This window comes from Bos mutus, chromosome 13 (assembly GCF_027580195.1).
Source record: "Bos mutus isolate GX-2022 chromosome 13, NWIPB_WYAK_1.1, whole genome shotgun sequence".
Lineage (NCBI taxonomy): Eukaryota > Metazoa > Chordata > Mammalia > Artiodactyla > Bovidae > Bos > Bos mutus.
In genome coordinates, this window is record NC_091629.1 from 942907 (window position 1) to 1014846 (window position 71940).

The 71940-nt window shown below is 45.6% G+C and overlaps 1 protein-coding gene across 2 annotated transcripts; it reads right to left on the bottom strand.

The window, feature by feature from the left end:
- Positions 1-11063: 11063 nt before the first annotated feature.
- On the bottom strand, positions 11064-53819 carry PROSER2 (proline and serine rich 2). Of its 2 annotated transcripts, XM_005907412.2 has the most exons (4): positions 53681-53819; positions 34059-34277; positions 15625-15877; positions 11064-13994 (listed from the first exon to the last, which is right to left on the bottom strand). In XM_005907412.2, the coding sequence occupies exons 2-4, from the start codon at positions 34194-34196 to the stop codon at positions 13021-13023; spliced, it is 1365 nt and encodes a 454-aa protein (XP_005907474.1). In that variant the 5' UTR covers positions 34197-34277; positions 53681-53819; the 3' UTR covers positions 11064-13020. The 2 variants fall into 2 exon arrangements, with proteins under 2 accessions (XP_005907474.1, XP_070236989.1); XM_070380888.1 differs by lacking the exon at positions 53681-53819 and having other exon boundaries at positions 33970-34084.
- Positions 53820-71940: the final 18121 nt, after the last annotated feature.

Here is a 71940-nt window from a genome sequence, read left to right on the forward strand (position 1 = left end):
TTCCTCCTCCTGGGGAGGGGCTGTATTCCCCCAATGAGTCCAGGCGATGATATGGCGGGGTGATGTCAGCCACTTTCAGACAGGACCCTCCAGGTGCCTCTTCCTTCCCTGCTCGGGGCCCATGGAGACCAGATGTCCCTGACTTTGAAGCTATGTGACAAGGAGGGATACCTGCCCCATAAAGTGACTCTGAGTAAAGGAACTTTTATTTTGGTAAGCCGCTGAGATTGCGGGGTTTATTTGTTAGCGCAGCACAGCCTAATCTATCCTGACTAATGCAATGAGGAGATGGAGCCATGGGCGGTGACTCGGCGGGTTGAGCAGTTGCTTAGCGGCGGGGCCTGGCCAGGTTCGAACTTCATGTTCACTGTACACAGTGCCTGCCTCCCACACCCAAGAGGTTTCTCCCCTCCCAAAAGCTTTTTCAGAAATACTGTGAATCTGAGGAAATTTTGTTCAAAACCCTATTTCCAAGGAAGATCCGTTGGGACCCCCTCACAGGGAGGCTCCCAGAGGCAGCCAGCTTGCAGGACACCTGTCAGACCTGCTTGTTCCTTAGAGGATCAGCAGGTTCAGCTGGTGTCTGGGATCCATTAGCCGTCATTAGCCTGGCTGACCTTTCACCCGAAGCCTCCCTCCTGGCCTGGGACTTACCCCTCCCCTCTGAGTTATCTGGATGGATCTGGTGCTTGGACAGAGACAGAAGCAGTTTTACAGGTGACTTTCTTAGGGCATAGAACTTGGGCCCTGTATTGGGACAAGCCTCAGTTCTTTTTTCCTGTGTCCCCCTGTATCTCACACTGTCCCCACCCTCAGCACATCTGACACCAGATGTGTGGGGGGTGTTCTCCCATCAAATGATTCTCTGCACCCCCAGCTGGGTGTCCTACAAGTCAACTCAATCCCGACACTGCCTTCCTGGCGAGTGCATCAGAGCCCAAAGTGTGAGGGCTGAGTCCCATCCCCTCTGCAAATGCTGATCGCAAGTCATAGGTCCCCAGGTTACCCATGATTTCTCTCTGATTTGGCTACAAATTGGAATTTCCCATGATCTCTTCCCCTTGGATTAGAGTAATTCGCTAGAACAGTTCCCAGAACTCAGAACACTTACTTTATTATCTTCTTATATGATAAAGGATACAGATGAACAAGCAGTTTGATAGACACAGAGGGTAAGGTCTGGGAGGGTCCTGAGTCCTGGAGCTTCCATCCCTGTGGAGGTGGGGGGTGTTACCCTCCCAGTACATGGCTGTACTCACCGGCTTGGCAGCTCACCAGCCCCACAGTGGGGTTTTATGGAGGCTTCTCACGTAGGCATGATTGATCATTAACTCCATTTCCAGCCCCTCTCCCCTCTCTGGAGAATGGGGGAGGTGGGTATAGGGAAGGTGCTGAAAATGTCAAGCTTCTAATCATGGCCTGATCTTTCTGGTGACTGGTCTCCATCCAGGAGCCCACCTAGAGTCTCCTCATTAGAACAAAAGACACCCAGGAAATTTTATGGGTTTTAGGAATCAATATGCACACATGATAAGTCACTTAGTTGTTCCTGACTCTGCGATCTCATGGACTGTAGCCCACCAGGCTGCTCTGTCCATGAGATTCTGCAGGCAAGAATACTGGGTTGCCATTTCCTCTCCAGGGGGTCTTCCTGACCCAATGATCGAACCCATGTCTCTTATAGCTCCTGCATTGGCAGGCAGGTTCTTTACCACTAACGCCACCTGGGAAGCCCAGGAAGCAATATAGCAGAAATAAATATATGTTTCTTCTTATCTCACAGTCCCCAAAGGCCAAGCAGAGGAAATAAAGTTCCCTATTGTCTGCTGGAGAGGCATTAGCTTCCATAAACATTTATTTAGTATGGATTGTGTGTTAGGCATTAGGCTGTTTAGATAGTGGAGCATGTATTGTATAGTATGTGTAATGTAATGGAGAATGTTTGGTATTAGCATGGTATTAGTCCAGCATCGCATCCTGTGTGTGGTGGAACCTGGATGGAGCAGTAGAGTCTGTGCCCAGAGGAGAGGATCAGCACAGCAGAGTGTAGTACTTGTCTCGTCTTGTTCCTCCTGTGAGAGCTTGGTGATTTCCTCTTTCTTTTAGTGCAAAGCAGGACTCTGGGACCATCTGGTTGAAGCCGGAGCCCTGAGTGGCAGGGGTGACGTGAGGGCTGGGCGTGTTCCTTCCTGGTGATGTCAGCGCCTTCACCTTCCTCAGCCCCACTCCTTCGTCAGGCATTCTGCCCATCCTTGCACTTGCCTCTCTTGCAAGCACCGTCCTTGGCTTTGCGTGATTTCCGTCTTCTCGCAAGCAAGGTCTGTGTTGTGCTGTTTCTGATCTCCTCTGTTCCCAGTGTCAGGAAAGGTGCTGGCGTGTCTGTTGAATGACTGCTAGTCTACAGAGTTGTGTGGGCAGGGGCTGCACCCCTGCTCTGCAGTTCCACCTCACTCGAGGTTTCATACCAGCAACTGTGGATACTGACAGCCCCTCGCAGTGCCCTCCCCTCCTAACCGCTTTAGTCCTGACCCGCCTCTGGACCTTTGCACCGGCTGTGCCCTCAGCCTAGACCACCACTCCCCTTGCAGTCTCACGAGCTCCTGTGTATGCTTCAAGTCTCAGCTTGGCCACCTACCCCATCACTGACCCCTCTTCTCGCCCTGGCCCTGGATTTCCTCCCTGTAATACTGCCTTCTCATAGTTACCGTGCTTCCTTGTCTCTTTCTTCCCTGGACTGCCAGCTTGGGAGGATGGCACTGGGTGTGTCTGGCTCACGGCCGTCTCCTCAGTCCCTGGGACAGCACATAGTAGGTGCTCAAATACTTGTCGGCTGAATCGGTGCATGGCAATCACGGCCAACACGTGACCACTTGATCCGCTCGTGGGAGGCCCCAAGGCCACGTGGCGAGGATGCAGGAAGTGTGGCCTGGCCCCTCATCTAGGTGAGGGTTCTCACAGACCCTCTCCCCCAGGGCTGCTCTGGGTGAGGCCAAGATGGTGGCCCGAGTCTACTAATCTTTCTGTCTCTCTCTGTCTCTGTCTCCCTCCCTCAAACAGGATTATCTGCGCTTTTGAAAATTTAAAAGTAACATCCTCACTGGAAGACTTCAGAGCTCCTCCTGTCTTTTCATGTTCACACACTCATTCTATGTAAGAGCTGCTCACTGAACACCTACTATGCACCAGATGCCACCCCAGGCACTGGGATGGTCCCCACCCTTCAGGATATCACAGCCCTGCATCTCTTCTGCATCTTTGCTCACTTCCCCATCTGTGCACCTTAGAAGTTGGGGCCTGTTCTTTGTTTCTAGCCCAGGCCTCTGAATCACAGGGAGGGCTTGCTCAAACCAGACTCCTGGGGTCCCACTTCCAGAGTTCTTCATTCACTAGATCTGAGATGACTGCTAATTTGCCTTTCGAACACGTTTCCTGGTGATGGTGATTCTGTCGGTTAGGGAACCACACTTTGAGAACCACTGCTTTTGACTACACTGCTCGTACCGCCTTTGGATGTTTTGCGCACCCATTATCTCATTTGGTCTTTCAGAGTCTCTCACCTGAGTACCTTAAGTGCATGGAGCTGGTGAGAGCTGAAGTTCAATGTAAGCCCAGGTTTTCCTATTGAAGACTGCCCTAGGTTAGAGGTATCGGGTGGCATCTGAAAATCCTCACCGTGTTGGGATGTCCCTGGTTAAGGCTTTGCCTTCCAATGCAAGGGGCATGGGTTCGATCCCTGGTCAGGAAACTAAGAGCCCACATGCTACAGGGTATGGCCAAAAATTAAAAAAAAAAAAAAGAAAGAAAGAAAATTCCACCACCCTGGGAGTGCTGAGAAGGTGACTATGGGTCTGGTTGGAGGAAGCGGGGCTCCAGTTGCAGAGGAAGGGGCCAGGAGGTCATTTCTTGGAGGGAGGGTCTGCCACTCCATCCTGGAAGGAGACTGGCTGGGGCAACAGGGGCTGAAAAACAGCTGAAGAAGGACTAATGGCCCCATCCACCTAGAATGCGGAGCAGGGTGGAGGCGATGTTGCAGAGGAAGGGGCCGTCCAGGGGTTTAACTGGGGCAGGTTTAACTGGGGCCTGGGTCATCCTACCTGCTTCGTGAGGGCTGCTCTGGAAGCTCTGGTGGTGAGGCCGCTGCCCTCCCCGGGGAATGGCTGGGAGTGTGCCGGGCAGGACGGAAAGTCTGAGGGCCCATCCCGGCCAGCCAGCAACTCAGAACAAGCACTTCCTCCCCGGCAGCCCCATGGTGACCAAGGGGCTCGGGCTGCACAATCCCCCAGTGTTCCCTGGAGCCTTGCAGCGCAGGGCTGGGCTGGGCACTTCCTCCTCTGGGAGGAGGCCCTGTGGGGAGGGGGCTGCAGGGGAGCCCAGCTCCCAGAGGAGCTCTGCGGGCAGAGGCCAGAAGACGTGGAAAAGTGTGAGCCTGGATGGGGAGTCCTCCTATGTGTATCTAAGCAGGAAGCCAGACCTGCCCAGCCCTGGAGAAGGAAAATAAACTCTGGAGACCTATTTTTAGAAAGTGGCAAAACCCTATTTCTCAGTAGGCAGTGGAATTTAAATCTAAAACTCGCTTCCTTGCTGAAGTAGTCACTGGACTGCACTTGGGGATGGGACAGTGGTGAATGGCAGAGTCTGAACCAGGCTGTGAGACCAGCACCTGCTCACCCCTCCAGACTGCTGGGGTTGAACAGAGCCATTCTGGAAGGCTCTATAGGAATTCCCGTTTGGCCTTTGTGGTGGTGCTTTTGGCGATGGTGATGATGGTGATGATGATGCTGATGACAGCAATGATGGTGTGTGCCAGGCATACACGTGATGTATGTGGTTCTTAACACATGTGATCTCATTCAGTCCTTACAACAACCCAATTAGGTGATTACAGTTCCCCTTTATTTTCTCAGATGAAGAAAGTGAGGCTCAGAGAGGGAGCTTAAGTCACACAGCAATTGCAGGGCTGGGTCAGGTCAGGATAATGACAACTCCTGCGCTATATGAGCCCGTCATGAAATCTCAGGGTTGGAAGGGGTGCCACTGGTGCAATTCCGGTCACTTTCCTCTGCACAGCGCTTGCCTGGTGTCTGCACACCTCCACAGAGATGGCCACTGACACTCCTGTGAACCGCTGTTTCTGTTTTCAGTCGGCTCTCAGTGCTATGAATTCCGTGTTCGTGGAAATCTCTCATGCCATCATCTCTGTGGCCATGCAGAACTGTACTGTAACAGCTCTTTGCCTCTGGGATCACTCTCACAGCATCTTTAGTTCTCTTCTCTTCTATTTGCAAGAAACATAGACAGCATATTAAAAGCAGAGACATTATTTTGCCAACAAAGGTCCATTTAGTCAAAGCTATGGTTTTTCCAGTAGTCATGTATGGATGTGAGAGTTGGACCATAAAGAAAGCTGAGAGCCAAAGAATTGATGCTTTTGAACTGTGGTGTTGGAGAAGACTCTTGAGACTCCCTTGGACTGCAAGGAGATCAAACCAGTCAATCCTAAAGGAAATCAGTCCTGAATATTCATATGACTGATGCTGAAGCTGAAACTCCAATACTTTTGCCACCTGATGGGAAGAGCCGACTCATTGGAAAAGACCCTGATGCTGGGAAAGATTGAAGGCAGGAGGAGAAGGGGACTTCAGAGGATGGGAAGGTTGGATGGCATCACCAACTCGATAGACATGAGTTTGAGCAAACTCCGGGAGTTGGTGATGGAGGGAGGCCTGGTGTCCTGCAGTCCATGGGGTCAGGAAGAGTCGGACATGACTGAGTGACTGTACTGACTGAACTGATTTTGCGAGACATGCTCAGTCCTGTCAGCTGTGTCTGCCCCTTAGAAAGGGTGGCCTGAGTCAGTGTGGAAGTTGAATGATACACTTAGAGCACCTTTGAAGGTGGATCTGATTTTTAGAAACAGCAAATGGTCTTTTGGAATCAAGATTTTGTGAGGTGGATGATTGAGATGAGAAAAAAAATTGGTTTCAAAGATCAAATTGAGTGATTATAAAATGGGGCCCAAACTGTCCCTGAAAGCATTTATTCCTAGAAGAAATTTACAAAAAATAATTTAAACAATAGCAAAATTACTAGGTGACGTGTAGACCCTCCCAAGGCAGGGAGACACTTCAGTTCTCTGAGAGCGGCACATCTCCTTAGAATGCAGACAGAAACTTCAACAATGCCGCTTTTAAATATCAGCAGAAGTGTAAAAACTTAAGACATGATTGGAGAGGGACCACCAGCTCAATCTGCACTGCAGCTGTGTCCCAACTGCAATGTGGCTGGGAATTTACGATGGTGAAATAGTCCCACCAGTGCCATGGAGCCAGTGGCCCCTCGAGGGGGCCAGGCCAAATGCAGATATGGGGGGCTGCCCTGCCTCACCCTACCCCAGCGCTCCAGCTCCATGGAGCCAGGTCCTGGATTTTCCACTGAAGCCTGGTTGCCTTTCCAGTAACAACCATGACTTCAAAGGACTGCCAGCGAGCAGACTGGGCAGTTTCCCCAGTGAACTCACTCGGCTGCGTGCGTGGGTGTCCTGAGCACAAGGGTGTTGGAAACCACCCCCTGGCAATTCCAGGCTCCAGAACCGAGTCTGGAGGGAGGGTGGAGGAGGGATGCAGCCAAAGGATCTGCTCTGAAGTGAATCCCCCAAGGCAGGGGTCACGAGTAGTGATTTAAGACACCCCCAGTAGGGTTGGCAGGGAGGCAGGGAGGCTGGGGCCACCCTCTGCCTTCTTTTTCCTCTTTCAAGTCCCCTGCAGCTCACTGGCCCACTCTTTCCCCCAGACCTAACTTCCAAAGGCTTTACTTGTCTCTCTTTTCATCCCCAAAGACAAGCCCTAGCACTGTTGGCAGAAACATGAGGACAGTCCAAATCAGAGATGAGACTTCATGAGAGCTGGGCACAGGAGGCAGGCCAGGGGGTGAGGGGAGAAGCCCTGTACGAGGGAAGGAGACAGAAAGAAGAGGGAACGACATTGGCTGGCACAGCCTTCATGGCTTCACAGAAGGTTCGGGAAGCAGGGAGTGTGCAGCCAGTGGCCCCCACGAGGCCCTGTGAAAAGGAGAGGAAGAGCCCAAGGTTGGGAGGACCAAGTGATGATGCTTAGCACCACCTGTTGTGTCTGTCGCATTCAGTACCACCTGGGTCAGCTCCTAAGCTTCACAAACAAAGAAATTAAATTCCAGACAGCTCTTCACATTCTAAACATTTTCATTCGGTTCATTTGGCCTTTAAGATAGAATAAATAAAAAGCTTTACAGAGTTTCACCGAGCTTCCCTGGTGGTGCTAGCGGTAAAGATCCTGCCTGTGATACAGGAGACTCTAGTTCAATCCCTGGCTTGGGAAGATCCCTTGAAGAAGGAAATGGCCACCCACTCCAGTATTCTTGCCTGTAGAATCCCATGGATAGAGGAGCCTGGCGGGCTTCATGGGTTCACAAAGAGTTAGACATGACTGAGTGACTCACACACACACACACACACACACACACAGTTTCACAAACACATGGACTGTGAGCTGAGAAGAGCTCAGTCACGCATGCCCGGAACTGTGGGTCTGGGAACCAAGGACGGCAGGACACCTTTTCGGCTACAACGTGCCCTGCACAGACAAGCCCCACCCCACCCCCCACCCCCGCCCTGTACCTTCCTGCTCTTTGAAATTGTCTTCACAAGGCAGAGGTTATTTCCCCCAAATTTAAAATGCTTAGACACTGAATAAACAGTCCCAGAAATGGGTGTACAATAGAAATAGTTAGAAGCTGAAGAGGACCTTGTAGCCGGGCCATCTCTGTGACTTATCAGGGATGTGGCCCCATGAGGAATTATATAATATCTTTAAGGGCCCCTGAGACCTGAACGCATCTTTAGTAATAAGAGCAGGCCTCTTACGCACATCGCAATGCTCAAAGGGAGTCTAACCACACAAAAATGTCAGAGGATGCCAAGGGCGGAAGCCAGCCAGCCACCGAGAAGCCCGCGGGCACACACGTGCTCAGAGCTCCCGGCTCCCTGGATGCTCAGAGTCCCTGTTGACTCAGCCCCACCCCTTAAAGGTATTTCTAGAACTTAGGTTACTACTGCCCTTGGCAGCTCTGCTTTACACACAAATACTCAGAGGTTGAAGTTTACGAAGTGTGACCTGTTTATCAATGACTAAGTTCCATTAACCTCAGCTTCCAAATGTGAATTCTTACCTCTGGCCCGAGTCAGACGGTCATAACAGCTGCCTGTGCTGGGGGCAGGCAGGGCAGTGTGGGGTGGGGGCAGTCATGGAACCCTGAGCCTATCCCACCAGGCTAGGGGCTCCCACACCCAGAAAGTAAACCTGGGGCTTCCACAGAACTAGGGTGGATTTTCAAAATGCTCCTTGAGCCTCAGCAGTCCTGCTCAGCTGGGGAAGTAGCTGGCCTCAAGGGTCCTGAAGAAGCCGTGAGAATCAGGAAAGCCTCCTTGAACTTAAGCAGGAGGCAGGGTGAGTCTTCCTGACTCAGACCCCAGTGTGACCCCAAGCAGGTGGGCTCATGGGGGACTATGGCAGACAGATGTAAGGGGCTGCCAAGGACTCAGGGGCAGAGAGCACCCCAGGGTCACCCAATTCCCTAGGCACCCTCTGCTCCTTAGAGAGACATGTGGTGCTCCCAACCAAGGTCAGAGAATACTGGGTTTGTTTGTCATTGAGGCTTTTCAGGTCATTTCTGGAAACCACCATGTCACCCCTCTTTTAGGTTGTTGAACAAAAGGTTTGTGCTGTCTCGATGATAAGAAGCAAGGCCAAAGAGCATCATTCACAGCCAGGTTTGTACCTAGCGGGGCAGCCTCACCTGGGGTCATCAGTGCCCCCACTAGAACAACAACCAGGAGGGAGAGTGAGCCTGCTGGTGATAGCAGCGATTAGCGTTTCTGGAGTCTTAGAATTTGAAATGTGTAGGAAAGAGTTCTGTTCTATTTTTTTGAGTCAAGAGACAGTTTGAAAGGACTGGGAGGTTTTTGTGCTGAAAAGTGCCCTTCAGCCATCATCCTGTTGCCCAAACTTTGCTCATGGACAGGTGGGTTGATTCCCTGACACCGATTTTTCTCTTAGAGAAGAAGGTGCTTCTGGCGGAGGAGAGCCAGTGGGAGAGGACCGCAGTCCGTGGTCAGTGAGCAGGCGATGCAGGTGCCTCTCTTCTCTGCGGGGCCAAGCAGGGCTCCAACTTCCCCAGGCCATGGCCGCTGACAGCCCTGCCTTCTCTTTTCTCGGATATCTGAAAGCCAGGCTTGTCCAGCGAGTAGATTAGGAAAGGATATGGGAACTTGTTCCCCATATTTTGAAGCAGGGAAAAAGAGCCTTCTTGTGAAGAGAAGAAACAAAACCTGTTTGGTGACTTGTCATTTCAATGAAAACATAAGCCTCTCACAGGTGAGCTTTCCCCTTGAGCCTCCCCTTCCTCCTGGTTCACAGGCAGGGAAGAAAAACACCAAACAGCTCGCTCGGCTCCTTCGGAGAACGTGTCGACTCGGTGACAAACGTTTCAGGAAAAGTTTCTTGATAAAAGTAAATCGTTTTTATATTTATCTTGTTTTTCTCCATTCCTCTGGAAAGAACTGATTTCTTAGATCACCTGCATAAAAAAAACACCCCTATCACATCCTCTGACGGTCACATTTCTCATAACCAGAGCTGTGGGAATTCAGCAAAGAGAATACAGTTTTTTTCTTTTCCATTGTGGTTTCTCACAGGATACTGAATATAGTCCCCTTTGCCGTACAGAAGGATATTGGTGTTTATTCTTTCTGTATATACTAGTTTGCATCTGCTAATCCCAAACTCCCAGTCCATCTCTCCTCCACCCTACCTCCCTCTTGGCAACCACAGATCTGTTCTCTATGTCTGTGAGTCTGTTCCTGTTTCATAGACGAGTTCATTTGTGTTGTGTTTTAGATTCTACATGTAAGTGATACTATATGGTATTTGTCTTTGACTTACTTAGTATGATAATCTCTAGGTCTGTCTATGTTGCTGCAAATGGCATTTTTTAGAGAACAGTTCTAATTTTTTTAAAACAAAACATTCAATCAGTCTTCAGGGTTCCTTCCATAAGACCTGACTTATCAATTCTATGAAACTCTTGGGGAGCCTACATTGGAGGCCACCCAATAGGAACTCTGAGTGAAGAAACCTGTTGAAGTCAGTTTGAAGTCAGCTTGTTGGGGGGAGAGGGAGGGGGAGAGAGAGCAAGAACGGAGCAGCTCCAGCTGAGCCCTCTGGTCTTGAGAGACTTGAGACACAGGAGGGATACCCCCACCTCTGCCTTTTCTCCTCCACAAGCCTTATAAGAGGGGAATGACCCTGGGCAGACAAAAGCAAAGATCAACATTTCCACCAAATTTGTGAAGATAAGCCATGCACACTAGCCAATAGAGCTGGAGGAGGTGGAGGACGCTGGACTCTTACCCTGGAAACTGCAGGGTATTACCCTTTGCAGATGACTCTGGTTTGCCAGTTTGAACACACCTGCCTAAAAGCAGAGAATCCCCCCTTCCCCCACTCCCTGCTTTTTTAAGTATTAACTTAAAGAGTTTCATCTTTATCTTAATACTTAAAATCAGTTAAAAAAAAAGTTTCATCTTTATCTTAATGGGGACTAAAATGGGGGTTGATTTACAAGCATCACTTAAAAAAAAACTGAGCACTTAGGATTCATATTTCCTTTTTGTTACAAGTTTGCTTTGAAATATGGTCCTTAAAATTCCCTTGAAGATGATCCTTCAAGGATGTCCTATCACAGAGTTATGGGAAGGAAACAAATGGCCCTCAGGAAACGAATTTTGTTAAGGTGATACATATAAATACAGGTTGGTTCATTAGTGGCTAAAATTTGAGCTTTGTACAAGATATAGGGGTTTAATTGCTAGGGTTTTGGGCACGAAGTGGCCAGAGTAAGTCAGTATAATTATGAATAAGTAGGCAGAAAACATTATGAATAAACAGAAGGAAAGAATATAACCACTTAAAAGAAAATACCTGAGAATAAGGGTAAAATGCAAAAATAAAGTTGCTTATACTTAAGAGACATCTCTAAATTTATTTTTCAAAAATATCATTATGAGAACAAATATACTAACATATAGTCAAGTTTTAATCACAATGAAGTCATAGGACAAGAAAAAAAGAATCCTCAAATACAAGAGATTTTAAAAATGTAAGCCATTTTAAAATACTGTGTAACATGGCTTCTCGCTTTATAAAAAGGAAATAATAGCCCCGAAGAATCCTTTAAACAAATCCAACATAAACAGAAGCAAAACAAAAACTATTTTTAAAAACCTGTAAAATCAAAGCACCTATTTAAATTAAGACCATCGAGAATCTATGAGATTATTTCGGGAGGACAAGAGCTAGGCAAGCCACTAAATACTGTCATTCTAAGGAAAACATTACAATCATTTTATGTAACTTACAAGGCAAATTGATACTATGAAAAACACCCTTCACAGCACATTTAGAAGTCTGAGTTTAAATAATCTCAACAGGAAAGAAACAGATTCTGTGACAGTGGCTGAGACATACAACAAAAGAGTGTGACTGTCAAGTGTGGGCCTTCCTGGTCTATTTTTAGAGGTTTTAGACTCCAGCCTGAAATAGTTTTGATAATAAAGCTGGTGGTTACAACTCAGCATGGGAGACACTGTATGGGAGAAAACCAGTTTCATGCTGTGTAACCTACTTTGCTGCTTTTTCCCTTTTAAATTAATCCTGAGATCTTGCCCATGGAACATGGGGGCTGTTAAGACTCTTGTTTCCTTCTGTTTACCAGCCACCTTGGAACATGCAAAACTAAAATTAGGTGATAAAATTAGGTTAAAATTAGGTGATACATGACATCTTTAAAAGTGTACTTCATACACATACAAAAAGTATATTTCACTAAAAAAAAAAACCTTTCAGTAAAAAAATGAACTCTCATGCTTAGTAGGAAGCTTATTTGGATTATTAGTTTAATTGGGAACAGAACACATTGTTGAAGAAAAAGCGCTTTAGTTCACCGAAATGTTATGGACATGTGTTCTTAAAAGTCTTCTTGATTAGGAAGTAATTTCTGTGGCATCATCTCAACACTGAGATGGTTTGTGTATCAAAAGAATAGGAAGTACTTGAATCTTGCAGTTATGCAACAGGGTTTTAAGAAGTTAATATATATGTAACAATGTGTGTGCATACCACCTATATCTGTATATATGTCCCTATAAACATATATTGTGTACATGTATATACACGGTACATGATCATACACATATCTCCCAGTAACAAAGACTCTGTAGTTTGATAAGACTTTCTTAAAATTACCCCCTTTTCCAAACTGAACCCTTACATTCCATTCCCATAACTCAACATTACAGCAAATCATACCCTAAAGGCTTTAATTTTCAATTAAAAAAAAACAAAACTGGGCAAACCAAATTTTATCAAGAAACAAAGGCATATCTCAGGCTAACATACTGTCTTTCACCTTTAAAAAACTAACAAAAGACCAAAACAGTACTTTAAGACACTATGAAAATTGAACAAGCACTTCTTTATTTTCTTGAAAAGAAGGGGAAGTTCCCTTTCTTAGGGAAACGAGTATGAGATCTACACTGGCTTTCCTCTCATGCATTCGGGGATTTAAAGGTTAGATCAGAGACTCAATAACAGCCAAAAAAAAATCAGACCCAAATCCCCTTCCTCCTAAATCCAAAAAACATACGGCATTTACAAATCATAGAAACCTGTAGGTTTTCAAGGTTATTCTCTGAGCCCTTGGAAAAGGGAAGACAAGATGTGGTGCGGGCCCTCTCACGTGGAAGGCTGTCCCAGTTCGGATGCAGAATGGAAGGGGGACAGCTCGTCTACTGACTCCCAGGCCCTCATCTCTAGTCGTCAACCGGGTACCCAGTCAGGGCTTTGCAGCTGCGCTGTGCGGATGTGCACATCCATTTTTGGCTCTGCGTTCCAGGCCACCCTGCCTTCCCCGGCGCCCACTCGCGCTCCATCATAAGTTCTCCTTCAGGAGGCCGAGCTTCCGCAGGGCCTCCCGGCGGGCCTCCTCTGTGGAGCCCCGGCCCGAGAACTGGACAGTGATACCTTGGGGTCTGAACCCCACAGTCCTGGGGAGAGAGCCTGACCGCTTCCTGGCTGCCTGGCCGCAGTCCGGCTGCTGGCGTGCAAGTCTGCTGGGGAGGGCCGGGTCCGGACGGAAGGTCACCGTCTTCCCGGTGGAGACGAAGGGCCCGGCCTGGCTCTTGAGGACGTCGTGAATGCTCTGGAAGCCGTTGGCCAGCGGCAGGGGCTGTTCTGTCTGCACGCCTCTGGACTGCTGGGCGCCGCGGGCCCCTTCTCGCGTGGGGACAGCCTCCTGGGCCGGGCCTGGCTGGCTCTGCTCGGGAGAGACGCTTCTCTGCTCGGTGGGCTCGCCCCTCTGGGCCCGGTCCTCCGTCTCCCCCACGGAGAGGAAGGAGACGCCGTTGATGTTGGCCAGGACCTGGGCTTTGCGCTCCTGCACGTTGACTGCGGCCTTGGAGATGGTCTTATTGAAGTCCTTCCCCGCGCTGTTGGTCACGCTGATGTTGCTCGGGAAGCGGTGGATCTTGGGCGCTGGTTGGGCCGCATGTCGGTGCCACGGTGAGTGGTCTCCGTGTCGAGGGGCCAGAGAAGCCAGCGTCCTCCACTCTGCAGGCCTGCCCTCTTTGCACGGAGATGTGGGCGAAAGCCCTTCGTTCCCTGCCAGCTTCTCAGATATCTTCTGGGCGATGACGAGAGGAGTGGGGACCGAGCGGGGCAGTTTGGGGTGCTCTGCGGGAGGAGTGGGGGGCTCTCTCCTGGGGTGGGCTGGAGCTGCTGCAGGTGAGGCAGGTGGGGAAGATGGCAGGGCCTCAGGCCCTGGGGGGTCTGATGGGGGAGACTTCTCTGCATCCTCTTTCTTGCGTTCAAGGTCAGTGGGGTCTTCCTTTCCAAAAGGGACAGCCCCTGAAAAGTAGCAAGAATCCTCATAAGCTACGGCCACATGTAGAAATAAAGGCATCGCCTTTCCTTTCCACTGACTTTACAAAGGTCTCAAGGGATGTAATACCAGTTTTAACAGTACCTCCCGTACTAAACTCCTTCTACAGCCCCTGAACTAGAGAAAGAGAAGGTAGTACGATTCTCAGAATCACAGGATAAAAGAAGTACAAGCCAGAAGCAGTCAGTACCTGGGACGCACAGGAGCCATCATCCTGAGACATGTACCAGGAGGAAACACCACCTTATGTTATAGGGGATTTTTACAAACGGAAAGGAGGTGGGGTAGTTTGTGGTACCCACCAACCCCTCCCTCAGATCCTCTAGGTAAAGGATAGTTGGATGGGTCCCTCTCCTCTAGAAATAGAAATGTTTCCCGACAGCCTCTGACAGAGGTTACTATGCCAGCCTGTGAACCTTAACTATTAATATAGTCTAACATACCTGATCATAGATCAACTAACACTTTTCTGCACTCATATCTGCTGCAAAATTGGGAACCATGTATTTATCTTTGTATCCTCAGAATCTCACACAATACCTGCCCCCGAATGGGTACTTAAAATTGTGATGAAAACATCATGTTAGAGAATTGATGGGTAAATGGCTTACAGTCAAAAAGTGTTTTCCCTAGCATAATTATACGCTCTGACATGTTTTAAAGATCAGCTGGTTCAAATTTATCTTAGGAATTATTCTTCAGAGAAGTGTGATAAAAATGGGAAATTCATATTTAAGTCTCTTCTTTGAAAATTGAGCCCCATATTTGGAACATAAAATCAATAGTATGTGAAATTCTGTGTCATACACAGCGTTGCTTACAAAAAATAAAGGTGGGAGGGATATATTTCTAGAGGCATGTGATAAGTGGCAAAATTTGCAGACAGCAGGGTAAAGATATTTCCCCTCCTATTTTTCCCTCATCTTTTTTCAGTCCTTAACCCCCTACCCACATTTCCAATATTCTTTCCAACCAGGAAAAAAAAAAAAGTAGAAGAAAGTTTTCTCCTTGCCCATGCCCCTCAGTTTCTTTCACAGGACTCAAGGGACAAAAAGCATAGCTCTCCTCTAACGCCACCCTGAGTCAAGCAAAATTGACAAAATAGATACTGAGCTGAATTTTTGTTCTGATCGATTTTGTTTTCCTAAACCAGCTGACTTTTCAGTTCAAATACTCCCACCTCGGAATAGGGATATAATCTTACACAAGAGTGGAGATTAAACTTCAAGGGCTAAAGTACTAGTCTTTTGTATGTTTTCTTTGTAGAATGGGATTGTTACCTGAAGCCATTTCCAGTTCCCTTTCTTTCTTTTATCCACACATGCAATCTGCTTGTTCAACTGATTGGTCTCATTCTTTATTCTCACCCTGTTGGAATTTCCCTTCCTGTGTTGTCATCCTAATATGCCATGAAAACACCTATTTGGTTGGTCAGTCAAACTACAGAGAGGATGCTTCCACCCTACAAAAAATCTGATCAGCCCCACAAGCTTCACAAGCTTCCATACAGGCTAGAAACACAGAGACCATGAGAAGAAGGAGGGCTCTGTGTCTGGCACCACACAAGGAGCCACGTCAGGCTGCTCCTGTCCTCACCTGCGGTCTCCTTCACCACCCCAAGGCTCTCAGGCTCCCCGGCTCCAGGGCCCGGCTGCACCAAGTCCACGACATCCTCTGGCTCGGAGGGAGCGGAAGTGCTCTCTTCCAGAGACCTCGGAGAGTGCCACTGGGCGTCACCAGCACACAGGACCTTCTCCTCAAAGTCATCTTCCAGGGAATCAATTGTCTCTTCAAAAAACAGGAGGACGTCCTTTTCCTCGTGTGTGAGGTACTTCAGGCTCTCATCATCCTGTACAAAATGTATGGGCGTGAGGAATGAGATAAAGCCAACAGTGGCTTCACAGAAGGGAAAAACCCACAACAACACAGGGATCAATACAGAGCCCAGGGTGGAAATCATGGACCCTCCAGTTTCCCACCTGGGGAGAGTGTACCACCCAGGTAACTGCGCCGGCACACCTCTGCCTGTGTGTCCCTCACCATTAGACCTGCATGGAGAAGGAGGTTGTCCAAAAGGTGTGGCAAATTATGGATCTTAGACAGTTTTGTTCCTTGTGAGTCAATGACAAGAAAGCAATTCTTCAGTATCTCCAGAAGAGGCCTTTTCAACTCATCGCTAACAGATACACTTGGTTTCAGTGGGGGGATCTCCGGTTAAAGATGGTGGAGTAAACTTACATATTTATCTCATCTCCCTCCAGAAACCTTACTAAAACAAAAATGGGCTTTATTTTTTTTTTAAATACAAGTCACAAAGACAACTATACTAGGAAAAGAGGTGACGGCAATATTTGGGAAGGTAGACAGCAGAAAGAAAGGTGGGAACTGACGCAGAAGACCCAAGAAAGGTGAATTTTAGTCAGCAGCTGGGGGCAGGCAGAAACCAACTTCCTGTGGTCTGGGGCTCAGACTTCACAGGGGTCAGCACAGTGTGGGGGTGCTGGGAGGTTCTGGAAGTCTGGCTAAGATGACGTTGAAAAGAGCAGAAGTGGATGAGAGGCTCTTTCAGAAGCAACTAGGTCACCCAGGCAGAAAACTAGACGTTTATTCTTAAGGTAAAAGAGGGATCAGAAGGGGTGGGGGCATCAAGCTGAGTTTACGGTGAAGAACCATACTGATAAAGGGGAGTCAGGGAATCAAACTGACCCTCTCTGGACAGAGGATCAGAAGGACCTTCTCTGGGGAACTGAATGGTCCAAGTGCCAAGAGGCTCCAAAAGATCACTCTACCAGTGAAGTTACAGTCAACCACCCCAGCACAGAATATTTATAATCAGTTTAATATCTCACTCTTAAGCATGTGCATATAGCTAATGACCACCAAGCAGGCGAGAAAAACCTTTAAGGAAAAAGACACATCAAAACAAGAAGGAAAAAAAGGCAACTTACAAGAAATAAACCATGCAGAATGCTGAAAATTCCAAGAAGATCATGAACATTCTCAGAGAGATCAGAGGAGAGACTGAATCCATAAACTAGAATCTGATGCTACTTTAAAAAACTAAAAGAAGAAAAGAGCTCTTAGATATTAAAATGACAGGAAAAAAAGAGAAAAGCCTAGAAATAAACTAGAGTAACTGGAAAAGCACAACAAAAAAGTAAAAAAAAAAAAAAACACATTTTTTAAAGCAGAAAATTAGAGAATATGTGTGGGAGGGCCAACAACTGAATAAGAATTCCAGAAACAGGAATCAGGAAGAACAGAGGGGAGGAAATGATCAAAGTAAACAGGCAAGATAATTCAAGGAAATGCCCTTAAACAGAAGGATGCAAGTTTCCAGATCAAAGGGTTGTGAGAACGACCTGATAAACAAGTATAAAACAGTGCTACACCAAGGCCCACCCCTTGAAGTTTCAGCCACAGGAGATCAGTTATAAAGTTATAATTAAAATGGTATTTTATCAGTGTACAAACGACGAATGAACAGAAAAGAGAACCTGGAAACAGCCTGACCCATGCACTGTCACCTGATTTGCAACCAAGGAACCTGCAGTGGGCAAACACTGATCTTTTCAAGCAGTTGTGCTGGAAACAGTGAATCGTGACCTCACACCATCCACAAAAGTTCATTCTGATGAACTGTAATGGGCCTTCAATCTGTTTTAACAGACCCTCCAGGTAATACTGATGCACTAACATTTGATATGCATTGATCTGGTTTATTTTCTCTCAATAACATCTTGGAGTTTCCAGTACACAGATTTTACGCAGTTTTTGTTATTTCTCTTCTTAGGTATTTGATGTTTTGTGATGCTATTAGAAATGGCATCACTTTAAAATATTTGTATTTATTTATTTGGCTGCACTGGGTCTTAGTTGCAGCATGTGGGATCTACTTCCCTGACCAGGGATCGAACCTGGGCCCCCTGCATTGGAAGCGGGAATCTTAGCCACTGGACCACTGGATCACTCAGATATGGCATCACTTTTTAATGTCTTCTAATTGTTGCTGGTCTGTAGAAATACAAGATATACTGACCTTGAAATAAGTAAATTTAACAAACTTGCTGCACAATACTAAGTTTGTAGGTTCTTTTCAGTATTGTGCATATACAGTGGTGTCTGTAAATGAAAGACTTTTATTTCCTCCTTTCCATTCCTCATGCCTTTCATTTTTTTCATTTTGCTTTATTCTACCACCAGGGTCCTCCAGTTAGCTGAACAGGAGTGGCATTTTTGTCTTTTGCCCAATGTTAGGGAGAACGTTTTCCATATTTCACCATTAAGCACAGTGTTTGTTGTAGGTTTTTTTAAAAAAAATGATATGCATCAGATTAAGAAAGCTGTCTTCCAAAAAAAAAAAAAAGAAAGCTGTCTTCCATTCCTAGTTTGCTAAGTGTGTTTTTCTTTAAAATAATGAATGGGTTTTAAACTCTGTCAAAGGCTTTTTCTTCCTTTGTTGCAGTGGGTCTCAGCTAGGAGTGATTTTACCCTGCATGGGCACTGGCAATGTCCAGAGACAATTCTGGTGTCACAATTTTCTCTTAATTCTGTTAATGCACTCAAGTACAATGATTGATTTTCAACTATTACCAACCTTGCATTCTTGGAATAAGTCCAACTTGGTTGTGATTCTATCCTTTTTATACATCACTGAATGTGATTTGCTAATATTTTGTTTAGAATTTTTGCATATATATTAACAAGACATAATAATTTTCATTGTCATCAGGTTTTGTATGTATTTCCTTTTTCAACTTTAAACTTAGAAAATAGTGTGCTCTAAGATTTTAGTTCACAGAATATCTTTTTGCTCCACTTCTTTTAAAAAAATATTTGTTTATTTATTTGGCTGCACCAGGTCTTAGCTGTGGCGCTCGGGATCTTTGATCTTTAGTGCAGCACGCGGGATCTTTAGTTGCATCGTGTGAAGTCTTAGTTGCGGCACGTGGGATCTAGTTTCCCGACTAGGGATCAAACCTGGGCAGCCTGCATTGGGAGTGTGGAGTCTTAGCCGCTGGACCACCAAGGAAGTCCCTTTGCTCCACTTCTTCTGAGGCTGAGTGGGGTTGGGGAAGGAACAGACTGATTTTAAGAGCAAATTTTTTCCAGTTGAAATTGTAATAGTTTCATATTAACTAGATCTCTCTAAGTTTGTCAGCTTACATACCTAACAGTTGTGTAGCCCCTAAAAACTTCTATTTTCCTTCTAATAAGAGGCTTGGTCTGAAGAACATTAGGAGAGTAGCAGGATACTATAGGGAAAATGGGCACAATGCATTCCTTATTTAATACTTTTTATTGAGCACTGAACCAAAGAAGAGAGGAGCAGATTTTAAAAGAACTAGTGTAATATCTTACAAGTTCTCTGTGTCTACAGAATATTTGACTAATGGGTTCACTCTTTATTCTGAGAACTCCAGGATCTGGCCCTACCTAGCTTTTAAATGTCACTCCTACTTCTTTCCCCTGTCTACTCTATAGCAGGGCTGATAAACTTTTTTCTGTAAAGGGCCAGATAATAAACATTTTGGGCTTTGCACTCTTAATGGTGGCAACTGTTCCACTCTTGTCAATGTGGTGTGAAAGCTACACGAGATATGTAAATGAATGAGCTTAGCTTTGTTACAATAAAACTTTATTTACAAAAACAGGCTGGGGGGCCAGATTTAGTCCACAGGCTGGGGTTTGCTACTTCTTGCCCTATGATCAAATCAAATCACTTGCTATTTCCTACACCTGTTTCTCTGTCAGCAATGCCCATGTCTACACAGCCACATCTACCTGTCCTTCCTGATCCAATTTAAATGTCACCACACCTCCAGCCTACTCCCATAACATCCACTGAATCATGCATTCAAATATTTGAGCATCTAGTAAGCACTGGGCAATGTAAATACAAGGGTGTAAATGATGTTCTTGCTGTCTGGTTTAGTCCCTTTAATGAGGGCTTCAGACAAGAAAATAAACACTTACTTTACTGGGTGGAAAAGACTATGACAAGGTGACTATGGGGTGTTAGAGAAACACAGAATGGGCATCAGTTCACACTTTGGGGACAAGGAGTCTGATATGGAAAAATTCTGGAGAAGAAATGATTGTCACTAATATTGAAGAATTGGGTGAAAATTAAACAAAAAGAATCCAGGGATATGTATTTTGGAGAGATCCTGTTGGCCGTAGTGTGGAAAACAGGAAAGAGTTCAGACAACTGAATACAGAAACAATTTAGACAAAAGTTAAAAGTCACCTAAAGAAGAGCCGTGGTGATGGGAGAAGGAGAGAGAAGGAGATGGAGCTGAGGGATGTTTAACAGGAAGGATCAACTCTTTGTATAAAATTCTATTTTTTACTGTAGTTGTTCATCACCCATGCATTTTCCTTTTGCTAGACTTAACAGGAAAGACCCACATCTGAGGTATCCATGAACTCTGCACAGAGCTGTCGCGTGTCCAGGAGGCAGGCACTGGAACCATTGTCAGCTGCCTCCTCACCATGAAGGTCTGTCCTGGTGCTGTGGCCACCAGACACACAGCTTTCATAACAAATCCAGCAATGCTACTCAATCTGTGATTTTTCTAGATTTAGTGCATGTTGGTGGGATCATCTTGGTCACTGTATGGCACAGAGCTTCCCGTCTCCTCTTTCCTGTCTGCCTCAGTCTTGCTGGATTATCGTGCGTCCATCATTCAGCACATGCCACCCCACATGACTCCCAGAGTCACCATAAGACATTTCTCATTTTTCTTCTCTCCATGCAAAGCCAACAAATTGCCAACATCTGTTGGGTCATAGAAAAAGCAAGAGAATTCCAGATAAACTTCTGCTTCATTGACTACACTAAAGCCTTTGACTGTGTAGATCACAACAAACTGTGGAAAATTCTTAAAGAGATGGAAATACTAGACAACCTTACCTGCCTCCTGAGAAACCTGTATGCAGGTCAAGAAGCAACAGTTAGAACATGGAACAATGGGCTAGTTCAAAATTGGGAAAGGAGTACGTCAAGGCTATATATTATCACCCTGCTGATTTAACATATGCAGAGTACATCATCTGAAATGTTGGGCTGGATGAAGCACAAACTGGAGTCAAGATTGCTGGGAGGAATATCAATAACCTCAGATATGCAGATGATACCACCCTTATAGCAGAAAGTGAAAAGGAATTAACAGCCTCTTGATGAAGGTGAAAGGGGAGAAGGCTTAAAACTTAACATTCAAAAAACGAACATCATGGCATCCGGTCCCATCACTTTATGGGAAATAGATGGGAAAACAGTGGAAACAGTGACAGACTTTATTGTGGTGGACTCCAAAATCACAGCAGATGGTGACCGCAGCCATGAAATTAAAAGACGCTTACTCCTTGGAAGAAGTTATGACAAACCTAGACAGCCTATTAAAAAGCAGAGACATTACTTTGCCAACAAAGGTCCATCTAGTCAAAGCTATGGTTTTTCCAGCGGTCATGTATGGATGTGAGAGTTGGACTGTGAAGAAAGCTGAGCGCCAAAGAATTGATGCCTTTTAACAGTGGTGTTGGAGAAGACTCTTGAGAGTCCTGTGGGTTGCAAGGAGATCAAATCAGTCAATCCTAAAGGAAATCAGTCCTGAATATTCATTGGAAGGACTGATTTTGAAGCTCCACTACTTTGGCCACCTGATGTGAAGAGCCAACTCATTGGAAAAGACCCTGATGCTGGGAAAGATTTGAAGGCAGGAGGAGAAGGGATGACAGAGGATGAGATGGTTGGATGGCAGACTCAATGGACATGAGTTTGAGCAAGCTCCTGGAGATGGTGAAGAACAGGGAAGCCTGATGTGCTGCAGTCCATGGGGTTGCAAAGAGTTGGATATGACTGAGTGACTGAACATGCAAAGCAGTTCAGCTCAGTGATTCAACAACAACAGAAAATGCTGCAAGTCTAAAAGGATTAGGGTTTTTAGCATGATGAGGGCTTCCCTGGTGGCTCTTTACCAGTTGGTTAAGAATCTGCCTGCAATGCAGGAGACCCAGGTTCAATCCCTGGGTTGGGAAAATCCCCTGGAGAAGGAAATGGCAAGCCACTCCAGTATTCTTGCCTGGAGAATTCCATAGACAGAGGAGCCTGGTGGGCTACAGTCCATGGGGTTGCAAAGAATCCGACACGACTGAATCAGAGCGACTTTCACATTAGCATGACAAATGTCCCTCTAGTTAATAATTACAACCACCACCGATGTCCTTAGGGTGACATAAAAATGCTAACAACCAAGAACAAAGATAAACGTTAAGCCCAACTTTTCACTGAATCAAATGTCTTGGGAAATAAACTACTGCTCTCTACCCTCTTCCTCCTACTTTGACTTTCCCAACTCTGTGTTTCTATTCCCTGGATTTTGAGATAATCTACTTTGGGAGGTACCATGATTTCTGTTTGGTTGGACAGACAGTAGAATTAAATAGGCAGCTGGGCTGGAAGAAACCATCAACTTAAGACACATGCCCATTTCACACATTAAGTGAGGAGCAGATGTGAGAATGGGGGACTTCCCCGGTGGTCCAGTGGTTAAGACTCTAGGCTGCCAATGCATGGGGCCTGGGTTCAATCCCTAGTCAAGAAAATTAGATTCCCCTTGCTGTGCAGCACAGCCAAAGATTTAAAACAAAACAAAACAAAAAGTAAGAATGGGTTATATAAACCTGGCACATCTAATCCAACCTCAGAGCAAGGAGTCCCAACATCAGATTTCATTTGGAGAGTAAGCTTAGGAAGGGAAGCTCCCATTCAACCATTTGATATCGTGCAACAAACTGTGGGAGTCAGGGGCTGAGAGAAGCAACCCAGAGAGCATGCAACCCATCCAGCTCCCTCCCTGAAAGTGTGAAAATCGGCTGCAGAGGCAATGCTGTGACTTCCTAAGTGGCTCAAGTATTTCCTAGAGTGGCCAAGGCCAGAACTAGTTTTCTGCTTGCTCTCTGTTCTCTCTAGTCATTTCCCTTTCTAATCACATACTAATCCAAGACCTGTGCTTGGATGCCTGCTGTTCTTGTACGTCTGATCCTGGAGTTCCTCAAGCTGACATTTCTGCCTCAGTGTTACTGTAAAACACGAGACATAAATCAATTTTAATGGGGCAGGTCAGCAGTCGGAGCCCCTGGTCCTGGCAGACTCAGATTCTTGCATCCTCCTCTGTCCAGCCTCTCTCGCTCGAGTTAAGAGTGTGGAGGACGGGCTGGGTGACTTGTTCACGATCAGTCTGGCCTTGAGCCTTGACCAAGGGCCAAACACGCCGTGGGCTCAGTCTGTTGACTAATTCCCCAAACACGCCGCTGCCCTCCACATGACCCTGCACTCTGCGTACCCGGGAGAGTCAAGGAAGCAGAAACAGAGGGAAGCCCCAGTGGTGAGGGCCGAGGGTTCAGGGCCAAGAAAGGAGCAGACGGTAGGTGGCCGAGAGAGCTCCCGTCTGTGTCTCTGTCCCTGGGAGATGCTGCTGCTGCCTCTCTCGGGCAGGGATGTTAAAGAGGAAGACCTCAGCCTTGGGGAACCCTGACAGGCAAGGAGGCATGCACAGGCGCATCTATGGAGCCAGGAAGTGGATGGGAGGCTGGCCAGGGCCAGGGGCAGCTGGAGGGCCGGGAAGTGACTGCTAGAGGGCTCGGGGTTTGTTTTGGATGACAAAGATGTTCTAATTTGGCCATGATGATGGCTACACATCTCTGTGAACCTACTGAAAACCACTGAATGGCATATTATAATGGGTGAGCCACAGGGTCTGTGAATTATATGTCAATACAGCTGTCATAATATGTTTAAGAAAAAAAATGCAAGGCAGCGGCCTGGGGGCCCCACAAGAGGAGGGAAGAGAGCTGGCATCCTGGTGGGGTGGCCCCCACTTGATCGCTGGTGCTACTGGACAGGAGACATGCTAACTCAGTCCCCGGAAAACTAAGCGGAGAGGGAATGAGGATAAAACACACACCAGCTTTCTTGGAAAGGGTGAATGGGAGAGAATGTACGTTTGTCCCTATCATTTGGAAGGTGGTAGGAGAAGGCAATGGCACCCCACTCCAGTACTCCTGCCTGGAAAATCCCCTGGATGGAGGAGCCTGGAAGGCTGCAGTCCATGGGGTCGCTAAGGGTCGGACACGACTGTGCGACTTCACTTTCACGTCTCACTTTCATGCATTGGAGAAGGAAATGGCAACCCACTCCAGTGTTCTTGCCTGGAGAATACCAGGGACAGGGGAGCCTCGTGGGCTGCCGTCTATGGGGTCACAGAGTCGGACACGACTGGAGTGGCTTAGCAGCAGCAGCAGTAGGCTGACAGAATTTTTTTTTAAACCCCCCTTCTATCAATGGAGTTTTTATTTTTAAAATGTTTTCCCTCGTAATATTCACTTCCTTTTTAAAAAATTGGAGTATAGGTGCTTTACAATGTTGTGTTAGTTTTTGTACCACAATGTGAATCAGCCATATATCCCTTCCCTCTTGAGCCTCCCACCCACCCCCATCAATGAAGTTTTTAAAGTGCATATTTGGGCTGTGGAGTAAAGGGAGGCTCTTTATGGCTACAAATCTCCAGATGCTAAAAGAAAAGCTAAAAGAACCGTCTAGGAAACCATCTCTCACCTGTGCTACCCCTCCCACCACACTGCCTGCGGGTGGGGTCTACAAGCCTCCCAGGAAAACACTGCTTTGCTTCAAGAACTTGGGAGTACAGACATTTCTACCCTAATCTGTGTACTGTGACAGTGAAGAAATAATTTCTAATGTATTCAAACCAGAAAATTCAAAACGCCAAATCTACTATTGTAACTGTAACACGCAAGCTTGAGTCTCCTAGGAGTAGGACAGAGTCCCGGTCTCTGCGAGGTCTACCCTCTCCAGCAAAGATGACAACACCAGCGTCCCTCTGGTCCCGGTAGGGCTCCGAGAGGAACAAACTCTGGCCGGATGACAAACTCTTCCAGCGAATCTGACCAGTAGTGATAACAGTCAGCAATCCTAGACATCCTTATGGGAATTCTGGGGTGGGACAGGAGATGTGTTTGTAGGGAAATGGCAGAGAGGATAAAACCTTTATATTGCTGAACAAAAAAGTCAAGAAGGCTTAAAACACTCATACTAAAATAGCAGCAGCAGAGTTAGTTGCTCAGTCGTGTCCGACTCTTTGTGACCCCATGGACTGTAGGCGCCCCCCCCCCCACCCCGGCTCCTCTGTCCAGGGTATTCTGGACAGGGTATTCCAGGGTATTCTCCAGGCAGGAATACTGGAGTGGGTTGCCATTTCCTCCTCCAGGAGATCTTCTGGACTCAGGGATTAAACCTGAGTCTTGGGCATTTCAAACAGATTCGTTACTGTCTGAGCCAACAGGGAAGCCCCCAAAACCCCACTTTAAAAAATCCTGAATTAATTCAGTTTTGAGGCTTCTTTTCTACCTTCGTCTTCTTTTATTTTTCTATCTTTTGGCCACACTGCACAGCATATGGGATCTTAGTTCCGCAACCAGGGATCCATCCTGCACCCTCTGTGTTAGAAGGATGGAGTCTTAACCACAGACCATCTGGGAAATCCCATGTTTTTTTTCTTTTGTTTTGCTTTTCTTTTAAGCAAAGAAATTGGGTTTAACAGCAGATTAAGACAATGGTGATAACTCCCTGTGAGGGAGGGGGAAAAAATGAACCAGCAGAAATCACCTGTATCTTAAACCAAAAAGAAAGGGGGGGGGTTGGAAATTATGAACATTGTTGTTGTTCAGTTGCTAAATCCTGTCCGACTCTTTGCGACCCCACGGACCACAGCATGCCAGGCTTCCCTGACCTTCACTATCTCCCAGGGTTTACTCAAACTCATGTCCATTGAGTCGGTGATGCCATCCAACCATCTCATCCTCTGTTGCCCCCTTCTCCTCCTGCCCTCAATGTTTCCTAGCATCAGGGTCTTTTCCATTGAGTCGGCTCTTCGCATCAGGTGGCCAAAGTATTGGGGCTTCAGCATCAGTCCTTCCAATGAATATTCAGGGTTTATTTCCTTTAGGATTTGCTGGTTTGATGTCCTTGCTGTCCAAGGGTCTCGAGAGTCTTCTCCAGCGCCACAATTACAAAATATTATGATGGCTAAAAAAATTTCTTGAGATGAACCCAGATCTCTTAACCCCTACTCTCCTGGGTTAGGCCACCTTGGGTGTTTGTTTTGGCAGAATCTGAGTTGATGCTCACATTTTCTTCCTAGAGACACCAAAATGATCTCCCTGACACCTGAGTAAGGCTTTACTAATTTAAAAACCCAAGTTGATGAGAGCCCCCACCCCCAACACACCAACTAGGAGCTGAAACTCAACACAGGGGCAGCAAGAAGAGAATAGGAATCAGTCTTTTCTGTGAATGCCACGCTTACTTTGGCAACCTCATAAGAAAGCCCATAAGTACATGTGGCCTTTCCCACGGTTTCATCACAGGGATTTAATTATGGTGATTTTTAACTAGTCCCCATTGTAATTTTTCACTATGGTTAACGTAAACCTGTACTTCTGGCCGGAAAGAGACACAAACAAGCCAGTGGGGGATGAGATATGTGTGCAGTTTTGATTATAGATCAAAAGAGTCATGGCTTTGAGAGCTGCCTTGAACTTCTCTGAACTGGCAATGTTATAAAGCTGTCCTGACCGATATGGGAACGCCTTAAGTGCATGGCGTCATGTGTGAGACCCCACATAAGCTTGTCACACGTCCCAGAGCTCCACGCGGCCATCAGGTCACCACACTGTGAGGTCCCCAAAAGATTAAAGTCGAGTTTTATTCCATCACCTATCTGATCTGGTGTATAGCAGGCATTTACTCCATGTTTACTGAATTGACCTCTCATCAAAGTATTTAGCTTTGTTTTAAAATAGCCGTCCTGTCCAGGAAGTTTTGGGTTCAATCTGGGGAAGGAGCCAGAGCTCAAAGGACAGTGGGGTTGCCACTGACCAGCCTCTTCTCCTTTCCACGCCTCTGTTCTGTGTCTTCTCCTTGAAACTGTCTGGTAACCAGCGTGTCAGATTCTTAGTGTCCTGTTTGGATCTCAGTGGAGCCAGTGTGGAGACAGCCTCACCTCCACTTGTTTTACCTTCTTCTTCCACAACTGATGGGTGAGACCAAACGACCTCAGAGGTTTGGGAGAGGGAAGGGGTGGTCAGGAGCTGACAACTGCTATCTGATCACAGCCTCATTCTGTGACTTAAGGGCCACAGGATTTGTCTGCTGAGGGACCAGGGAGGGTTTCAAGACAGCTTAAAGGAAAGGAAAGACGAAGTCGCTCAGTCGTGTCTGACTCTTTGCAACCCCATGGACTATAGCCTACCAGGCTCCTCCATCCCTAGGATTTTCCCTAGGGAAAATCTGGAGTGGGTTGCCATTTCCTTCTCCAGGGGATCTTCCTGACCCAGGGACTGAACCCGGGTTTTCCACATTGCAGGCAGATGCTTTACCTTCTGAACCACCAGGGAAGCAGCTTACTGGATATCAAAACTTCAAAAATGTAGCAATGAATTTAGGTCATCATTTTTGCCCAAGCTAGAGGTAAAAATGAATAGGAAGTATGCTTGGGGACTTGGGATGTTTCCAATCCACTCTCAAAGTGGCACACAAATCACGAAATTCCTTAATTCCTACAGTATTCAGAGGGTCCTGCTCTTTCCAGCTAGCCAAATCATATTCTTTCCTGGAAGAAGCTCCAGGGTGCCCACAGGCAGAACAGACTTCAGACTGTGTTCAGTCAAAGAACCTAGGGATCCTGGCATGGGGCAGCACTGGTCCCTGGCAGTGAACACCAGAGGTCTGATGAGACGCATGAGTGTCTGAGATACTCTCCTTAAGAGATTAGGAATATAGGTCACCTACACCCAAAGCTTCCTTTGTCACCCCGAAGAGCTGTCATTTATGAATGTCTCCAAATCCTTCCTGAACCTTTTGTTTTGAATCCCATCACCTCTCGAGGCTGTAAGTTCCAGAACCACCACCACAACTTTGTATTGTACTGAAGCTGTCCTTACATTTCAGAGGAAAAAGAGATCCTCTTAGTCAAGTGTACAACGATTTGGTCAACTTGTTCTAGTTCTAGCTGTACATTCTGCTAGAAAGTGTTCAGAGGAAGAATTCTTTACAAAGAAAATAACACATGGACACAACCACAACTAGCCACTTGAAGGGCTGACTTCCCGGCTGGGCTGGGGCGTCGCTGCCGCACGCAGGCTTTCTCTAGTTGTGGCGAGTGGGGGCTTCTCTCCAGCTGTGATGCTTGGCCTTCTCACTGTGGCGGCTTCTCGTTGCAGAGCACAAGCTCTAGAGCGTTTGGGCTTCAGAAGTTGCGGCTCCCGGGCTCCAGAGCACCCACTCAGTAGATGTGGCCCATGGGCTCAGTTGCCCTGCAGCATGTGCCATCTTCTTAGACCAGGGAATCAAACCCGTGTCCCCTGCACTGGCAGGCGGGTTCTTCACCACTGGACCACCAGGGACGTTCAGCACAACTAACCTCTTGAGTGATAAAGAGTTCATTTACTTCACCTTCCTAGAATAGCCTAGGTCATAACCGCAGCCATGTGGATAGCCACAACAATCCTACCTAGGCAGCTCTTTCAATTTTTAACTTGTACTGGGTCAGGAGAAAGGGTTCTAAAGAACAAAGATCTGTTCTCTTCCAGGCAACGAGAGTTTAAAAGCTTTACGATACTCTCCTTTAACATTAGGCATTAATGTTTATCTTCTTCTTAAAATAACATTTGCTTAAAAGAAATACCCACTTCTATAAATTGGAATCAGACTGCCTTCTAAAAGTTATTTATTTAGCCTCCCTGGGTCTTAGCTGCAGCACGTAGGATCTAGTTTCCTGACCAGGGATTGAACCTGGGCCCCCTGCATTGGGAAGGCAGTCTGAGCTTCAGGGAAGTACCAGAACTTGACTATCTTTTACTTAAAGACTCTTACAAGGGGTGCATTTAATCCCATACAGTCTGGAGGCCTAAAAACACTATTGCTGATGAATCTTTTATGAGGTCAGAGAATCAAGAACAGGGAGTATAGAAACTACTACGGTTGATTCTCATTCTAAAGAGACAAATCATAAAAAGACTAAGTATTTAGAGTAAAAACATATAGATCCTCCCCAAATTTAGACTCTTAGAAAGCAGAGTATAAGGATAACAAATTTTTTAAAAACTTAGAGATTCTGTAGTGGTGTAGACAGTCCACTCATTCAAGGGAACCTGGCTGCTAATATGGTGTTTTATCAAAGTCAAATGTTCCACAGGCATTTAGGAAACTCTAGTTGCCATTTAAAATCAAATGCCAGATTTTCTCAGTGTGTCAGTTCTATCTAAGCAAGACACACAACTGTGAAATAAAAAGAGATGACAACTAAAGTTGGCCCAGTGATTTTTCCATGAAGCAAAATGCTTGAAGCTTAAAAAGAGTCCACTGGTCTAGGTAGAAAGTACTGGAATGGGATGGGAGCACAACCTCCATCAGACAGTGAGAAGCAGGTAGATGAGTGGGGTATGGACCGAATCAAGCAAACATAATATAAGAATATAACTGAATGACGTGCTTCATAAAAGTACAGATTCCGTAATGCTGTTTCCACAACTATTCTCTATTACATAAAAGGATGAACATACAGATGAATCAAATATGTCACAGTGTTACTGTAAGATTTTACCAGATAGAAAAGAATAGAGGGCAGGCATTCTTTAATTTAAATTCAAGGTGATGCCCCACAATAAGATGGGTGGAATTACAAAATGGGTGAGACATTGGGTGGGAGGAGGGAGAGTTCTCCTTTTACCATCTCTTCTTCACTGGTCAAAGCAAGACATTCAGAAGGCTACTGATAAGAGGTGGATAGAAGAGAGAGCATGGGCCCAAGCAAGATGAAGAGGCAAAAAGAAGTGGTGCTATTCTCCACCCGGGGCTAACAGGGCACTTGGAGAAGCTGGTACCAGCAATTAGGAAGCACCGGTTAGACACTGGGCATTTCATCTCTACAGTAACCCTGGAGAAAGAAATCGCTATCCCTCTCAGCCCCCACCCTTTTTGAACTGATGGAGAAAGTGATTAAGTAGCTGTTCCGGCTTACAAAGGGAGGCAAATTTAACTTGAACCCAGGCATGTCTCCAATATCCTGTGTTTATTACTATTCTGAGCTGCTTTTCAGGCTGAGTATCATCAGTAAAGAAGAAAGCAACTGGAAAAATGCATACAGATTTCTTGGAGGGCTTAAGAGGAATTATAAACACCTTGGGGAATGGCCTTCTGATCTATGCTTGGCTCCACTGTGGAACCCACGTCCCCCAGCACCGAGGCCCACAAACGCCTCCCAGCACAGGCAGCTCAGAGCTGTAAGGCTGTGCTCACCTGCTCACCTTGACCCCCTGGGGTTTACAAATGTAAGAGATCTACAGTCTTTCTCGTCTTTGAACCAAAAGGTATTTCTAATATTTTACCATAAATACATCCATGATAACAGTTTCACAATAAACCATTTCTCCCTGTGACTGGAGCTGAAACTTAACAGACCTCCTTTCAAAGAAGAGCTTTGGTCTCTGAAGATGACTCCCTGGGTCTAACGTCCTGACAGAGTCAGCATCACACACATCCTCCAAATCTGACAGAAGAGGGTATGAAAGCCCCACCTGCCTAGATGGACACTGCATAAACAGCTTTATTTACATGGTGGTCTCTTGCAAACTCCCCAGGTTCATTTCACAGTTTTGCTTCTGATTCAAACATCTTATTGCTGCTCTGGTGACACTGGTCCCTCTGAAAGGCTCTGTTCCTTTCCTCCTACACCTTCATGGCCGAGAGTGTGATGCGCCCTGGGGATGAAGGACTCGTCCCCCATCTGTTGGGCATGCTGCTGGTAGGCGGCCCTCAGTTGGCAGTCCCCTTGGGAACTGTCCTGTCAAGGTTGTGCCTCCCTCCAGGGGTGTCCCCACCCAGGGCTGATGGCTGAGTAGTGGGCGTCCAGGCTCCATGCTCAGCCCACTGCGAGACTGCTGGAGGGCCTCCCGGCACCAGGGCTTCCTGAGGATTAGCTGAGGCCTTCGCTGGGCCTGCATCACAGCTTCTCTCTCTGCCCAAGTCCTGCTTCCTCTTCCTTCCAGATGCTGAGCCCAGGAACGGGCCTAAGAAGTTTCCTGCACTGGGACCTCCATCTCAGGATCTGCTGCCCCGGGGAGCAAACCTGCAGCCTATTGTGTCAGGATGGACCACAGCCACCAGAGCGCAGGCTCCACCGGCACCCTCACCTCCGAGAATGTGTTTCAGTGTCTGAGCAAAGGGAGAAATCACCCACGTTAGACCCAGGGAGTCATCTTCAGAGACCAAAGCTCTTCTTTGAAAGGAGGTCTGTTAAGTTTCAGCTCCAGACACAGGGAGAAATGGTTTATGGTGAAACTTTTATCATGGATGTATTTATGGTAAAATATTAGAAATACCTTTCGGTTCAAAGACGAGAAAGACTGTAGATCTCTTACATTTGTAAACCCCAGGGGGTCAAGGTGAGCAGGGTGAGCACAGCCTTACAGCTCTGAGCTGCCTGTGCTGGAAGGCGTTTGTGGGCCTCGGTGCTGGGGGATGCAGGTTCCACAGTGGAGCCAAGCGTAGATCAGAGCCAAGGGAGAAATCACACACAGGCTCCCCATGTGTGATGGGGTAGGTTCCACAGTGGAGCCAAGCGTAGTAAAGAACCCGCCTGCCAGTGCAGGAGACATAAAAGAAACGAGTTCAATCTCTGGGTCAGAAAGATCCTCTGGATAAGGGCATGGCAACCCACTCCAGTCTTCTTGCCTGGAGAATCCCATGGACGGAGGAGCCTGGTGGGCTGTAGTACAGTCCATGGGGTCACAAAGAATCGGACATGACTGAAGCAACTTAGCACACATGCACGCAAAAAATCACACACACAGAAGAGACAGAAAGCGTCCTCCATGGACAGGTTTCCCTCAAGCCCTGTCTGTCTTTGAGTGTATGAGTGTGAGCCACCACAGGGGATGTGGTGGGAGGGGGCGTTACGCCTCACGTGAAGAGGGGACCCCGCAGGACTACCACAGAGGTGGAAAAGTAGCAACTTGCCGGCCCCAAATTCAGAGCACTAGACACACCTGGGGTCATGGCCTCTCCCAGGAGGAGACAGAAGGGATTATTTTGACTTTCTAGCAAAAGGGGCCATGGAAGAAAGGATGCTAAGAGATCCGCCTCAAGTTCAACAAGACAATGAATGTGAAAGACACAAAAATAATTCAAACACTGACATAATATACACTACACCTATTTCCTCAGAGAGAGAGGTCATCTGACGACCATTCGCAGCTTTATTCCCCGCAGGCTCACAGGGCAGCCTTCAGACTGTGTTCCTCAGTTAGCCACACCACATTCACATCAGGGCAGGGCTGTTTCCGAGCTGCGCTTTGGAGAACAGATTCTACCAATGGCTGGAGTATTAATCTGTATGTCTTCTCTACCCAGTCTTTGAATGTGTCTTTTTAAAAAACAAGTTGCCCGTTTTTGGCTGTGCTGGGTCTTCGTGGCTGCGTGGCCTTTCTCTGGTTGTGGTGAGCAGAGGCTACTCTTCCTCTCGGTGCCTGGCCTTCTCACCGAGGTGGCTTCTCTTGTTCCGAAGCACAGGTCTCGGGCGCGTGGGCGTCACTAGTTGCTTAGTTGCCCCGCGCGGCATGTGGGATCTTCCCGGACCAGGGACTGAGCCTGCGTCCCCCCGCACTGGCAGGGGGGATTCTCTACCGCTGAGCCACCAGGGAAGTCTCAACATGTCTTTTAACATATACATTTTTTAAGTTAAAAAATTAGTCCCCAATTCTCCATACTTAAGGATTTATAGGTTCTCAGATATTCAGAGAGTAATTTGTAACATATTTTTCCTTTGGTGAATCAATCAAATAAAATTTATTACATACTTAGCAGGGTGGTTGAAAAAAATTTCTTTTTTTTTCCGAGTAGGAGTCTATAAGATTCTATTATTATTACTATTAACTGCCCTCTGTCTATTTCTTTCTTATGCTCAGCATGAAAAGTGAAAGTGTTAGTCACTTAGTCATGTCTGACTCTTTGTGAACCCATGAACTTGTAGCCCACCAGCTCCTTAGTCCATGGGATTCTCCAGGGATTATCCAAGAATACTTGAATGGGTAGCCATTCCCTGCTCCAGGGTATCTTCCCAACCTGGGATCAAACCTAGGTCTCCTGCATTGCAGGCAGATTCTTTACCATCTGAACCACCAGGTAAGTCCCCATGTTTAGCATGTGAAAGTATCAGTCGCTCAGCTGTGTCCAACTCTTTGCGACCCCAAGGACTGTAGCCCAACCAGGCTCCTCTGTCCATGGAATTCTCCAGGCAAGGATACTGCAGTGGGTATGTTCAGCACAGCTGAGGTTAATTTCAGGGCTCCATGTATCTGAAGGAAATTCATGCTCCCATTAGAAGGCAGGCTGAGAAGAACAATGGACCATTATTATTAAGATTCAAGATGAACTTTCTCCTGTCCTTCCCTCTATGAATATGAAGGTCTCCCTCCCTAACCCTGAGGGGTGGGGAGGGCCAAAAGGTCATTTCTTAACTTTAAAGACTTTTTTCTTTTTTTTTCACTCAAGTGGCCAAAGCTTGTTGATGCTCATTTAAAAGTCTGGATGCTGAGAGAAAGGGATATGGAAGCATTTATACTTGTAAAGGAGTTAAACATCTGTTTTAAAGTGAATTTGATTTATCTTGTGAGGTGTTTCCCATCTTCCAGTCACTGGACCGTAAAGGCAGGTATCCGGGCTGGACTGGTGGCCGCCTTCAGGTACGTGTGCTCTGGGTTGCAGCAGCCAATTCTCTGCTCTGCATGTGTGCAAAACTTAAGATAATTAACATCAAAATGCCACTTCAGAGAGAAAATATTCCAAAACATCAGGCCAGTTACCTCAAAAGGATGCTGTAACATACTCCTGAGAGGGGGGCGAAGTCAGCCAACATTCAAGCACACAGAGCACCAGAGAAACAGTCACTCACCAGAGTGAGGCTTCTGGAACGGGAGCTGCTGGCCTGACTCTCCAAACTGCTCCCTCTGCTCAGGTCACCGAGCCTGCAGCCGGGTGATGAATCAGGGTCCATCTCCCAAGAGTCTGACTTCCGGTGATGGACAGGCATCCCCACAGTAACCCCAGCCGCTGGCTCACTCACAGGAAGTGGGGAAGGGGCCAGTGTCCCATGCCCAGGTGGTGGTCACCCCTGGGGGAGTAAGCACAAGGTGACAAGGGTTAGTCAGCACAGATGGTGAAGGCCTCGCCCCCCGCAAGACACATGGGCATTGAGAGTTAAAGTCAGCTGGTCTACAGCTTCCACTGTTAAGACAAGTACGACCCCCCAGGGTCAGCTTGTTTGGTGATGCTCATTTCCAGTTCTCCTTTATCTCCTTCTTCATTATGAAGATGTAAGGATTGTTTTTATTGAAGTACAGTTGACTTACAATGTTGTAATTTCTGCTGTATAGCAAAGTGATTCAGTCTTATATATATATATATATGTGTATATATATATATATACATGCTTGTTTACATTCTTTTCCATTACATTTTTATCACAGGATATTGAATATAGTTCCCTATGCTAAACAGCATGATCTTGTTGTTAGCTATCTTAGATAATAGTTTCCATTTGCTAATTCCAAACTCTCAGTCCTCCCCTCCCCTGCCCCCTCCCCCTTGGCAACCCCAAGTCTGTGCTCTATGTCAGTGACTCTGTTTCTATTTTGTAGATAAGTTCATATATAGATTCCACATATAGGTGATATCATATGATATTTGTCTTTCCCTGTCTGACTTACTTTACTTAGTATGAAATCTTGAGGTCCATCCATGTTCCTGAAAATGGCATTATTTTATTCTTTATGGCTGAATAGTAATAAGATTTTTTTTCTGGCTGCACAGCATGTGGGATCTTAGTGAACCTGGGCCCACGGCAGTGAAGGCACCGAGTTCTAACCACTGGAGTGTCAGGGAATGCTCATAGTAAGAATTATTTTTAAGGGAAGATGGGTGTACTAAAAATTGTTTTGGTGCTGAAACTCTGATGAAATCATATTCTGACACAGTCCTCTGCTCTCTGGGTCTGTACTTCCATGCTCCGCACGCTCCGTCACGTTCAGGTTCTGGCTTCCCCGTGCTGCTCATAAATTCTAGCCTTTTCTGCCTCAGACACCACAACATTATGGTTCCTTTCCAGCTTCATTACAGTTCAGAGTTTAGGGGGAGTGACAAGACCTAATGAATTGCTAACAGAAGACTGACACTTGGGAGATCCTAGACTTTGGAGGCCATGATGCTACTGCAATTTCTACATAAGATGCTAAGGCCCCATCAGTTAGTTAATACCGTCAGGAAGCTCACATTTTCACTTTCAGAGACAAAGACAGTGAAACTGTCCCCACCCCCTAACCCAAGCCCCTTAGTCTTGTACAGTCCTCGGCTGTTCCAGCAGGAAATTCAGTTCAGCCCCTGAACAATAGACAGTCGAGTTAAACAAAACTGTCTAGAAGACCAAAGAAGCCTAGCGGGGAATACGGGAAGACACTGCCTGTGTTACACGTGACCTGACGTTACAGCAAGTGAAGACACGGGTGTTCTTCCCTCCCTAGACGGAAGGCGCCGCTGGGAGGCCTTACAAGCCCCTGAAGATTCCTGAGGGGGCCATGAGCTAAAACAGCCCTAGGTACTATCTGGGTTATGTACAGGCACTAGTGTGTACATTACTTCTATTCTTTCTTGCTTCGGCTGCAGCACTTGGGATCTTCCGTCTTCACGGTGGCATCTTTAGTTGTGGCGTGGGAACTCTTAGTTGCGTCATGTGGGATCCAGTTCCCCGACCAGCGATTGAACCCGGGCCCCCAGCGTTGGCAGCATGGTCTCAGCCACTGGACCATCAGGGAAGTCCCAATGCACGTATTATTCTCAGAGAAAACTTAATCAGTATTGAACACCGTTAGGTGGACCCTGTCATTTAAGACGTCCAGAATTGCTGAGCAATCTCATAGAAATCCCGAGACGTTAGAACAGATTAAAAAAGAAATTATTCTTCACCCTCATTTCTCTTTATTTCCCAGGTCAATCAGCACTAGTCAAATGGCAATTTAGGAGCGAGGCTAGGGAACAGAAAATTCTGAGCATATATACCCTTTTGTAAGTCACTATTATGCCAAATGATTTAAAAAAAAAAAAAGACTTGAGAAAATGTTAAAAGTTTTGCAACTTAACAATAAGAAAGCCTAGACACATAAGTTTTTAAAAAGAAGAAAAAGCCTAAACAAATAAATAATAAGAAAGCCTGAACTGTCCACACAGCCAATAAAATGCGACTCAGATGTTCAGGTATCGGTGGTGAAACTCCCAAGAGTATCACTCTAATGAATTAAGTGCCTGCTGTGAGTTGAGCATGCACACACACACACACAGCAGACACACTCAGTGTGTGAATGGCAGTGGCCGGTGACAGAGCTAGGTGAAGGCAGACAGAGGCGTCACAGCTGCATCCTGGGGTCACGTGGGAACTGGGACAGGCATTCTCAGATTCCTTCTGCCCTGCAGATTCCTACCCCTTGACTCAGCACTGCCTCATCCCGAACTAAGTCATCAGGACTCACAGAAAGGGGGCCGGGCAGTGAGGCGTCCCCTCAACAGCCAGAGGAAAGGCAGGAGATGAGGTACTGATTCACCTCCAGTGAGGGACCCGGGGGCTGTGTGCGGGGTGGGACAGGACCTGGCTTATCCTGCCAAGTCCCTCGGCAGACTTGGCTTGGGGTCTGCGCAGAGTGCAGCCCGTGGGGCGGGGGCAGTAACTGACCACACCATCCGAGAGCAAGCCTTTCTCCTGTGCTTCTCCGATGGCTCAGCGGTAAACCATCGGCCTGCCGATTGATGCAGGAGGCATGGGTTCGATCCCTGGGTCGGAAGATCCCATGGAGGAGGAAATGGCAACCCACTCCAGTATTCTTGCCTGGAGAATCCCATTAGCAGAGGAGCCAGGTGGGCTACAGTCCGTGGGGTTGCAAAAAGTCAGACATGACTGAGCACGCGTGCACACCCGCAGTTTAAAAGTTATTCTGATACTGTAAAACTGCAGTGCTTAGACTTCTACAAACAATTCCCTTGAAAGAAGATGAGGAAACTAATCAGAATTCTTCAGAAGCCAGAGGTTGTGGGGGAGAAAGTGGAGACCTTGGGTCAATACCCTTCACAGGCTCACACAGTCAATCTTCTTTCATCTCTTAAGGAATCAAGAACCAGGGGCTGCTCCTGGTCCTCATTCTCCAGAAGCCAAAAATATAGAATTCCCCAGGAGAGCCACGGAGGGGGACGGATTTCTGAGCGAGAGGAGTATGGGTCTGCCCCGTCAAGGGGACAGCCAGAGATAAAGAAGCGGGAGCAGACCCATCTGACAGAGTGGCCAGAAGCTAAGGGTCTGTGAGTTCATGACCACCTCTCAATGTCTCATCTCCTCGCCCAATCAAGGCCTCACATTTTATGGCTGCAAATGTGCACATTATACAAAGGGAGACCAGGGTTGGTAAGAGGGCCCCAGAGATGAAAACCGCCTTCTCCCCGGGAAGCAGAGCAGGAGGCGTCACAGGTTAACACCACGGAGGGACCCACAGCCGTGTGTGCACGTTCTCTGTTCATTTGTTAGGCTTCCTGTGTTTGTTTCTCAGCATTTACTAGGAGTTTCCTTTTCTGGTGAGGTCCAGTTTATCGGGACAAGGTTGCAAGTGATCCACAGTCTTGGTAAATCTCCATGTGCCGAGAGCGGCCAGTCGTGGCCCTCGGAGCTGACAGTGCTGGTGGAGCTGATGGGGCTGTGGCTGGTGAGGCCAGTGCACGCCCAGCAAGCGCATGGGAGCCAGAGAGGAAGGTGGCTTCCCACCCACCCCTCCCCTGTACGTTCCAGAAAGACCCAGAATGGCCTGGATGGAAGGTAGCCGGCCCTCCTTCCACCATCATCCCCTTCCATCAGAGTTCCAACTGGCCACAGTCAGGTCTACAAAGCAATCCAAGGATCTGGGTCTTTCCATCATTCACCAAACCCTAGAGCTGAGTCATCTTGTCAAAGACCCATCTCAGGCACAGCAGCTTTCAGCCTCGTCACACAAACAGCCGTGGGGACATCACTGGCTCCTCCCTGTCCCTGCCGCTCACAGCCAGCCAGCTGCTCGGCCCTGTTGATTCTTCCTGCACAATGTCAGCTGGTTCCACTTCCTTTCTGGGCCCCCTCCCGAGTACAGGACCACATTTTACCACATTTGACTTTGCTCTTCACCTTTTCCACTCTTGACCATCCTGCTGGATCAATCTTGAAACACCACTGTGATGTCACCCTTCTCCTAAAAGCAATCACCCCCCCCACCGCCAGGCTGCAGAATCAAAGTTCGTCCTACCCACTGGGCTTCCCTGGTGGCTCAGACGGTAAGGAATCTGCCTGTAATGCAGGAGACCTGGATTGATCCCTGGGTTGAGAAGGTCTTCTGGAGAAGGGAATGGCTACCCACTCCAGTATTCTTGCCTGGAGAATTCCATGGGCAGAGGAGCCTGGTGGGCTACAATCCATAAGGTCCCAAATAGTTGGATACAACTGAATCGACTTAGCACGCACGCCTACCCATCACTCCTTGCTTCCCTTTGCAATCCAACTTCCTCTCTAATCTCAGCATATTCTTCTGATGTTTACCATTCTCCTACTTCACAAGGAGCAGATGCCAGGTGCTAGAAAAAAACAGGCAGGTGAATAAGAAGCATCTCCTCCTCAGGGGAACTTGGTCAGGGTATTGGTCCTTAATCTAGCAACGGGTCAGACCCAGACCTACTGAATACATCTTCGGGGGTAACACCTGAGCGTGTGCATTTTTATCATGTTCCACAAGTAACTCTGCCACGTGGTGCCAACTGTAACAGAGGACGGATGCATCGCTGTGTTCAGCGCCATGACATGGCACACGGGAATCAAGGGGAAGGTGGCCACACTCCCTGGGAGGGCTCAGGGACTTTCAGAAAGGCCAGCACTAAGAGATGTTTGAGATTTCAGGAGACTGCTAATGAAGCAAACCGTGCTAGGCATTCGAAACATAGAGTAAGCAAAGCTATGGAAATACATGACTTGTTTGAAAAGTGGTGAGTGGTTGAGGTGAAGCGCTGAACTGGGCTAAAGCACAATGCCAAATGGGCTGGAAAAGGGAGGAAGTGCAACTAGATGTACGAGGAGCAGACCTGAGCAAAGCAGGGCATGAATTTTGTTTTGTTTAATTAAAAAACTTTAAAAAAAATTTTGGGTGGTCTTCACGGCGGCGGGGGGGTCTTCATTGCGGTGCTCGGGCTTTTTGCCGTGCACACAGGCTTCTCCAGTTGTGGCACTCAGGCTTAGCTGGCACATGGCATGTGGGATGTTAGTTCTTTGACCAGGGTCCCTAGAGATTTGAGGAACAATGACTTTTCCTGGGAAACTCGGGAAACTCTGCAAGGCTCAGTGGCTCAGGAGGTGATACAGGACAGATGAGTTTGGATTTAGTGAGAGAAGCAAAGGAGACATCCACAGTCAAGAAACCTGGGGACAGTCTAGAAAGGAAACGCTGAAGACAGCCTGGCTTTACTTGGAGGGAGAAACCCTGAATTTAAACTTTTCTTGGATCACAACTTAGCTCGAAATTAGCCAGGCAAAGGCTGACCAGACCCAGTTTACTAAAGAATCTAAACTGGAACAAACAGATGAGTTCCCTTCCATTCAACTACTAGGCTTTGTCCCCTGGGGTGGGGGGAGGGGATCAACTTCTTCTGAGACTTAAGATTCCCTGCAGACAAGCTAAACGGAATCACAAGGGTGATTATTGTCTTTGCAGTTCCGAACATGAAGGGGAAAATGATCCTCCTTAACCAAGTGATGTGGAACTAATTTTGCTTAGCACAACTGTGTGACAACTCTAAAATGAGAACCGCTCCGACTCGCTGCCAAGGCAAACTCTTCACAAAAGATCTGGGTTGGGTCTTGGGGCTCTGAACCCCTGGACTGTGATCCAGGCTTAGAGACCCCAACTCCTGTCCAGACCCCACTGTAAACTTCCAGAGCCGAGGTACAGTCGGCAGAAGCACAGCCTCCGCTGGGAAAAGGGGGAGAAATGAGCTCCTTAAAAACACCCCCACTTCCCAGGGCAGGCCGGATCCATGTGCAAACCCACATCCCACTCTTTCATCATCTCATTCTACACTCACAGGAACATTGGGAAGTTTTGTTCCCAAACCTAGAAAAACAATCTGAAGATAGAAATTACCTTGAAGACTATATCCTGAGAAATCCCAATATAATGATTTAACAGCCAAGCTGCTTCCAAAAAGATAAGTTCTTCTTGACCTTCAGGGACATTAAAAATGCAGGAGCTTCACAGTGGAAACTGTTTCTGAGTCACCGTAGATCATTACCAGGTATGGGCTTTTCCTCTGGTTAAGCAGTGGGTGCAAGTAAAGATAAGAGTCATATTACATGGAAGGTATACACTCTGAGATAATATAATCTGAATATACACAAGAGACATTATTAGCCTTAGTGCTGGCAGGTTTTTTTAGTATTTTTATTTTGGCTGCACCGAGTCTTAGTTGCAGCACGCGGCATCTTTAGTGGTGGCATGTGGGATCTAGTTCCCTGACCAGGGATCAAACCCGGACCCCCTGCATGGAGCACGGAGTCTTAGCTGCTGGACCAGGGTCATCCCAATGCTGGCACTTCTTAACAATCTTCACCTGTCCTAACACGCTCTGAGTTACTCAAATAAAGATGAGAGGAATCGTATTTTATGGTTTCCTATAGTTTCTGTTTCTGTGCTCATTCCTAGTTTTACGGCGGTGATGTGCAGTAACAAAAGTGAGTTTTATAATGAGAAACAACCTACAAGATGAAGCTGTGATTGATATCAAGACTCTTTTGTATTGTTTTATTAGCCCAGTCCATAAATTAAAAGGAAACAGAGTCCTGATATTCTTTCTTTTCTACTATGCAACTTAGTTAGGGCTTCAATAGAATTCTTAGGCTATAAATAATCATCTCATTTCTCCCCTAGTAATTTACAGACGAACTCCACAGAAACTATTATGCTCTGGTTATCACAACACATCTGATAGTGCAACACAGCTCCATCCTGTCTCCCATTTCACACATAAAGGACAGTTTCTGCACGCCCCCCCCAATCACCCCCCAAGGTACCAAAAATGCACATTTAGACACAAACATACAGAACTGACCTGGCAGGTTGGCCAAAGTACTTTTGGGGTCCTGAAATTCATTTTCCTCCAAGTTTTATGCTCTCAAAACTTTGTTAAAAATAAAACAAAGACTCAATGCAACATTCACCAGTGAGTTGCACGGACCTAATAAACCTTTCTGAAATCCTGGATTCCTTTTGGGACCACAGGCCTGTCAAAGTTGGCAGTTTTCGTTTTCCTAACCAATCCTGCCAAAGAGCTGACCTGCAAGACCCAGGGCTTTCAAGTATCTCTGGAATCGGCCTAACTTTATCTCTTCAAACCTGTTTTCCACGATACGAACCCTTTTATCCAGCCTGGTCTCCCTAACACTCTGAGCCACGTTTGGATTGCCTCCTGTCACTCTCCTCCCCATCTTCAGAGCCTGGCTCAGAAACGATGGCAAGCCTCATCCACCCTTCCTTCCTTCTGGAAGTTGCTAGTCACCCCTCTCTCCACCTGCTCCTCCCGCCGACTGCTCATCTCCCACTACTTGTTAACCATGCAACGCCACCTTTGTCCCTTGGATACAACTCACACATCAGATGTCATTATGCATGTAATTCTTCTTCCTCAGTTAGACTAGACTTGCGGGCAAAGCTCCCTCTCTCTCTTTTTATTTTTATTTTCCTCTCTCTCTTTTTAAACTATAGCCAGGGATTTTGGAAATATTAGTCCCAAACTATTGACTTAGCATTCATTATATAAGCAAAATTTATATTTTATTTTACAATTTTTTATGGAAGTATAGTTGCTTTACAGTATTGTGTTAGCTTCAGGTGTACAGAATAGTGATTCAGTATTTTGTGCAAATTATATTCCATTATAGGTTATTAAGGGCTTCCTTGATAGCTCAGCTGGTAAAGAATCTGCCTGCAATGCGGGAGACCTGGGTTCAATCCCTGGGTTGGGAGGATCTCCTGGAGAAGGGAATGGCTACCCACTCCAGTATTCTGGCCTGGAGAATTCCATATAGGTTATTATAAAATAATGGCTATAATTCCCTGTGCTACACACTATATCCTATAATAGTTTGTGTCTATTAATCTCATACCCCTAATTTGTCCCTGCCCCCACCTTTGATAACCATAAGTTTGTTTTCTATGTCTGTGAGTCTGTTTCTGTATTTATATGCATTTGTATTATTTTTTAGATTCCATGTATAAGCAATATGTAGTATTTGTCTTATTTCACTAGGCAAAACTCTCTATATCCATCTACAGTGCTGCAAATGGCAGCATTTCATTCTTTTTTTGTGGCTGAGTAATATTATATTGTATATACATCACATCTTCTTAATGCACTCATTCCCTGATGAGTACCTGGGTTGCTTCCATGTCTTGGCTATTGTAAATAGTACTGATATGAACACAGAATTTATATTTTAAAACTCTAAAACCATTAGGGTATCCTTAAAATGGACCTTTGACCTAAAGGAAAAGTTAAACGTGTAAGAATCATTTCAGACACGTTAACCTCGTTGCGGTAATCACCCTTTATTCCTCTGTCATATTCAGAGACCAAAGCCTTGAAATTTAGGAGAAATTACTCCCAGTCAACCTAGAGATTTCAATCAAGGACAAATGTGAAGCAGGAGGGGAGAACTTTAAGCACGAATGATGATCTGATAGAAGCTTGGCAGCAATAACACCGGAAATGCTAAGCCAGTAATGCTTCCTGATATTAACACGTGACAAGTTACAGGATGCATGCACCCATGTGTACATCCACAGGTGTGACCAGGACCAACACGAAATCTCAAAATGGGCTGCCACAGAAACAGACAGCGGAAGCAAAATAAATATGTAGTAGCTATTCTTTCGGAGAAGGCAATGGCACCCCACTCCAGTACTCTTGCCTGGAAAATCCCATGGATGGAGGAGCCTGGTGGGCTGCAGTCCATGGGGTCGCTAAGAGTCGGACACAACTGAGCGACTTCACTTTCACTTTTCACTTTCATGCATTGGAGAAGGAAATGGCAACCCACTCCAGTGTTCTTGCCTGGAGAACCCCAGGGACGGGGGAGCCTGATGGGCTGCCGTCTATGGGGTCACACAGAGTCAGACACGACTGAAGCGACTTAGCAGCAGCAGCAGCAGCTATTCTTTAGTGTGGGCTCTTTCTCCATGTCAAGAAAACAAAAGCCTTGAAAAGAAAAGAATGCCTCCCAAAATACTCACTATGCAAACTAGCAAACTAAGACTAGATCCTGCACAGAACATCAAAGGAAAATCTTTCTCAGGCAGAGACTGGTAGTTGCTGGGAGAGCTGCAGGCAGAGGCTTACTTCTGTCTGGAGTTTTAAATCGTTGACGTGGTCAGTGGTTTAGCATCCTTTTCCTACGGTTTTGCTTTTTCTCTGAGTTGGGTATTTTCCTTACTTCTGAAAATGTCCTCTGTAAGAACTTAGGACCTTAAACTCTTAACTAGCACTCAAGGGTATGAAAGACAATTAAGCACTTCAAAGCCTGGCAGTTTTACTTCTCCAGAAGAATCTCCATGCTTTCATCTAGAGTTTTTTTTTTTTTAATTAAAAAAAAAGCTCTTACTGAAAAATGTAGAAAAACAAGGTTGGTTTCAGATCATCTCAATTGTGAATAGTTTCAACTATTAGTAGGAGGCAGTAATTAATTTTCTTAAGGCCATACGCCACATGAAAGTAATTGATTCACCTACATGTAAGCAAACACTTTCACACCAGAGGCCTCACCCAGGTAGGCTGGTTAACCTGCCCCAAGGGGAGCAGTCTTTCCACCCCAGTGTACTACCACTGAACAGAGGAGGCAGAAATCAGATCTTCCCAACACAAATCTTCACCAGAAAACAAATTTAACCAGATTTGAGTTTCGTTACTAATAACAAAAAGTAATGACCTAGGAAGAAGCAAACATAAAAGAATCAACAGGAGGAAAATCTAGCTTCATCTGATGAAATGTCTGCAAAAGTAGACACTTCAATTTTTGATATTTTTTAGCCCATTTTTTAAAAATGGAAAGAATCCACCTGCAGTGCTGGAGACTTGGGTTCAATCCCTGGGTCGGGAAGATCCCCTGGAGAAGAGAATGGCAACCCACTCCAGTATTCTCACCTGGGAAATCCCATGGGCAGAGGAGCCTAGCAAGTTGAAAGTCCAAGAGGCCACAAAGAGTTGCACACGACTGAGCAACTAAACATATGCCTACTGCATTTCTGGATTGTTTGACAAATTAAAAAAAAAGATCGAAGGAAAAATCCCAGCTTAAGTTGTTCTATTTTGGTTAAACAAGCTTGTGTGCTTCCTCTTTATTCAGCAAATGTTACCAGAGCAGCCACTGTGTGCTACTCCACGGTGCTAAAACGAACTTCTTACTTGGACATAATAAGTATGCCTTATTGCTTTATAATGCTTTTTCTTTCTCCTGAGAAGCTCAAAAAAATTCTTGGCTGAGTTTTTCATTCCTCCTCACAGCAAAAATAAAGCTGACCGAGAGCACGTTCATCCAGCTCTGGTATTTATAACACCTGGTGAGACCGGAAGCCAAGACCTGGTTTACATGTCTTATCTCAGGTTGAACAGATTTAAATCCAAACCGGAGGGGAGCAGAATTCCCGCAGGACCTCCTGCTGGGTCCATCCACTGTGTCCAGCTTTGAACCCTGTCTTCTCCAGCCTCTCTGCAAGCCCTGCGCCTGCGTCTCCAGAGGCTTCCTCCTGCCCGCACTCTTTCTGGACACCCCCTGCAATCCAGGAACAAAGCACTCAACTCCCTCCCTGTAAATCCAGGCCTGTGGGCACAGGCTCCTACCCCAGTTTTAACAGAGGGGAAAAGATAAGGGGCTTTCAGGACTTTTTCAAGAAATGGGGATAACCAATATGAAATAGGCTTCCCCGGTGGCTCAGTGGTAAAAAATCTGTCTGCAATACAGGAGTGTGTGAAAGTTGCTCAATTGTGTCTGACTCTTTGGGACCCCATGGACTATTCAGTCCATGGAATTCTTCAGGCCAGAATACTGGAGTGGGTAGCCTTTCTCTTCTCCAGGGGATCGTCCCAACCCAGAGATCAAACCCAGGTCTCCCACATTGCAGGCGGATTCTTTACCAGCTGAGCCACTAGGGAAGCCCAAGAATACTGGAGTGGGTAGCCTATCCCTTCTCCAGCGGATCTTCCTGACCCAGGAATCGAACTGGGGTCTCCTGCATTGCAGGCAGATTCTTTAACAGCTGAGCTATCAGGGAAGCAAAGCAGGAGACCTGGGTTCAGTCCCTGGGTAGGGAAGATCCTCTGGAGACGGGAATGGCTACCCACTCCAGTATTCCTGTCTGGAGAATTCCATGGACAGAGAAGCCTGGCCAGCTACGGTCCATGGGATTGCAAAGAGTCTAACGTGATGTAGTGACTCAACAACAACAACAAATATAAAATAGATAATTGGCAAGGACCTGCTGTATAGCACAGGGAACTATACTCAATATTTTGTAGTAACATAAGGGAGAAGAATCTGAAAAAGAATAGATATATGTGTATGTAGATATAACTGAATCACTTTGTTGTCCACCTGAAACTAACACAATATTGTAAATCAACTATTTGTGTGTGTGCTCAGGCATGTCCGGCTCTTTGTAACCACATGGACTGTAGCCCGCCCTCTGTCCATAGAACTCTCCAGGAAAGAATACTGGAGTGGGTTTCCATTTCCTTCTCCAGAGGATCTTCCCGAAGCAGAGATCAAACCCTTGTTTCCTTTGTCTCCTGCCTTGGCAGGCAGATTCTTTACCACCAGTGTCACCTGAATGCTTCAGTTAAAAAAAAAAACAAACAAAAACGAAATAAAACAAAGAAATGTGTTCAACCAAATGTTTGTTGAAAAAACTGGAGGACTCTAATGAACAGTCAAGGTGATACTGATGTCAGCATTTCAAGGACTGCTTATCAAACTCTCTGGGAAAAAACTTGGCACCTTGAATGAATCAGCACTGGAATTCGATGATTACTCAAATTACTCAAAATTTGACAAAGGCCTCTTGGCTACTGAAGCTGTCAGGTTCCCCACCGCTTTGGAAAACAAGACTGACATGAGAATTAGTTAGGGAATACAGTCTTAAACACACTGTATTTTTATGTGAATTTTCAAGTTCTCGGACAACATTCTTCCAGAGCTTGAGAAGGGAAGGGTCAGATGTCTGGCCCACAGTTAGTGGATCAAATCACTGACGTAGGTCAGAAATAGCTGGGGCTTCCCTGTTGGCTCAGAGGTTAAGAATCCTTCTTGAAATGCAGGAGACATGAGTTCAATCTGTGGCCTGGGAGGATCCCTGGTGCAGCGGAGCAACTAACCCCGTGTGCTGCACCTACTGAAGCCTACGTGCCCTAGAGCCTGAGCTCCTCAACAGAAGTGGCCGCTGCAATGCGAAACCCAAGCGCTGCAATGAAGAGTAGCCCCCACTTTCCGCAACTAGAGAAAACCCTGGGCAGCAAGGAAGACCCGGTGGAGCCATAAATAAATAAATAAGAAAACAACACCATCAGTGAGAACAAAAATACAGCTGAATAGCCATGGTTAACCTAACGATTTTGGATCTGAATTGACAATTAGCACTGTAAAAAAAGGAAAGTGTTCTTGAGATGCAGTTCTCGTTGCAGTATGGCTTTAGCACCCGTTGATGTTAAAATATTTTTCCTTTTAATTAACTTCTTTTTAATTGGAGGATAATTGCTTTACAATATTGTGTTGGTTTCAGCCTTACATCAACATAAATCAGTCATAGGCATACACGTGTCCCCTCCCACTTGAACCTCTCCCCACCTCCTGGCCCATCCCACCCTTCCAGGTAGTCACGGAGCAAATTCTGCCCGGCTGTCTATTTTACATGTGGTAGTGTGTATGTTACAGTGCTACTCTCTCTCTTCGTCCTGCAAATTGTGTGGAAGGGATTTAAAACAGGTCTCTGGCTTATAAGGAAAATGAGCCCACAATTCCTGGCTCCTCAGAGTTCCGTGTGGGAGCCCTGGTGTAAAATGATCTTTTACATGCCTGGTTGGAACTATGAGTTGTTTTGTTTTTTTTTAATAAATGTTTCTCCTCAGACAATACCTCTGAAATCACAACATTCATTCACAGTAAGAATGAACAGGGAGGGAAAAAAATACACAACAGATTCACGTTGCACACACTTTACAACCTGATTGATGAAGTGAAGCTCAGCAGGAGCTCAGTCAACAAATTCACTGGGTCTCGATGCGTGTGGGGGACAAATCACATGAGGAAACCGAGGTCAGAGAGAGCTGGATTTAGGCTTCAGCTTTCCACTCTAGAGGAATGCCTTTTCAGACTTCTTCTGCACCAGAACTTCTGCTCAATATCAGACGTTTCCAGCACCATCCCCTTCTCTGTACCATCTTATCTCCTTCATCTTTCTAGCCTCCCTTCCTCAACCCTTGGCACCCCGCTCAACTTCAGGTTACTGCCTCAGTGTACGTACAAACCTCTCCTCTACTGCAGAACCCGGCCACTCATGACCCGTCCATGGTTTGTGCCCCCAAACTCAAGGCTGAACTGTTCAGCATGATGAGTAAAGCCATGGCTCACCGTTCGGACAACCCACTGTCCTGCCCTTGTTGGCCTAGCTCCAACATTACTCCTGAAAGGTCAGGGTACCTCTGACCTCTGCTTCCAAAAGACGCATGGGCCTCTGAGATCGACTCCCACTTGACACCTGCATCACTCTCACTAGATCACAAGTTTCTCAAAGGCTGGGACCATATTCACTGACATCTATCTGCACTCCCAGGTATGCCCAGCACAGAAGGAACTTGAGAGTTCATGAAAGCGCTTCGAACCCTGGGGATCTTCACAGAAAACGTCAAATGTGCCATTGTGGAAAATAGCAACTGACCAAACTCACCTGTTGAGTATACAGGAACGGAGCCATCTTTTGTCTTTCCACACAAGACAATTCCTTGAAGTGAGCTATACAAAAAGAGCTATTTTACAGACACTCAGAGAATTAGGTTTGTAGGGGAGAGCTATGGTGAAGCCTGAGTGTATCATCTCCAGTTTCAAGGTCTGAGAGCACCAGAGAAGTCACTTAGTCCTTCCCCCCAGGCTCACAGACCAGGAAACTGGGGTCCACAGAGGTAAAGTGGGGAACCCGACGGTTACACAGCTATTTGGTGCTGAAACCTTTGGTGGAGAGAGTTAAGTACTGTTCTTTTTCCCGGTGCCAGGCACTATTAATTGATTAAAAAAAAAATTACAGCAGAAACTAACGCAATGTTGTAGAGCAACTGTACTCCAATAAAAATTAATTGTAACAGTTTTTGGAACAAATGAGAAAAAGGAAGTAAAATAAAATATAATCTGCAAACATCTAAAACAGAAGCGTCTGAGGAGTGGCAGGTTTGTATCTCCAGGGACAGTTCAGTGACCAGAACATGGCAGATGCCCCAACAGCCTACAAATATTGCTGAATGAACAGACCAGGCCTTCAGATAACTAGAATAGGTAGAATGTTAAATATTTCAAAGCTAGACAACGAGGCTTCTGGGAGATGCAGCAGAAGCTGAAAAGAGAAAACGTAAAAAAAAAAAAAAAGAAGCCAAACAACAGAATGAGGGTTTGAGAAGGAACATACTATACAAACCAAGTCTTATAAAAGTAAGTACTCTTGGGACTTCCCTGGTGGTTCAGTGGTTAGGAATCTGCCTTCCGATTCTGGGAGCTCGTGCTGGATCCCTGGTCAGGGAACTAAGATCCCATATACCGCAGGGCAACTAAGCCCACGCACCACAACTAGAGAGCCCGTATGCTTCAACTAAGACTGACACAGCCAAATAAATACATAGATAAATAAATATATATTAAAAAAAAACCCTACTCTTATTCACTCGAAAGATGCTGGTGATAGAAAAGTTAATGCAAAGGAGAATCAAGTCCTTGAACAGAGTTTTCTCCAAAGAAAATCTCGAAGTGGTCACTAAGTCCATGAAAAGATGCTCATCATTATTAGTCATTAGTGAAATGCAAATCAACACCACAAAAAGACACCACTTCATGACCACTGGGGTGGCTGTAAAAACAAAAACACAGAAAACAACAAGTGTTGGTGAGCATGTGGAGAAACTGGAATCCTCAAACATTGCTAGCGGGAATGTTAAATGGTGCAGCTACTGTGGAAAACAGTTTGGAAGTTCCTTGTAACTTCACTACTCACAAACCAAAAGGTGGAAACTACCCAAATGTCCATACGCTGATAATGAATAAGTAAACTATGATATATCCATTCAGGGGAATATTACTCAGCCACAAAAAGGAATGAAGTAATGATTCATGCTACAAATGGATGAATCCTGAAAACACTGTAAGTAAAAGAAGCCAGATATACATTGTATAAGTCAACTGGTATGAAATATTCCAAAAGGCAAATCCACAGAGGCAGAAACAGGTTAGTGGCTTCCAGGGGCTGGAACAGGGGAGGAAGTAGAGACTGACTGCTTAACAGGTATGGATTTTCCTTCTGCGGTGATGAAAAAGTTCTGGAACTGGATAGTGGTGATGGTTGCAAAACATTGTGGATGTACTCCAGTTTATTGAATGTCAAGTATACTGCAGTACAGAATCTGCCCGTCATTGCAGAAGACGCAAGAGACCCAGGTTCGATCCCTGGGTGGGGAAGATCCCCTGGAGTAGGAAATGGCAACCCACGCCAGTATTCTTGCCTGGAAAATTCCATGGACAGAGGAGCCTGGAGGGCTATAGTCCTCAGAGTCACAAAGAGTCGGACACAACTAAGCAACTTCACTTTCTTTCTTTCTATATCACATCAGACAAAATAGACTTTAGGGCAAAAATCCTCACTAATGATAAAAGTAACTATGTGATAATAAAAATTCAATTCCTATTAGACAGTGTATGTCTAACAATATAAATGTACAGATGCATAGTTAGAAATTAAAATAGAAAGTTGTATTTACATATAGTCTCAGAATATTTTTTAGCTCAAATATAAGGCGCTATCAACAAAGACCCCATTACAGTGGGATCTTTCAATACACCTCTCTCAACGATTGACATGTTAAGCACACACAAAGTTAGTGAGAAATGATGAAATTAATAAAGTTCATTTACTGGAGTAGGAAATGGCAACCTGCTCCAGTATTCTTGTTTGGAAAATTCCATGGCCAGAGAAGCCTGGCAGGCTCCAGTTCATGGGGTCACAGAGTCAGACGTGACTGAGCACAGCACACAGCACAGCATTCAGTCATTACAATTGTAGGTATTAACTAATATGAAGAAAGACATATACAAAGAAACAAGCAACAACAAAAAAATAGGATTTCAATAAAGTTCATTGAACGGATATCTGTAGACCTCTACAGAACAAAATGAAAGAAAACATGTTTCTCAAACACATATAATGTGAATGTACTTAATGTCATTGATCTGTACACTCTAAAATGATAAATTCACTGTTCTATGGTTTTCACTATCAAAGAGAGAGAGAGAACCAAGTCTTGAGTGGTAGGTATTTGGAAACATCCAGTCTGAAAATACAAGTTTGTATGGAACAATCACATCGCTATTCAATAAGGCAGCATGTTCTGCCCTGCACATTTCTTTACCATAAACCTAGCACCTACTTCCTCAAAACACGATTCAAGATTAATGCTGCAGGTTTGGGAGGGGGACAACAGCATTGCTGAGAAGTGAAGCTTCAGGGTGGTTCTCTACAGAGGCTGCTATGGGGACTGCACGGTCCTGACGCCCCTGTGCTAACGTGAACAGAAGCTGAACCCACTCAGATTCAAGAGAGGAAGGCTGCAGGGCCCCAGGGGTAGAGCTGCCCAGCCCGTCGTCCTGAGAACATGCAGGCAGCGGTGAAGCCACCAACACTGCACAGAGAGGGCAGTGGAAGCTGAAAGGAAAAGCCGCCCTCTACCAGCGAAGGCGCAGGTTCTGGGATGCTCCTAGGATGTCCTGGTACCAGTGGCAGCCGATGCACTTGAACTTTTGTTCCAGAGGATGCCCTGTTCTCAGCTCTGCTCCACCCAAGCCTTTCTCCTCTCCCCCAGGCTTCAAGGCTCAGCTCTATCTCTTGGAGTTATTTGAGATGATCTTGACAATCAGCAGAGGGTGCCAACCACAGGCTCCTAAGGTGTCTGAGAGCTTTGGAACCAGGGCCAGGTGTAGCTTCAGCTTCCAATGAAGGCTTTACTCGATCTGGTTTAATCAGTTCGGGTCGAGTGGCAGTTATCTAGGTGTGCTGGTGTGTCCCATGACTAGTTCAGTGCTCAGCACATTGGAAGTGGTCAGACAAGCTTGCAAATATTGCTGAATTAATTTATGATCACCCAGTGTGTTAGTTGCTCAGTCATGACTCTAAGACTCTATGGACTGTAGCCTGCCAGGCTCCTCTGTCCATGGGATTTCCCAGGCAAGAATACTGGAGTGGGCAGCCATTCACTTCTCCAGGGTATCTTCCCAACCCAGGGATCAAACCCGGGTCTCCTGCATTGCAGGCACAGATTCTTTACCCTCTGAGCCACCAGGGAAGCCCCATGAATGCCCAGGGCCTGCACTAAAACAGGCAAATCCTGCCCACGGCCTCAAAGAGAGTCAACGTGGAGCCAAACGCCCTCATATTTTCTTAAAATCATCTTTCTCCTTTCCAGACTTCTCTAAATAATCTGATTTTGGCTTTCTGATTTCTACTAAAAGAGAAAATGTGTTACTTTTAAATTATCGGCATCCAATATCTTCAGTTCAGTTCAGTTCAGTTTGGTCGCTCAGTCATGTCCGACTCTTTGCGACCCCATGAATCGCAGCAAGCCAGGCCTCCCTGTCCATCACCAACTCCCACATGTAAAAAAACCTCTGTAGTGCTGTTACCAAGGCATATACCCAGTCCCTTAAAAATGGCCATTACAGGTCTGAGCAAGAAAATACACAAGATTCCATACATATACTGTCAAGTTTGGCAAGAGAGATTTTTGACAACTTCCACCCTTCCCACCCAATCCCAAGTAAATAGGGCATTTGTTTGTATTTCCACATTGGTCTCATAAACCAAAATACCTCCTCCACCTAGAAAAACAATCTAACATTCAGACACTGAGCTTTGAGGGCAGACTTTTTTCAGTGCATGCTAGAGCAGTAAGAATGTAGTGCTTAAAGAAAAGCATCTTTAATAAACTTAGGTTCTTCTGTGACCTTACATTTGTATCTGATTTGGTGTTTCTATAACTTCCAGAAATACAGATTAAAAAAAAAAAGTAGTTCTCAATGAAAATTAGAGCCAGAGGAACCTTCTTCCTACAGTCTCCAGCAACAGACCTGAATGTTCTACTGTATTTAGCAGGGGGAAAGGCACAAAATCATTTTCCTTTCCTGTGAGTGTTCGTTTTGCACCAAGTGGGTCCTGGCAAAGAGTTAAATGTTTTCTGAGGTTAGTTCCTGCGGTTTAAAAAAAAAAAAAAAAAAAAAAAAAAAGGCTAGATGCTTAAATTTAGACTCCGTAAAACAATACTGGGAAACTTTCAAAGCCTTGGAGAAATACTGGAGTTTGTTTTATTGCCTTTTGTTAAATTGCACCACATCAGCCACAAAGTCTTCTCTTTTTTAATCCCTCGCGCCCCAGCTCAGGGACAGTTCCTACACGTTTCCCGCGTGACTCAGTTACCTGTTGAGGGTCAGGGGCTGGGGAGCGGGGGTGGGGACGGAAATCCACTGGTCACTTTGCACAGGACCCAAGTTTAACAGGTGGCTTCGGCCACCTCCTGCCAATATGAGACTCTCGCCCTCCTGCCTGCGGCGGAAGGGACACAGTGCCCGGGAGTTGCACAGCCGCTGCGGCTCCTCCGAGGAGGGCAGTGGGGCCAGGGCAGGAGTGTTGGGACAACCCCGGACCGCTCTGCGAGCAAAGCAAGAAACGTGCCATTGACCACCGTGCACCCCCCCGCCAGGATAGCCTCGGAGTCAGAAAACCACGCGTCCTCCCCACCGACCCCGAGCCGGGCGCACGCCTACTCCCAGGATCCCGAGGGAGGTCCCGAATTTCCTGGGTGAGAGGCCACTGGGCCGACGACAGCCCCTCGGATGGCGCCAGAGTCTTTCCAAACTTCCAAGGGACGAGATGCGAAAGAACCGAAGAACGCGCTTTAAAAGAGATCCCTACCAGGACCGCACCGGCAGCGACCCGCGGGAAGAGCAAGCCGCTGGCTCACTAGGAAAGGGGGTCGCCCTTCCCCTTGGGGCCCCACCCGAACCCCAACTTCCAGCGATCGGCTCCAAACGCCGCCGGGTTCACCGTCGTGCGGGGCGAAGGGATCCGCTGCCAGGGCGCCCTCCCGCTCTCCCACCCTGTCCCGGATAAAGAAGTCCGCACTCACCTGGCAGGAGCGCCCTCCCCGGGGACCGCAGGAGCCCACCCTGACGGCGGACCGGGAGCCGAGCGCCCGCGCCACCCGCTCGCCCGTCTGCTCGCGCGCACCTCGCGGACCATCCCCGGCCGCCCCGCCGCGCGCGCGCTCTTGCGCGCCCTCTGCCGCGCGCTCCCGGCAGGGCGCTCGCTTCCGCGCACATCCGGCTGCGCGCTCTGCGCCGCGCCGCCACGCGTGCTCGTACGCGCTCCCACCGGGGTCTTGGCTGTCCCGCTCTCCAAACTCACAGGGCGCGTGCCCGGGACATTTAAAGGGACCAGTCCCCGCGCCGGTGCTGCCAGGCTGCCGCCTCCCTCAGAGGTCGTTGGTGTCGGTGCCAGGTTTGAATTGGTCCGATCTGAGTGAACCCCTAGCCCCATCTCTGAATTACACAGGGAAACATAGGGATTTGCATTTGAAAGTCTGAATGAAACGGACCATTTTTTTCCTCCTCCTATAGTCAGCTTTAAGAGGTTATTTTATATTTAGCGATAGTAACTATCACGAATCAAATTCTTATTAGCCTCCAACAAGGCTTTTAATAGACACACATAATTTCATTAAATCCTTAGAACAGCTGCCTGATTTCTCATCCCCATTTTACAGAGGAGGAAAACGGAGGTTCAGAGAGGCGAAGAAACGCGTCCAAGAGGTTTTGACCCTATTGCGCGGTCCCGTTCCTCCTTAATCACCGTGGAAATGTCCACTGAGGTTATTAGCTGGTTGTGGAAAGCTTTTGTAAGTTGGTGGAAGTGAAATTAATGTTGGTGGAAGTTAATGGGGTGGGACAACTCTGTAAGAAGGGAGAAAGCAAGAGTTGTGGGGTTTTATTAATTGCAGGGTTTGATATATACTCAAATGGCAGATATGATAAAAACTCGTATTGCAGAGTACTTTGTACTTATCCCCATTTTACAGAAAGCTAAGGAAGGAAGTGGTTGATGGCAAAGGATGACTGAGTCGCTGGCGACACTTAGGGCTGAGCCTTAATTCCTTAGTCCTGATATCATTTCTTTGCCCTTCCCAGAAGGAGGCATCTGATTAAAGGGGAGAAAACTTTTTCACTAATAACACATTGGCCTCCTCTAACTCCCTGCGTCTTTAATTAATGTTTACAAACACTTTAATCTACACCACTTACTACTTAATTAGGCAAGTATTATTACCCCCTCTTTCTGAACCAAATCCAGAAGAGACTTAAATCCTTAATCCTCCTTAAATAATGCACCTAAGCTTTCTGTCCATGTTCTTTTTATGTCCTCTTTTGTACCATTTGTTAAACATTAATGTATTTATCATGAATTGGCTTAGTAAAAAAAAAAAAATTAAATAGCCACGGGTGGGAGGTAATATAGGCAGCCTCTATCTTTCATAAATTCAGATTTTAAAAAGACATTATGATTAGTGCTTCCCAGAATTTTTCTTTTCCTCTTTACTGGTTGTTGTTTTTCTTAGCTTGGTTAAACTTTTATGATGCATATGCATATGCTTAACTTAGTTATTATAAAGTACACATTATGTTGTGCGTACAAATTAAATTTTACATGGTATCTTCTTCCAGGTGAAGAGGAACTATAAGGAGGAAGAAATTGAAGGATGATGGGATTAGGAAGGAAGAAAGGGAAAAGAAAAAGGCAAACAAAAAAAGGTGGGAAGGGAACAAGAAATGAAAATGGGAGAAATGAAAAGGGAGAAATGAGACTGAGGTTTCAACCAAGGCAGTAGGGGATGAAGCCAGCCCTGCTAACTGGGACCCAAGCCTTGTGGGAATTTCAAGCTGGCTGCCCTTCTTTGGAGCTGGTGCAGAACTGGCCAGAGCCCAGCGTGAGTACCTGAGTCCTCTGCACTCCTGTCCACGTACCTCTGGGCCAACTGAACATACCCAAAGGCGTTAGATGGTGAGAAAGGATACAAAGTGAAGTAAAAAGCAAAAAATAGATTAGGGGGGGAATTTAAAGATTGCTTTTCTTAAAAGTACTTTTTTTTTTTTTTTGTATTTAAAAGTACTTGGGTAACATCAATGGAGAAAAGAGCAAAGAAACATCTGGAGGGTTGTGGACCTGCAATTTTTACTACTTTAAAGTCCATGATACTGACAAAACTTTGCTTTCTGTTCACTTGACTTTTTACTGAATTCTTTTGAGGCTGGTCTTTGCTAAGAAAATACCAGTGATACACGGCCCCAAATATTAGACGATTATTCTTATTACCTTTGTGTAAGTTAAAAACTTTTAAGTAAACTTTTAAAATGTAAGCTAATGATTTTTCTTGTATTAAAATAAGAACTGTGTAAATTGGCTTGAGAAACTGCAATATCTGTAATGACCACTAGAGGGAGGTAGACCGGAAATGGGAAAGAACAGAAAATAAATTTCAAGAGTTTTCCTTACTAAAAAATTATAGTATTTTAGAGCTAAAAGGGGAGATATCAAAAGACATGATTCTCTCTCTCTCTCTCTCCTTTTTTTCTTTTTTTGGCCGCACCGTGCGGCTTGCAAGGATCATATTTCTCCTACCAGGATTGAACTCGGGCCTGGCAGTGGGAACACCAAATCCTAACAACTGGACCACCAGGGAATTCTTCAAAAGACATATGTTTGATTTATGCCTCTTCCATTTAGAATATGTGTAAACTTGAACTATATATTCCTTTTGAGACTCAGTTTCTTACTTGTATGATGAAGCTATTAAATCTACTTTAGGAGGCTAAAACAAAATTATTTTAAAGTTTACTTTAACAAGTAGCAGATTAAAAATGTTAAGAAAATAATGAAAGTGAAGAAAAATACAGGAAATTTCCCCATTTGTTAGTTAAACATAGTATAAATAATAAAGTGAATGTTAGCATATAGAAATAGAATGTTAATATATATTGAACGATATAGATAATAAAATGGAGTAGATAACCCAGAAAAAGACACTGGGTCAAGATAGTAAAAAAGTCAATATAGTGTAGATTTTAATATGTGATGGAGTCATCTAAAATAAATAAAAAAGGGACAGATTCTCAATAAATGGACTTAAGAAAACTAGTAATTTGAAAAAAAATCAAGTTGAGCTCATACCTTTCATTATGTGTTAAAAGAAATTTAAGCTACATTAAAGAACTTTAAAACTAGGAAATTTAGGCAAATATTTACGTAACCTCAAGATGAGGGAATAAAAGAAATGAAAAAATCATAAAGGAAATGACCAGTAGACTATATTACATGAGAGTTTTAAAATTCTGATAACTAACTAAAAATATTGTAAGCAAAATTTGAAAAGAAAAAAAACTTACAAAACTATAGAAAACAAATCTGGCAATTCATTTCATCCTCAATACAAGAGCACACACACATTGATAAGAAAACTCTAATAACTAAATGGAAAAATTGTCTTAAAGAGGAAATAAAAATGATTAGTGTGTATGTCATTATATATTTTTAATTTTCAAATTTATTTATTTATTTTGGCCACACCATGAGGCTTGTGGGATCTTAGTTCACCAAACAGGGATCACAGTTGTGCCCTCAGCAATAAGGGCATGGAGTCTTAGACACTAGACCACCAGGGAATTCCCATGTAATTATATTTTAAAGTGCTTGGATTATCCAGTAATTTAAAAATAAAATAGTAAGCAATATTCACATCTATTATATTAGAAAAAAATTTAAGTCTAATATTTAGTACTGGCAGGAATGCAATGAAATGGAAAGTTTTATATACTATTGGTTGGACATAAGTTGATATAACTTTACTGGAAAAATATTTGTATACTCTGGCCTTATAATTCCATATCTAGGGATTCTATAGAAATAATCAGAGATGAGTGCAAAAATTTGTGCACTGTCTCCTTTTTCATAATGTCAAAAAATTATAAATAACCATAAAAGTCAAAAATTAGGGGAAAGTCTCAGTCGTGTCTGACTCTTTGTGAGTATGCACACATGCTCCTTAAGTAAACTATTAAACTATGCAGCTCTTAAAAATGAAGTATTTTTCATGAACACAAGAAAATACCTAAAGGGGAAAAAAGAACTTTACAAAGTTGTGTGTAAATTACTGTTTCAGCTATGGAAAGTGCATGTATATATTAAAAAACTGAGTGAATATATCAAAAGGATGACATTCTTTCTGGCGGTATTCATGTCATTCTCATTTTTAGTATTGTATATGTCCCAAATTTTCTGTTCTGGTTCTACATGACTTTTATAAATCAATATAGGTATACACATCTTTTCGAGACAATAAATGCCAATGTGCATAGCACAGAGCCTGGCTTATATCAAACAGTCAGTAAATATTTGGTAGATGATAGAAGGAAGGAATAGAAGGAGATTGATGTACTTCAAGGATGACTTGCTAGTGAAATTTCTTGATTTATAAAAAGAAACTATTCTACCAACAAGGAAATTACAACCTGGAGGGCTTTTGGTGATGATTTCAAGAAAAACTTCAAAAGATGATAATAAAGTGGTCCCATACTTCCTGAAAGCAAATAGATCATGTACTACCTTGTTCGTTTTCCAGGTCAGTATTCTGAAGGAGAAATGCATGTGGAAGAAACAAATATGGAAGAAAATGGTAAATAAATTACATCTAAATTCAAAAAAAGTCTGAAAGAGAAGCAAGGTTCTAAAAAGATTCATGGTGAAGAAGTACCGTTCATTCGAGCTTCAGGACCCGCCAAGTGACCGAGGTCCAAACAGGAAGAGAGGATGTATGGAGCCCATTCATTCTTCATCCAAAAATACTTTGTGGTTTCGTATGTGCCAAGTGTTATGAAGGAGGTGCAACAGTGAGCAGTATGGATGAGTTCCCTATCCAAGGAAAATTTATGATCCAGGAGGGTTTGGGGGATACAGACGAGACTCCAGTGATAAACTAGTTGGTCACCATCTGTCTCTTAATCCCCAAATAGAGTAGGAGTGATTCTGTAAATAAAACAACGGTAAGGTGAATGGCATCCCCCCAGATAAGCCTGAGGACTCATGGTTGGTCTAAATTTGGCCAAACAACTTTGTTTGCTTCTCCTGTTATCTGGCTAGCTTTCGGTTTGCAGATGGAGTATGCAAAGCCAACAGGGTTTTGGAAATGACTCCAGGAACCCGTGGGTGGCTGGGGAGCCGGGGGATAGGAGAGCATTATAGAAGTTTCCTATGCAGTGTCTTTTAATCCTCTCCATCTCCCCTCAAACTTCACTAACGCCTCCACTCCTCAGGAATGCTTTTGGAGTGAGCCTTATTCTCAGGAGATTTGAATGTGGCTGAAACTGGCCTCGGGTGGGTCTCTGAGCCAGGACCCAGTGAGACCCAGTCCTGTTTGTGTCAGGGACATTTGGAAGGAGAGATGAGTACCGTGCATTGGAATACTTAACATTTGTAGCTTGTGTTACCTTCTGCTAAGTTGAATTCTCCTAAAACAATTTCAGTGTAAGGATTTCATTGCACCCAGTTCCTAGGTTTGAGGGCTGACATGTTTTTATACAATTCCACTGTGACCAAGCCATAACTTCTTCTTTGAAGTGACCCTTAACTTAAGGATGTTGATTCTCTGATTTCAAGGGAGCAAGATGCGCCTAGTGTTACAGTCAGAGAATGAGAGGAATCACCAAGGAGGGTCGTTGACCCCTTAGTCGGACAGTGGAGTCCAGGTCTGTCCCCAGCTTTACAGACTCAATAACTCGATTCCTTCAGGATCATCTGGATGTGACCAGGCGCTCAGACACTGGGTCTCAATTGTATTCCCAAGTGGCAATATTGGTGGAGGAAAGGATGGTAAAATCAAACTGGCAATTCTTTGATAAGCTTAAAAATACTTTACTTCAATTTCTAGATTGTTAAATAGGATTTAAAGTATTCTCTACAGAGTCACAATAGGAAAAGATGTTCCCATTCACTGTGTGATAAAAGGTGAGATTTTCCCCCCTGTTGTCCTAAAATTGCCCTGAGAGTCAAAATACTTATTATCTCTTACACTCCCAGTTGAAGAAGTCACTAGGAACTAAGCCCCTCCTCAGGACTTACTGACAGTTGATGCTTCTGAACCTGCCCTTCTGACACCCACACCCTCAACCCCATTTCCAATCCAAGAGGCGTGCGGGTCCTAAGCTTTGTGGAGGTGCAGTTAGTATTCACAGTGCGAAGCTGGTCCCTGTCCCCGTAGGGGACTGGAGGCGGGGGTGGAATATATTCCCTTTCTGTCCTCCCCAGACCATCTCCTTTCTAATCCTCTCCAAGTCAACTGATGAGGGAATTTACATCCACAGAATCCCTTTTGCCATAAAATGTGGCATAATCACAGAGGTGACACCCCAGCATATCTACAGACTCTACTCATGCTTCAAGAGGCTGGAATCTTGGGGGCCAGTTTAGAATTCTGCCTGCACAGAGGATGAGGGATGAGGTGCCTTTGATCCCCAAAGCCAAGTCTGGGGAGAGTCTTAAGACAATCACTTGTAAAGACTGGAGTACAGCAAAACAGGGAAACTGGACTCTTGCTAGGGTGACCCTGCAGCTGTCCACAGGTCACAAGATGCTTAGCAGGGTAAGAAGGTCTCAGCAAACATCCTAGGAGCCCAGGATCAAAGCACAGTGCGTCCTCCCCTCTGAAGTTTGGGAGCAGCCTTGAGAGGCTTGTTACCTGCCCGGGTGGGGATTTCAGGGTGGTCCCTTCCATCGGGGTTGAAGGGCTGCAAGAACAGTAGGCCGGAGGGAAGATGGGGAGCTCTAACCACCCCACTCTTCAAATCCGTCCAGGTGTATGAAGGGGACTCCTCAGTTCCTGGGGCTCCATAAGAGAGAATGCATGTTACCCAAGAGGCAGAACCAGCAAGCTGCTGGTGGGGGAAGGGGGCAATGGGCCAGCAATTGAATTTCAGATGGAATGCCTAGGACTGAATCTTTTAAAAAATATTTTTAAACATTGTGGTAAAACATACATAAAATTTACTGTTTTGACCATTGTAAGTGTACAGTTCAGTGCCATTAAGTACACACACAATGCTGTGCAACCATCACTGTTATCCATCCACAGGACTTTTCCATCATCCCAGACGGAACCTCTGTTCCCATTAATCTTTCACTCTCATTCCCCAGCCCGCACCCCAGGCACCCGACACTCTGCTTGCTGCCTCTATGATTTTGATGACTCTAGGGACCTCACATAAATGAAATCACACAGTACCTGTCTTTTCGTGTCTGGCTTCTCTCACTTAGCACATTTTCAAGTTCATCCATGTCATAGCATGAATTAGAATTTCCTTCCTCTTTAGTTCAGTAATAATCCATTGTATGTATGTGTCTGACTCTTTTCGACGCTATGGGCTGAAGCCCGCCAGGCTCCTCTGTCCGTGGAATTTCCCAGGCAAGATTGCTTGAGTGCCATTTCCTTCTCCAGGGCATCTTCCTGACTCAGGGATCAAACCTGAGTCTCCAGCATTGGCAGGAGAATACTTTACCACTGTTGACACCTGAGAAGCCCCACATTAAGTATAGACTACACTTTTTTTTAATCCATCCTTCTGTGGGACATTCTTCTAGGGACTTCCCTAGTGACTCAGATGGTAAAGAATCCGTCTGCAATGCGGGAGACCTGGGTTTGATCCCTGGGTCAGGAAGATCCCCTGGAGAAGGGAATGGCAACCCACTCTAGTATTCTTGCCTAGAAAATCCCATGCATAGAGGAGCCTGGCAGGCCACAGTCCCTGGGGCCGCAAAGAGTCGGACATGACTCAAGGCTTTCACTTCACTTCCGTGGATGGACGCTTAGATTGTTTTCACATTTTGGCTATTGTGAATAATGCTGCAGTGAACTTGGGTGCACAAAACTCTCCCACTTTCAATGGTTCGGGGTGTACACCCAGGAGTGGAATTTCTGAATGGCATGGTGTGTGCATGTTTACTTTTTCCAGGAGCCACTACACTGTCTTGCACAGTGTCTGCACCACTGTAGAGTCTGACCAGCGATGCCTGTCTGAGAGTTCCAGTTTCTCCACATCTTCATCAACACCTGCTATTTTCTTTGTTGTCCCCATTGTTTAATAATTAGAATTGAATCTTAATTACAAAAATGAGACTGGTCTAATAATCAAAAACATTAGGCAACTTTTAAAATCTGGCCAATCTGATCACTGATGTCCTGCTACTCTGGGAAATGGGAACTCAGCGGAGAGAAGCGGGGGGCGGATGCTGACAGCAATGGAACCATTCCATGCTCACACCCTAACACGGTGAGAATCTTCTGTAAACCAGTTACAGGCATACAGTTCTTTTTCTTAAAATGCTTACTAGCTTTGACAATGATTCATGTAAGAATGCAGCAGCCCACACATATTTACTGCCTTTTCCATTTCACCTCCACTTGCTTCCAAAACCCTGGCTGTCCAGATTCTGTTGCCATGACTGTTTGGAAGCTGTCTTTTCTGAGTTTTTATCCCAGCTTACAGGCATCTAGCAGCTTGGACCATCCATTAAATAGAAGTATTTTTTCCCAGAGTTGAGTCTGTAGCAGAGTTCACTCTGTTCTCCTTGGGCAAAGACATTCATCACCCTGGCCTTAAATATGATTTCTGAGACCATGACCTGAACAATCTCTACCTCTGGGCATTATCCACTTTGTTGAACAAGCTGGTACCTCCTCTGTGTAGTCAGGAGTCATGTTTTGAGTTGTCTGTCGGGCATCTCATTAAACTCAAATTCATTCATTCATCTGTTATCCCTACTAGGTTGTGAAAGGTGAGGCTCTCTCCTTAGCATGCTTGAGTTGGGAGAAGTATAGAACAACAACAACAAAAAAGTTAAATCATTCTGCATGATACAGAAATAGGAGTAATTCACTGGTATCTCACGAAGGGAGTAGAGGTCTTGAAGAAAGAAATGGAAGAATCTAGAGGAATGGGGTTGGGGAGGGCTAGCTGGAAACATGGGAGAAAACCAGGGAGATGTGGAGAGACGGGTATGTAGACATTCTCTATGTGGGAGGTGATGGAACTCAGGGCAGCGACATCCAACATTGAATTTGAAGTGTTTGCACATCGTGTGGTAATTCTCTCTGCTGCTCCCAAGCTGTGTAACACTGGCAGTGCTTTAGGGGAACAGAAGGGGTCACAGTCCATGATTTCAGGACAGCAAGGATGGCTAAAGCGGGGCTGGGAGTAGTGGTGTCAGAGGACAGCAGGGAAGTTGGTGACGGTGTGCGGGAGAAGGAAAACCCCTGTGCTCTCAGGTATTTTAGAGAAAAAGACAAGAAGGTTCTAGATTCAGCTGTTGTGACTGCATTTCATTTTGATATTAAGTGAAACAGTGACCTCAGGAAGTTGGAGGCCAGGGAGATGCTTAGATTATAGAATCTTCATGAACAAGAATTGACCTGGGGCACGAAGTGTCTGTTCTTCATACAAGCTAGCATCCTCATAGGACCAGCAACATGTGTTTATCATGCCAAATGTTTGGCCCTTGTCTTTTGAGCTCATCATCTCTCAGATCCTGACCTTCTTTCTTAAGCACTTTAAAAGACCTGGAGGGAATTCTTTGGTGGTTCAGTGGTTAGAACTCTGAGTTTCAACTACCAGGGGACCCAGGGAGCTAAGATCCTGCAAGCCGTGTGGCAAGACACACACACACAAAAAAATGGTCTGGAGCCTCTCTTGCTCACATTTCAGGAGTGTAAATAATAATAACCCTTACATCCTTATACCATTTCATGGTTAACAAAACTCATTCACTCACATTTAATCTTTTTTAGAAAGTGTGGTTATTCCCATTCTGAGGAAACTGAGGCTCAGAAGTGTTTGGTGACTTGTTTGATCTCATTCGAGTAGTAAGTGCCTAAGTGGCCATTCTAACCCACTGCTCTCTGCTTTTCACTAGAGCTGCTGTTCCTGGGTCTGTGTTGACTGGGTACAGCAGTACTTTTTCCATGTATTTTCTCTCTGTAAAGCCAATTAAGGGATTTGTGCTCATACTGTTGACTATTTTCAAGGTTATTAAATTACTGTTGGGGGGAAATATAAACTTTTTAAATAAGAGTTTCAGGAGTAGTCATAGACATTAGAAATGTGGAAATCTCATCAGAAATATAGAAATCTCATCTTATTAAATATTCATCTGAGTGGAATCAGCTGAGGAAATACTATGGGAAGGCTATGGGGATGGCAAAAAATAGAAACTGTGTTTCAGCTAAAGGTTGAGAACTACATAAAAATACATTATTTCGATGGAATGCACCAAAACATTTTCCCAAAGCATTCCACAATTACTGAATGCCAAGTACAAAGTACTACTGTAGACCTGTGAAAAGAGTCTGTGCTTTCATAAATCAAAGAAATCAAAGAAATTCCACGAGTAAGGACAATGCACTTAAAGCAGCATCTCCGCCAACACAAAGTCTTCATTCAGGCAAAACCACAGAAGCTACAGGGAGGTAAGGCTACAGGTCATGTGCCCAGACTTCATTGTTTTGGCCATCGTCACATCTTCCTTTGGTTTTATTTGGAATCCCTTAGCCAGGCTGACAGGGGTCACAGAGATAGACTCAAGACCCTGTAGGTGAGGGGCAGAGCTGGTCAGAGAGAAGATGCAGTCTACTTCCTACTGACCACCCCACCCCAACCTGGGCAAGACAGATGGTCCACCCTGCAACACCTGTATTACGGTAGGAGAATAATTACTCCCAACAGGGAATCTAGACATCCCCATTTTCCAACAGCTGTTTGAGAGTAACAGGGGTAATTGATAACACGAACATCTCTGTGATAGGTTTTGAGTTTTGTCTTCCATCAGCTCATTTCCCACATTTACTAAAATACAGAAAAATTAACTTATTTAATTTTCATTGGCTTTCCCTTCCCTTCATCTTCTGGGATGATATGCTGATGAACTCTGAAGAGGAACAGGCCTGCCTAGATTCATAAATTGAATTGTTGAAGCAATTGAGGTCTGACTCTAGAGCCAAACGCAATATACTGGTAAGGTCGTCTGATTTGATCAGCAGAGAGCATGACAGATAACAAGCCACTTTGACTCATATTGTATTAAAGTGTCCTGTTAAGAAATTCCAAATGTCTGAGACATTCGAAGAGGGCCACATAATTTTTCCTTTCATAAATGCATTTTACTAAAAGATGTACTTAAATTGTAAGTTCCTCTGGTGCATTAAGAATATTCAAGTTACATATAAGACTACTTCTGCAGCTTAAGCTACATCTACAGCTCTGGTCCTATAGCAGTTTTTATACCTCAATCTCGAAATATTTTTCAGATACCAATTCATTAACTAGATGACGTTTTATATTCCATTTTCAGAAGAAGAAACTGAGGCTTCCAGAAAACCTGCAGAAGGATGTGGTTCCTGCTCCCCCATCTGTAGCTCTCTTCAATAAAAGACCTTTGCAAATTCAAGGACACTGCCCAACAGGTAGAGTGATTATCAAAGCAGGGTGTTTTTACAATAGGGGTGGCTCAGTGATAAAGAATCTGCCTACAGTGCAGGAGACACAGGTTCCATCCCTGAGTTGGGAAGATCCCCTGGAGGAGGAAACTGCAACCCACTCCAGTATTTTTGCCTGGAAAATCCCCATGGACAGAGGAGCCTGGTGGGCTACAGTTCATGGGGTCACAAAGAGTCAGACATGACTAAGCGACTATAAAACAAATTATTACAATAAGACAGTAGTAGAAAAACACACTATGATTTTTGGCAAAATAGCTTTCAGACAGTTGAAGAAAGCCATAAGCATTGGAATAGAGGAATAAAAGGCTATTTAAATGTATTTTAAAAAATAAAGCATTTGTTCTCTGGCCCAGTGAAGGGTGGGAGTGGCATTGCCTGGACATCTTTAAATAAGTAAAAAAGTATCTAGTAACTAGAACTGCAGGATCCGTGCATGCCAAGGCTGTGTGTCATTTCAGTGCCAGCCTGTGGGCCGACCACCCCCTGGGGTCTGATCACTATCTCCTGGGCACGGTTTGCTATCTGAAGGCCTTCCATTTCACCAGGGCTTGCCTCCAGGAGCAGCATACGCTGTCCTGTGGGGACAGAGCCTTCTTGGCAGCCATTTCAGGATTGTGAAGTGATGACCCAGTTTCCCTTAAGGAACAAACTGCGAGGAGACCATGGATGAGGGATGGAAGCGGAAGGCCTGGGGCTCATCAAATCCCCCCAGACATCAGAGACCCACCCCTCCGCTGGCTTGGCTCATGAGATGTGGCTCACTCGTCCACACATTTTTTCACGGGCGATCAGAATGGAACCTGCTGCTCATATCAAGATGCTGAAGTCAGGGGTTTCCTTGATGGCTCAGTAGTAAAGAATCCACCTGCCAATGCAGGAGACACAGGTTCGATCCCTGGTCCAGGAAGATCCCACATGCCACGGTACAGCTAAACCTATGTGCTACAACTACTGAGCCTGTGCTCTAGAGCCCAGGAGCCATAACTACTGAGCCCATGTGCCACAGCCACTGAAGCCCGAACACTCTAGAGACTGTGCTCCACAACAAGAGAAGCTGCTGCAACGAGAAGCTCATGCACTGAAACTAGAGAGTAGCCCCTGCTCTCTGCAACTAGAGAAAAGCCCTCGTAGCAAAAGACCTAGCACAGTCAAATAAATAAATATAATTGTATTTTTTTAAAAAGATGAAGTCACTTACTCATTATGAAGCCATTGAATTGTCTCTTTTTTTTCACAAGTGGGACTGAACCACCAAGCTTAGTGCAACAGAACTTGGGGATCTGCTGTAATAATGACTCAGTTCTTTTGTGGCTAATAAGCAGACAAGTTGGAGTGAAGCCCCAGTCTGTGAGGTGTGACTGCTGCTGATAAAGGTTCCTGCTCACACATGCCAAGCTTAGGCCTGCCTTCTCAGCTGCATTCCTCCTTCCTGCCCCCAAATTCCCTCTTCACTGGATCCTTGCTGCTTCTGTGGCCTGAATTCTTCCTGATCTGCGCCCCCATCTGCCAGTTTGCTCTCATTCTGGTTCCTTAAAGATGTTGCTGGTCCTTGAAATTCACAGCTTGAGTGCTGCTGCTTCATGGAGATTTCCTGTGTGTCCCCCCAAAATCCCCACCTCTTCCTCTCTCTCTTTTTTTTGTTTTGCCTTAAATATATATTTCTTTCTTTAAATTGAAGTATAGTTGATATACAATATTTTGTTAGTTTCTGGTGTACAGCAAACTGATTTGAAGATATATATATAAAAAACTAGAGAGTAGGACTGTTATATATACATATACTGGATTGATGTATATACTGATCCTAAGTGAAATCATCCACAACTTGGTATTATTTTTGCTTTGGCTCCATCCCTTCATTCTTTCTGGAGTTATTTCTCCACTGATCTCCAGTAGTATATTGGGCACCTACTGGCCTGGGGAGTTCCTCTTTCAGTATCCTATCATTTTGCCTTTTCATACTGTTCATGGGGTTCCCAAGGCAAGAATACTGAAGTGGTTTGCCATTCCCTTCTCCAGTGGACCACATTCTGTCAGACCTCTTCACCATGACCCACCTGTCTTGGGTTGCCCCACAGGCATGGCTTAGTTTCATCGAGTTAGACAAGGCTGTGGTCCTAGTGTGATTAGATTGACTAGTTTTCTGTGATTATGGTTTCAATGTGTCTGCCCTCTGATGCCCTCTTGCAACACCTACCGTGTTACTTGGGTTTCTCTTACCTTGGACGTGGGGTATCTCTTCACAGCTGCTCCAGCAAAGCGCAGCCGCCACTCCTTACCTTGGACGAGGGGTATCTCCTCACCGCCGCCCCTCCTGACCTTGAACGTGGAAAAGCTCCTCTAGGCCCTCCTGCGCCCGCGCAGCCACCGCTACTGGACATGGAACAACAGACTGGTTCCAAACAGGAAAAGGAGTACGTCAAGGCTGTATATTGTCACCCTGCTTATTTAACTTATATGCAGAGTACATCATGAGAAACACTCAGCTGGAAGAAGCACATGCTGGAATCAAGATTGTCGGGAGAAATGTCAATAACCTCAGATATGCAGATAACACCACCCTTATGGCAGAAATTGAAGAGGAACTAAAAAGCCTCTTGATGAAAGTGAAAGTGGAGAGTGAAAAAGTTGGCTTAAAGCTCAACATTCAGAAAATGAAGATCATGGCATCTGGCCCCATCACTTCATGGGAAATAGATGGGAAACCGTGGAAACAGTGTCAGACTTTATTTTTGGGGGCTCCAAAATCACTGAAGATGGTGACTGCAGCCATGAAATTAAAAGACGCTTACTCCTTGGAAGAAAAGTTATGAGCAACCTGGATAGCATATTCAAAAGCAGAGACATTACTTTGCCAACTAAGGTCTGTCTAGTCAAGGCTATGGTTTTTCCAGTAGTCATGTATGATGTGAGAGTTGGACTGTGACGAAAGCTGAGCGCTGAAGAATTGATGCTTTTGAACTGTGGTGTTGGAGAAGACTCTTGAGAGTCCCTTGGACTGCAAGGAGATCCAACCAGTCCATTCTGAAGGAGATCAGCCCTGGGATTTCTTTGGAAGGAATGACGCTAAAGCTGAAACTCCAGTACTTTGGTCACCTCATGCGAAGAGTTGACTCATTGGAAAAGACTCTGATGCTGGGAGGGATTGAGGGCAGGAGGAGAAGGGGACGACAGAGGATGAGATGGCTGGATGGTATCACTGACTCGATGGACATGAGTCTGAGTGAACTCCGGGAGTTGGTGATGGACAGGGGGCCTGGTGTGCTGCGATTCATGGGGTCTCGAGGAGTCGGACATGACTGAGCAACTGAACTGAACTGAACCAAAGCGAAATCAACCCTGAATATTCATTGGAAGGACTGATGCTGAAGCTGAAGCTCCAATACTTTGGCCACCTGGTTCAAAGAGCCAACTCATTGGAAAAGACCCTGATGCTGGGAAAGTTTGAGGGCAGGAAGAGAAGGGGACAAAAGAGGATGAGATGGTTGGATGGCATCACTGATTCAATGGACATAAATTTGAGCAAACTCTAGAGACAGTGAAGGACAGGGAAGCCTGGTGCGCTACAGTCCATGGGGTCACCAAGAGTCAGACATGACTGAGTGACTGAACAGCAACAACAATATTCTTTTCCAGATTCTTTCCCAGTATAGTTTATTATAAGATATTGAATATAATTCCCTGTGCTATACAGTAGGTCCTTGTTTATCTGTTTTACGTATAGTAGTGTGTATCTGTTAACCCCATACTCCTAATTAATCATCCCCCCAAACTTTTGTTAACTGTAAGTTTGTTTTCTATGTCTGTGAGTCTGTTTCTGTTCTGTAAATTAGTTCATTTGCATCACAGTTTAGACTCCACATATAAGTGATACCATATGATATTTGTTTTTCTCTGTTTGAGTTACTTCATTTAGTCTGATGATCTCTAGATCCAAATGGAAAATGGCATTATTTCATTCTTTATGGCTGAATAATATTCTATGGATATATATACATCACATTTTCTTTATCCATTCATCTCTGGGTGGACATTTAGGTTTGTTTCCATGTCTTGGCTATTGTAAATAGTGCTACTGTGATCACTGGGATGCATGTATCTTTTCAAGTTATAGTTTTTCTCTTTTTTGGCTATATGCCTAGGAGTGGGATTGTTGGATTGTATGGTAATTCTATTTTTTTTTTTTTTTTAAGAACTGCCATCTCTCTTTCTCTTTTTATAGTGCTTGAAACATTTTGTTTGGCGGCATAATTGTCTCTATATCAGTCTAACTGAGCAGGCACAAGGCCCAGGAGAGGGAGGCCCAGCTTGGAGCCTGAAGGACTGCTCTGAAATGACAGAGCTAAAGTGCACTGTTCTAGATTATGGAGGAAGGCTCTGGGGCTCAGGGGGTGGAGGTGGAGGAGTATAGACAATTGTAGGTCAGGCTGGATTAAGACAGTAGTAAACAGCCCATCCAACCTCTGCTCCCAGCTTCAGCTCACTCGCTCACCCATCCCTTGCACAACTGCCTAACTTGTTTCTCATGACTCAGGCCTTGACCGCCCAGGGTCTTATCATGTCTCCCAGGAATATATGCAATGTAGTGGGGGACCCCTGAAGATGGCACAATATCTGTTCCTCCCCCAGTGATCTCCAGTGATAGAATTTCATGACAGTGGTGGAGAAAGCATTTGGAGTAAAGGTCTTTCCTAGGTGGCCCATGGAGAAGGCAATGGCACCCCACTCCAGTACTCTTGCCTGGAAAATCCCATGGATGGAGGAGCCTGGTGGGCTGCAGTCCATGGGGTCGCTAAGAGTCGGACACAACTGAGCGACTTCACTTTCACTTTTCACTTTCATGCATTGGAGAAGGAAATGGCAACCCACTCCAGTGTTCTTGCCTGGAGAATCCCAGGGACGGGGGAGCCTGGTGGGCTGCCGTCTATGGGGTTGCACAGAGTCGGACACGACTGAAGCAACTTAGCATAGCTTTAGCATAGGTGGCCCTCAGATTATATCACTTTAGGGATCGCCAGCTATTTTTACTCTTTATGCTTCCCTGGATAAAGAAGGAAAAAATTGAAAAGATATGGACTGTGGGATACAAAACTGAGTTTAAAAATTGAACAAAATCTTCAATGTGGCATCCCCAGGTGGAGTCCTATGTCTTACTCATTTTCAGATATTGATTCCTCTCTTTTTCTACTTTAGTCCCTTAAAACAATCAGCAGAGACTTCCTTGTGGTCCAGTGGCTAAGACTTCACACTCCCAGTGCAGGCGGCCCAGGTTCAACCCCTGGTCAGGAAACTAGCTCCCTCCTGCCACCACTACCACAACTAAAGACTTCCCATGCCACAACTAAGACCTGGTACAGCCAAATTAACTAATTAATTAAAAAAAATCAAAACATAACTGAACATGGGCCAGTATTGGAGGTTCCCTGTTGAGTGGGCTCAATTCTTTCCCCAAAAGTGAGTTATTTCACTACTTAGTGCCTTGATTTTCCATGTGCAGAACTGTTGGTCATGCTAGCCATTGTCTCCTTGCTCAAAACACCATCAGGGACATTCAAGCTGAAAAAAAGATTTAGATTCTCAGTAAATATTTGTTAAATCTCTTGCTCCAACATACTTACTAGAAGTGAGAAATACAGTGACCTGAGACTTAAGTTCCCCTTTTTAATTTTTCAACTTGGAGGAAACTACTTATTGTTTTTTATGGAAAAAATTTCATTTGGCTCATTAAATTGTTATAATTTTCTTTTTAATAATAGGTCTGTAATAGATAAAAATTTCCCCAAAATTGTGGAAAGTATGGCTTCTCATCGCACTATAATTTTGATGATTATAGCTAACAGCTGCTCATTTAGTTGGCATCATTTGGGAGAACTGAGACTTACCTCTTTATTGTCCTCACTATAATAGTTCATGTTTTGATAGAATCTCTTCAAAATCCATTAAATATCCTTTTATCTTCCTAAACATTGTCCACTGGATATGTAATTCAGTGCCACCGAATCATCTGGGTCACTCTGCACCGTCTCCCCCAACCCGTTACCAGGCAACAGTGGGGCAGTTGGGTGGGGGGCAGGGGGCGGGGGACCATTAGTAGTCCTGTTCAGCCATTGGTCTGGCACCAGAGTGGCCCCTCCCCCAAGCAAGCAACTGTCAATGAGCGACCGTTAGCGGTCCAGCTCAGCAAAGGGTCACTGGAGAGGTGGTCGGGGAGTGGTGGTCGTCAGGCGGGAGAGTGAAGTACGAAGCGGATCCTGGCCCTCTCCCAGGGGCCCTCCAGCTCATCTGGCCTCCGGCTGGCAGATGAACTGAGGGGCCCAGGAAACAGGTTGGGGGCCGTGTCCTGCAGGCTCCAGAGCCCTCACCAGGTGCCACCCACTGGCCAGGCCCAGGCCTTGAGGTGACCCTCTCCCCCACATCTGCAACCTCATGGCAGTGGCCGTCTGCCTGGGTCAGCGTCTGCGGGATCTGCCCTTCCTTCACCTGCCATACAGGCAGCCTGAGGAGCCTGAGCACTGGTTGCATCCTGCGCGCCTGGTTTTCTCAGTGATGGCGGCTGGACGGGGCCTGGAGACCTGGCCCTGAGGGAGCCGCCAGCTGAGATCTGCCCTATCTCAGCCAGGGCTGGACCTCAGAGGGTGACGGTTGTCCCTGGGGACCGTGTCCTTTCTTGTCAGAACAGAGAATAATAGTCACTCGGTGGAGGTTTACAGGAGCATCGTTCCCTGACTGTGACCTGACCTCAGGAACACAGGCTCTGCCACCAAAATGTTGGCAACAACATACTGGCCCCTCCCTCC

Excerpts from the sequence above, each read along its gene's own strand:
- PROSER2 (XM_005907412.2), bottom strand. The coding sequence starts at position 34,196 with ATGCCTGTCCATCACCGGAAGTCAGACTCTTGGGAGATGGACCCTGAT. Across the intron at positions 15,878-34,058 it reads GTTCCAGAAGCCTCACTCTG|GATGATGAGAGCCTGAAGTA; the intron begins GTGAGTGACTGT and ends CATTTTGTACAG. Across the intron at positions 13,995-15,624 it reads GGTGGTGAAGGAGACCGCAG|GGGCTGTCCCTTTTGGAAAG; the intron begins GTGAGGACAGGA and ends GCTACTTTTCAG.